This window comes from Salvelinus sp. IW2-2015, linkage group LG11 (genome assembly GCF_002910315.2).
Source record: "Salvelinus sp. IW2-2015 linkage group LG11, ASM291031v2, whole genome shotgun sequence".
Classification (NCBI taxonomy): domain Eukaryota; kingdom Metazoa; phylum Chordata; class Actinopteri; order Salmoniformes; family Salmonidae; genus Salvelinus; species Salvelinus sp. IW2-2015.
Window position 1 is genome coordinate 7,928,243 of NC_036851.1, and position 65,760 is coordinate 7,994,002.

General features: G+C 41.4%; 3 protein-coding genes and 1 pseudogene across 10 annotated transcripts in view; all 4 read right to left on the reverse strand.

The window, feature by feature from the left end:
* LOC111969732 (transcriptional enhancer factor TEF-5) overlaps positions 1–10,047 on the reverse strand; it is a 40,317-nt gene extending 30,270 nt beyond the window's left edge. For all 7 annotated transcript variants that reach the window (XM_023995968.2, XM_023995966.2, XM_070445522.1 and 4 more), the window contains exons 1-2: positions 9,880–10,047; positions 9,431–9,575 (exon numbers count right to left, since the gene is read on the reverse strand). The gene's annotated coding sequence lies outside the window, so the exon portion shown is untranslated. The remainder of the gene's footprint in view (positions 1–9,430; positions 9,576–9,879) is intronic.
* Positions 10,048–19,246: 9,199 nt separating this feature from the next.
* LOC111969733 (tubby-related protein 1-like) lies at positions 19,247–29,328 on the reverse strand. 2 transcript variants are annotated; one of them, XM_070445523.1, is made up of 15 exons: positions 29,235–29,328; positions 27,991–28,044; positions 26,525–26,558; positions 23,538–23,655; positions 23,189–23,314; positions 22,973–23,083; positions 22,570–22,683; positions 22,194–22,355; positions 22,025–22,107; positions 21,412–21,579; positions 21,061–21,173; positions 20,828–20,936; positions 20,459–20,557; positions 20,070–20,241; positions 19,247–19,826 (listed from the first exon to the last, which is right to left on the reverse strand). In XM_070445523.1, exons 2-15 carry the CDS (start codon positions 28,035–28,037, stop codon positions 19,693–19,695), a joined length of 1,590 nt encoding a protein of 529 aa, XP_070301624.1. In that variant the 5' UTR covers positions 28,038–28,044; positions 29,235–29,328; the 3' UTR covers positions 19,247–19,692. The 2 variants fall into 2 exon arrangements, with proteins under 2 accessions (XP_070301624.1, XP_023851737.2); XM_023995969.2 differs by lacking the exons at positions 26,525–26,558; positions 27,991–28,044; positions 29,235–29,328 and having other exon boundaries at positions 23,538–23,946.
* A 17,281-nt stretch (positions 29,329–46,609) lies between these two features.
* On the reverse strand, positions 46,610–49,933 carry LOC139028426 (coiled-coil domain-containing protein 106-like; annotated as a pseudogene).
* Positions 49,934–53,418: 3,485 nt separating this feature from the next.
* Positions 53,419–56,055, reverse strand: LOC111970632 (adenosine receptor A1-like). Its single transcript, XM_023997438.2, has 2 exons — positions 55,672–56,055; positions 53,419–55,498 (listed from the first exon to the last, which is right to left on the reverse strand). The coding sequence occupies exons 1-2, from the start codon at positions 56,001–56,003 to the stop codon at positions 54,850–54,852; spliced, it is 981 nt and encodes a 326-aa protein (XP_023853206.1). The 5' UTR covers positions 56,004–56,055; the 3' UTR covers positions 53,419–54,849.
* Between the last annotated feature and the right edge of the window lie 9,705 nt (positions 56,056–65,760).

Consider the following 65,760-nt stretch of genomic DNA (forward strand, 5'->3'; position numbering starts at 1 on the left):
AACAATAACAAAACGGGTACATGTCGGTGGACTGTAAAAGTAACAGAACTGGTACATGTTGGTGGACTGTAAAAGTAACAGAACTGGTACATGTTGGTGGACTGTACAATAACAAACGGGTACAGGTTGGTGGCTGTAACAATAACAGAATGGGTACATGTCGGTGGACTGTAAAAGTAACAGAACTGGTACATGTCGGTGGACTGTAAAAGTAACAGAACTGGTATGTTGTGGACTGTAACAATAACAAAACGGGTACAGGTTAGTGGACTGTAAAAGTAACAGAACTGTACATGTCGGTGGACTGTAAAAGTAACAGAACTGGTACATGTTGGTGGACTGTAACAATAACAAAACGGGTACAGGTTAGTGGACTGTAAAGTAACAGAACTGGTACATGTCGGTGGACTGTAAAGTAACAGACTGGTACATGTTGGTGGACTGTAACAATAACAAAAGGTACAGGTTAGTGGACTGTAAAAGTAACAGAACTGGTACAGGTTAGTGGACTGTAAAAGTAACAAACTGGTACATGTGGTGGACTGGGTACAATAACAGAATGGGTACATGTCGGTGGACTGTAAAAGTAACAGAACTGGTACATGTCGGTGGACTGTAAAAGTAACAGAACTGGTACATGTTGGTGGACTGTAAAAGTAACAAAACGGGTACATGTCGGTGGACTGTAAAAGTAACAGAAACTGGTACTGTCGGTGGACTGTAAAAGTAACAGAACTGGTACTGTCGTGGACTGTAAAAGTAACAAACGGGTAACATGTCGTGGACTGTAAAGTAACAAAACGGGTACATGTCGGTGGACTGTAAAAGTAACAGAACTGGTACATGTCGGTGGACTGTAACAGTAACAGAATGGGTACATGTCGGTGGACTGTAAAAATAACAGAACTGGTAATGTTGGTGGACTGTAACAATAACAAAACGGTTACATGTCGGTGGACTGTAAAAGTAACAGAACTGGTACATGTCGGTGGACTGTAAAAGTAACAGAACTGGTACATGTCGGTGGACTGTAAAGAGTAACAGAACTGGTACATGTTGGTGGACTGTAACAATAACAGAATGGGTACATGTCGGTGGACTGTAAAGTAACAGAACTGGTACATGTTGGTGGACTGTAAAATAACAGAACTGGTACATGTTGGTGGACTGTAACAATAACAGAATGGGTACATGTCGGTGGACTGTAAAAGTAACAGAACTGGTACATGTTGGTGGACTGTAACAATAACAAAACGGGTACAGGTAGTGGACTGTAAAAGTAACAGAACTGGTACATGTCGGTGGACTGTAAAAGTAACAGAACTGGTACATGTTGGTGGACTGTAACAATAACAAAACGGGTACAGGTTAGTGACTGTAAAAGTAACAGAACTGGTACAGGTTAGTGGACTGTAAAAGTACAAAACTGGTACATGTTGGTGGACTGGGTACAATAACAGAATGGGTACATGTCGGTGGACTGTAAAAGTAACAGAACTGGTACATGTCGGTGGACTGTAAAAGTAACAGAACTGGTACATGTTGGTGGACTGTAAAAGTAACAAAACGGGTACATGTCGGTGGACTGTAAAAGTAACAGAACTGGTACATGTCGGTGGACTGTAAAAGTAAACAGAACTGGTACATGTCGGTGGACTGTAAAAGTAACAAAACGGGTACATGTCGGTGGACTGTAAAAGTAACAAAACGGGTACATGTCGGTGGCTGTAAAAGTAACAACCTGGTACATGTCGGTGGACTGTAACAATAACAGAATGGGTACATGTCGGTGGACTGTAAAAGTAACAGAACTGGTACATGTTGGTGGACTGTAACAATAACAAAACGGGTACATGTCGGTGGACTGTAAAAGTAACAGAACTGGTACATGTCGGTGGACTGTAAAAGTAACAGAACTGGTCATGTCGGTGGACTGTAAAAGTAACAGAACTGGTACATGTTGGTGAGCTGTAACAATAACAGAATGGGTACATGTCGGTGGACTGTAAAAGTAACAGAACTGGTACATGTTGGTGGACTGTAACATAACAGAACTGGTACATGTCGGTGGACTGTAAAAGTAACAGAACTGGTAGTTGGTGGACTGTAACAATAACAGAACTGGTACATGTTGGTGGACTGTAACAATAACAGAATGGGTACATGTCGGTGGACTGTAAAAGTTAACAGAACTGGTACATGTTGGTGGACTGTAACAATAATAAAATGGGTACAGGTTAGTGGACTGCAAAGTCTTCCTCCCATCTGTTTATAATATCATGTCTTTGTCAGATTGTTCCTGTCTGTCAGAATGCAGGCTTTGTTAGGACTGCTGTTGCAGCTGGGACACTTGCTGGTAAGGGCCTCCAAGAGAGGTACCCCCCCCCCGAGGGCAGACCCCAACCCTTAGCCTAAGCCCTGCACACACCCATCTATCACTCATACTAAACACACACAAGCACACCATATTTGAATATTTTTCTCTTTCTGCACACAACCCCAAAGAAAATCCCTTTATCATGGCTGAAGGGCCTACTATAAAACACAATTATACACAGATGCACACATTCTCTCTCTCTCTGAGACACCCACACACTCAGAGCCTCACAAACACGCACTTGACAAGGAGAACAACAGGACTTGGCGATTGAAGGAGCAGCTGCTCTCTAAGGTCAGATTACAGATTTTTGTTTTTTTAAATACACTCAGGCAAAGAGATCGGTTCTCTTACAGGGCTGGAGACAGTTCCTTACCCCTGACCAACTGACACACACACACACACACACACACACACACACACACACACACACACACACACACACACACACACACACACACGTGCACACACCCACACACACTCTTGATCTTTCTCTCGCTACGCAAAAGCAGCTTGTTTTACCACTGGGTTACAGTACGCAATCAGGTTTAAATCCATGTTAAAACGTTTCATTTCAATAGTTGAAAAGGAAGGTGAACTGCCTATTGAGTAGCCTAGTCGAGTTTTGCCTCTGAGAGGAAAGAGGGAGAGAGGGCCAAGACACTGCCAGTCCTCCCTCCCCTCCTAGACTCCCAAGTGTATGAGAGCCCCATCTCAGAGCACTAGAGGAGCTCCCCCTCCCCCTCCCGTCTGTGTTTGGCCCTAATAAATTCTCTCCAGCTCCTCCAATAACTTCCTCCTACTTCCTCTCTGGCACGGCGCTCAGGAAACAATCAGAGCTGAGAGTGAGCGGAGGGCTGGACGGCCGACAGCTCACACGGCAAGAGGCAGAGGGAGAGAAAGGGAAGGGGAGACAGCTAGAGAAGGAGAGAGAGAGACGGAAAGTCTAGGACAGAGGTAGAACGAGAGGGAAAGAGTAGGGCGAAATAGAGGGAGAGGCAGAAGGAAAAAGAGAGAGGGGCTTACATTCACAGTCAGTAAGGCAGTCACGCTCTAAGCAGCTTGATTCTCTTTGGATACCCACAAAAAGGCATGTTTGAATTGGAAAGGCTGAAATCAACTGAAATATTTCCAAGTCTGACAGAAAGAGAAACAAATGTTAGAAACTTTCCCAATCTGCCATGAGACAGCAAAAAAAAGTCTTCCGTCTAGTATAAAACATCAACCCAGGGCCTGAATGGCGGGTGATTGACTAATCCATGTCCTCCTACAACACAGACCCTGCAGACTAGGGTCTACCGCAGCATCTCACAGCTCCATGGAGTACAGCTTCAATCCAGCCGACCAACAGAGGAAAGACTGACACAAAGCGGAGAGAGCGCGCCAGGCTGCTTATTTTACAGCCTGATTCAGCAGTTTAATCAGACATTTTCCAGGGAGCGTTGCAGAGCAGTCGTCCTCTCCTCCTCGCCTGAGTTGTTCATTCTGTGGTGAGGCCAGCGGTTTGGTGCCTTAATCTGTGAAACCTTTAAGACGTTGCGTAATTTATGCACAAGTGCGCAAGCTTATACAGTTACTCATATAGCCCGGCGATAAAGGATCATCTATATGTTGTACTTGTTGCATGGCAAGAAAAATGAGGCCAGGAAAGTAAAAAAAAATATATATATGTTTATGAAGAAACTAACTTTCGAACCCAAAACCCAGAGGTGATCATCCTTTCCAAATGAATGAACAGCCATTGTGTAGCCGACAACTCATTTAACAGACAAAGCATAAGAAGCCCGGGTTGATACTTTACACAACACTTTTAGATGTGTATGATGCTTAGTACGGTCTAAATTCTTCAGTAAGTGTGTGGTTTGGTTTTGGAGAGGTCGTCCTCCAACTCCTCACTCTAAAGGCAGGGATTAAGAGCGAGGCTTCATACGAGTGCCCCTTTTAAGTCATTGGAGCCCCACTCCAACACAATGCCCACTACATCAGTCATAAGACAGGATCCCAGAAAGCCAGGGCTGTTTTGTTGCCCCCATCATTGATAATGGACACCACCTAGAGACACAAACTAACAAACAGACTTCCTGTTTACTGCTGCATAAAGCATGAGCCCACAGAGTTGTGTTGTCATTCTCTCGATACAATAGAGGGTTGGTTTGTGAAGTTCATCACTATCAACAGTCGGTTGCAACAAGAGCAACTGAAAAGTGAAGCCATTTGGGAAAAATGGACACAAAGACTATACTGTTCTAGGCCACTCCCAAGCTCCTCCCTTGAGCAGTCAGGGAGGCCAGAAGTCGTATCTGTTAGTTAGGGCCTTACTGCATGAGGAGAACATGTCAACAAGCCCATGCACTCAATACATTCATGTTAATCAAAGGTTTATTCATGGTATCCTAATTCGGCTAAGACATGGTAATTGCTGAGGGGTGCATTGACTCTGATCCAGGAAATAAGGATAGCATCACATATGCTTACGACAAATCTAACAATGCCTTAGAACCACATTAAAGTGCATTGTACCTGGCTACAAATGAAATATTCCCCAAATGAATATTCTTTATGCGCTCTTGAGGCTTGAGTTAAATATTATACTCCTATGTTGTGAAGGCCAGATCTCTCTGAGGCTCTCTCTGTGTGTCTGCAACAGTCACAAGTGGTATTTGTTCAGACCTCTGTTGACCGAAGGGTATGTGGCCACCATTTGGAAGACCACTTCTGGCGATGGTGCTAAAAAGGCAACCAACGTCTGCACAAAATGGGCAGAGCTCATTAGCCTTTCTTCGGAGGGGTTTTAGCACAAACCAGTGAAGTTGCTCTCATATAGCTGGGTCGTTTCTAGCACTCTCCAGAACAAACAACTACCTATAGTATTTTAAAGGAAGGTATGTCTGAAAATAGGAAATGTATACAAAATGTAAACATTTAAAATGATATGCTGTCTGAGCATAAGATAATATCATCTGAAGAGCAATTAACCCAGTCAGATAAATGACACATTTTAACAGTAGGCCTACTTACAAGTAGATTTTTGGAATCCTTAAAAATATTATAGGCTTGTCACTGATGTTTTTTTGCAGTACACCAAATAGACCATTTTATTCACAACCATGAAAACCACAGCGGTGGCAACATAAAAAATAAAAATAAATCCCTGATTACATTGTTAAAGAGAGGGACACATTTATTATCCATGCCATGCCAATGCACAATGCATGAAGATCTGAGTCAATGCCTGGATAGTAGCTGTGTTATAATTAAGCAATATATGGCCAATATACCACAGCCTAAGGGCTATTCTTAAGCACAACGCAACGAGTGCTTGGACACAGCCCTTAGCCGTGGTATGTTGGCCATATACCACAAACCTCCGAGGTATACGGTCTGTTATAAACTGGATGGTTCAAGCCCTGAATGCTGATTGGCTGACAGCCGTGGTATATCAGACTGTATACCACGGGTATGACAAAACATTTATTTTTACTGCTCTAATTATGTTGGTAACAAGTTTATAATGGCAATAAGGCACCTCGGGGGTTTGGTATACGGCCAATATAACACGGCTAAGGGCTGTATCCAGGCACTCCATAAGAACAGCCCTTAGCCGTGGTATATTGGCCATATACCACACCCCCTTGGGCCTTATTGCTTAAATATACCATGGCTGTCAGCCAATCAGCATTCAGGGCTCGAACCACCCAGTTTATTTAATACAAAATAGCCGCACCATCCTGCCCCAGAGTTTCTAACATTTTCCTAAATTACACTTTCGACTTCATCAACCTATATTATTAGCTTTGGAAAAAGGTGTTGTAAGTTCACATCTGCACTTGACTGTCTTATTACCCTTTCTGTCCTGAAATAAAAGCCCCTGGCCAGTGCCCGTACACTAAGCTGGGATGGAACAGGTTAATTAAATCATTGTTTGTACCGATGGCCTGGGGAACTACAGCTAGGGAGACCAGAAGAGAAACTACCCACTTTAAGAGAATATTGTTCAAATAATCAAGTTGACCACAAGCATTAGAGCAGGCAGGCAGCAATGGCCTTTGCGTTACAAGTAAAGCTGCTAGGCGTAAACAAAATATACTTAGCCCACAGAGTAGTCTCGGAGTATGAGTTGCAGTGTTGCAATTTGTTTGAGAAAGAGCTGATTGTGTTGGGACTGAGAGCAGAGCAAAGCACAGCGCTAGTCTGCTACATGCATGTTGCATAAACACACTGAGGACGGAGGGAGAATCTGTCAGAGCAGCAGAATATTGATCCTTCCCAGATTTACCATCTCGTCATTACTCCATCACAATCTAATATTAGACACCTTCATTCACAAAGGATACTTTCACTGCTTTCTTTTGTTTTCCCACATGCACACAATTTCCACATTTTCAGAGAGAAAGTAAATTGGCCCAGCTTTGTAGATATTAAAGCTGAAATCCTTCATGGTGAAACTGACATGTCCGTTTGCAATATTACACGAAAAAAGTTACTGCACACAACAAACACAGTTTTCCCCCCCTCTGATATCATTGCACGCGTGATAGAACAGCAGCATACGCAGTGCAAAAGCTAGAATCCTTAAAGGAGAAACAGCCACTTCCGTTTGCTATATTACAACAACAAAGCTACTGCAAACAACAAACACCGTTTTTTCCCTCTTGGACATCACTGCACACGCGATAGCAGAGGGCACAGCCATCATTTTTCAACCATGCTGCACGGCGCTCCTCAACTCGGCAACAAAAACAATAATAAAGGTGGTGGGGTGGCCAGTGGCGCTGTTTCCCCCTACTGTGGATTCTATCTAAAAGTGATTCATCTTTAGTCTCAACTTTCCTCAGTCACCCAAGTGTTTATGTTGGAAGGTACTATACTTCCAACACAGGACATCAACAATGTGTAACTTCAAAGTATGGTCTGATGGGTTCTGTTTTTAGTGGACCGTCCAAACAGAATAAAAATAGGTAGAGAGACAAGACTCTATTCCCCTGGTTTAATTCCACAACATAGTTGTAAAACTAAACGCATGTTTTGGCAGTAAAGTGTAGAAATGATTAATAGCAACCTTTTTAAATTCATAAACAGTTTAACTTATTGTGCATATAGATCCTTAAACTTCAGTCAATCCTGAAATCTCCAATACTATCTAAGCCTGCGTGCTTATTTGTTTGGTTGCACTAAAATATGATACAAAGCAGGCTGCACTATTAGACATCACTTCTTATATTTGGAAGTACTACCTATCTTCGGGTATAAACAATTCCAACAATGTCAACTCAACTACCTGTTGAGCCTATGTACCTCAGTCAGTACTGTTTCCCTAAACTGAAACTCATATTGCCACAATATAGACATCACATATTACCCTTACATTATTTATAGCATACTAATTCTAATTGACAACACTTGTATCACATTATCAACCAAATACCATATGTTAGCTTCAACCGTTACTGGAGACTGTATCGGGCAAACAGTAGTCTATCTCTTCGAGAGTCAGAGAATGTGCAGCTGCAACCAGGAGTGCCTGCAGTGGTTCAGCAACTTAGCGAAACTACTGAGTCCATCTGAAAGATTTACAGTTGAGCAGATGACCTAGGGATAGTGCTTGTATGGATCTATTATGTCAATTATAAACAAACCCAAATTGTGATTTGGTGTGATTCTAAATGTTTTATTTTTTTGTGTGACTTTCTCTCTTATTTCTTTTAACTTTTTTTGTTGTTATTTTTTAAAGATTTTTTTATTTAAATCTAACCTTTATTTAACTAGTAAGTCAGTTAAGAACAAATTGTTATTTACAATGATGGCCTACCGGGGAACTGTGGGTTAACTGCCTTGTTCAGGGGCAGAACGACAGATTGTTTCATATAGTTTGATGAAATGGTGACTGACTCTATCTTTCCAGTGGAGTAAACTTGAATGGCTTGTTTACCATTTGAGTGTAACCCTAAATGTCTATAATCTCAACCCTAAACAGGCTTTTCTGGCTGGTCTACTAACAGTACTTAGTGATGAACGTGAAAGACAACATTATATTGTTCTATCTATTGAATGGCAGTGACTGGATTGTAACATTGTTGTGTACACTTGTTTACAGGGTGGTTAAGAGAGATGAAAAAGTATAAACCTTGCAAAGCATCACACTTTTTTGGTTTTTCTATAATAAGGAAAGCATTTGGAGCAAGAATGGTCTGTTTTCCCAAGCGTAACCAATAGCACACCATGAACAGGTGTTTCTTGAAGATATACAATGATATGCACACAGATCCATCAATTGTAAATGCTAATATAAGGATTAAATATTTAAGTAAGGATTTCCAGTGAAACATCCCTGGCCCCTGTGGAGAAGATCAAGAAAGATCCACAGCTCAAAGAAAGTACAAAACCCTTACTTATACATTATTTACCCATATAAAAGAAAGGTTGAAAGAAACAGGTTATGTTTAAATAACTGGCTAATGCGAAAATTGTTGATTTAAAAATCTGCACTAATTTGGCTGTTGAACTATTATTCAGTAAGGGATACACACAAAGGAATAATACAACATTCATTAGAACATATTAAAAGAAAAACAGACAATGAATGTGTTTTCCCTATGATGAAGAGAAACAGTCAGAGGACTGATTGGACAAGAAAAATAAATTTCCAAGTAAATCTGAACATTTCGTAAACAACAGTGTGTATGTATAGAGGCTGTAGTGGTGTGTGTGTACTGAAGTTATGATAGCTTCATGTTCTCTCTGTTGTATTTATACATATATTAATACGCATAAACGACCATGTCAAATTGTAGCAAGACCAACAGCGTATCTGTTTTGCGTGAAACTGATTGAAACAGATTTGTTTTGTCAGTGTTGCCATTTTCTGGTAAAACAAAAAAAGGTAAACATCCATTGAACATATAACATATTACTGTAATATGATAAAGAATAATATGAAATCAACGTTTTTTTTTTTAGACCTACTTAAATCTAAACATCTATAAATTGGTTGGGGGGGTCGTATATGGTATCTTTCCTTGGACACGATGTTACCAAATTCGGTGATTCACTTACCTATGGGGTGCAGCAAAACAGCGCGTAAAATGTCGAGTTATGTATTCCTCCAATTTGCCTTTCTCTGTCTGTCAATTCTTGGGTATATAACCACTTGATTCTTCTGGAGAACAAGTTTAGAGGAAAGTGGTCCAGATCCAAGCAGCTGTACGAAAAAGAAAGGAAACATGGTCGTTGTCCCACAGTATTGACAAAGAAGCAATACTAATGGCTTATTATTGTCAGTGAGTATGGTCAATATAGTTAAAAGCTTAGCAAAGATTTCCTGCACACAGAGAAAGTCACACACAATATAGGCGATCAATCGCTTATTCTTTTATTCCCTCCCAACGCAGGGAGTTCCACGGAAAAATGCAAAAAATGACAATGATCTGAAAACTTCACCGAGCGCAGCATGAAAACTTCACCGAAAGCTCTTAAACAAAGGGAACAAATTAATGGTTACTCACCTATTATTTGGTAGTGACCCCTCCTGACAAAAGCGAAGGTAACTTACTCATTTTGATACGTAATTTTTGGGCGCATTATCGTTTTCAATAATATTTATCCTGGTTTGACAGTGTAAGTGGAATGTTAGGTATGACTTTGGTATGAAATCAACGCACTACACTGGAAAACGAAGAAAAAAACTTTCAGGGAGGAGCCATTGGGTAACGTCAATCAACATACTTGGGGGCAGTGACTTCACTGAAATCTCCACCCCCACGATTTTGAAAAGACAGTACCGGGTGTCGGTCCTACCGTAGATTATTTCAGAGAAGTCTTATCAAGAAGGATGACTTGTATTGCTTGGTGTGAAACCTGCTGTGTTATAACGCAAGTGGAATAGATATGAATGTAAAGTTATGTGTGTTAAATGAGAACCTGTAGGCTACATTTCATAAAGTAATAATAAAGTAATAATACTGTTACAAAAGTAATAATAATAATAGGCCTAACAGTATAATTATGATGTTATTGTTATTATTATTAGCACAAAAATTTGCACAGGCAATTAACAGTTTCATTATTAACATATTATATTACTGTATGTTTCCTCCTGAGGAATTTACACGTTCCACTGAAGTAAGGTCGAATATACAGTACCAGTCAAAAGTTTGGACAACTATTCAATTTAGGGTTTTTCTTTATTTTGACTATTTTTTACATTGTAGAATAATAGTGAAGACAAACTATGAAATAACACATGTGGAATCATGTAGTAACCAAAAAAGTGTTAAACAAATCAAAATATATTTTAGATTCTTCAAAGTAGCCACTGTTTGCCTTGATGACAGCTTTGGACACTCTTGGCATTCGCTAAACCAGCTTCACCTGGAATGCTTTTCTAACAGTCTTGAAGGAGTTCCCACATGCTGAGCACTTGTTGGCTGCTTTTGCTTCACTCTGCGGTCTAACTCATCCCAAACCATCTCAACTGGGTTGAGGTCGGGTTATTGTGGAGACCAGGTCATCTGATGCAGCACTTCATCACTCTCCTTATTGGTCAAATAGCCCTTACACAGCCTGGAGGTGTGTTGGGTCATTGTCCTGTTGAAAAACCAGATGGGATGTCGTATCACTGCAGAATGCTGTGGTAGCCATGCTGGTTAAGTGTGCCTTGAATTATAAATAAATCAGTGTCACCAGCAAAGCACCCTCACAACATCACACACTCTTCTCGATGCTTCATGGGAATCACACATGCAGAGATCTGGTCACCTACTCTGTGTCTCACAAAGACACGGCAGTTGGAACCAAAAATCCCAGATTTGGACTCATCAGACCAAAGGACAGATTTCCACTGGTCTAATGTCCATTGCTCATGTTTCTTGGCCCAAGCAAGTCTCTTCTTATTATTGGTGTTTAGTCGTTGTTTCTTTGCAGCAATTTGACCATGAAGGCCTGATTCACGCAGTCTCCTCTGAACAGTTGATGTGTCTGTTACTTGAACTCTGTGAAGCTTTTATTTGGGCTGCAATTTATGAGGCTGGTAACTCTAATGAACTTATCCTCTGCAGCAGAGGAAACTCTGGGTCTTCCTCTCTGTGGCGGTCCTCATGAGAGCCAGTTTCATCATACCACTTGATGGTTTTTGAGACTGCATTTGAAGAAACTTTAAAAGATCTTGACATTTTCCAGATTGACTGACCTTCATGTCTTAAAGTAATGTTGGACTGTTGTTTCTCTTTGCTTATTTGAGCTGTTCTTGCCATAATATGAACTTGGTATTTTACCAAATATACTGTATACTTCTGTATACCACCCCTACCTTGTCACAACACAACTGAATGGCTCAAACGCATTAAGGAAAGAAATTCCACAAATTAACTTTTAACAGGGCACAGCTGTTAATTGAAATGCATTCCAGGTGACTACCTCATGAAGCTGGTTGAGAGAATGCCAAGCGTGTCCTAAGCTGTCAATGTAAAGGGTGGCTACTTTGAAGAATCTCAAATCTCAAATATATTTTTGGTTACGACATGATTCCATATGTGTTATTTCATAGTTTTGAGGTCTTCACTATTATTCTACAATGTAGAAAGTAGTACAAATACAGTAAAACCCTGGATTGAGTCGGTGTGTCAACTTTTGACTGGTACTGTAGGTACATGTCATTATGCATCTCAAGAGTGTCAAACTCCATGATGTAACCCTTTAGAGGTATGATCAAATTCATAACATTTTTCAGAAGCTTTTTGTGAACGTGTACTAGCATTCACATCCGACAATAGAATAGCTCCGTCTGTTGGTCAAACCCATGATTGCGATTGTTGGCATTGGTGGTACAGGGTTTGGTTGCTGAAGAAAATGTGTTCCAAAAATTACAAGTGAAGTGTAGGCAACAACAAAAACGTGAGGGTAAAATAACAGTGTCGTAGTATTAACTCGCTCTGTTGACTACGGAGACTTCCTTCAGACAACTCTTGAGAAAACTATTCAGCGAGGAACTCTGTGCATCGTTGCACTGCATCTGTCCAGAAAACCTAGTCTTTCAAGCTTCATTGCCTCTGCGAGTTTGGACAACTGCCAGAGCAGGTTCGGGCAGAGAACACACCTTCCCCCTTGCTCTCAGGATCTTCAGCCCACAAGGTTTTTTCATCCTAAATGCAAGGTTCTTAATGGAGTGAGATTTGTTTCTTTATTCTGCAAATCGTCTACCACGATCTGTGCGCATGTTCAACATAACTCACAAATAAAACTATGATCTGTGAATATATTGGAATATTTTGTAAATAAAACCATACTCTGTAAATATGTACACATATTTCACAAATTAAACCATCATCTGTGAATTTGTACAAATATTTCACAGATATTCACAGCTCTTCAAAGCAACAGATTTTGTGACAAAACTATCGTTAGAGTTGAAAATGCAATGTAAACACATTGCATTTTAGATTATTGCTCGGTACATGAACATTTAAGCGGAAAAGGAAATGTTGTGTGCGCTACGTCATCACACACTGATTTGTATCTGCAACAAGTCAGTTTGGTGGAAACACCACGAGTGGGAAAATGCGCATCTTTTTTTATTTATGCGGATTTTAGAATATTCACATGGAAATGTGTTGGTCTTGACAGTGGGGAATCCATCCTGTCTGACTGTGCCCATCTTTTACGCAATGAGCAAAACATCCCTTTAAAATGATATGCTGAACCACACTACTGACATCTTATCATATTCTTATTAAGGTCAGCGTTTCCAAAACTCTAATCTGGGGACTTTACACAGCTGATTGAAATATTCACATGTTGATTATTTGAATTAGTTGTGTAGTCGTGCTAGGGATTTTTTTTTTTTTTTATGTCCAGTTTGTCCACCCCTTGGGGTTCTCCAGGTGTTTGGGAAATACTGCTATAGGTCCTTTGCTGAGTCAGCAGTCAGATCAAACAGCTCAGGAAGGGCCTGAAAGAAACGGGAGCTTGACTAGTGAGGAGATGCAGTAGGGTCAAAAAGCAGCTGGTCAGTGGTAAAACCAGCCAAGCGGGGTCCTGGTGCTAGGCTGACTCAGAATGGACAGCTGTGTGGGAATAGTAGGAATATAATAATAATATTGAGTTTGATGTCAACTGGGCAGCACACACACACTTGTCACATAGAACAAGACAATTTCAATAGCATCTTATTAAGCTATTTGATCAAACTTATATAAACAGGAGTCACTCAATAAAAGGAAACAAGAGGACCACATGCTGGAACCCAAGCCAATAGCACACAGTTGCACTTCCTGACAACTTTTTTAACTCCTTCCCTGTGTGTGTGGATGGATGACGGGGAGTGTCAATGTGTGTGAATTGGTGCATGTATTGTTTCTGCCCTTTTAATGTGCCATCATTATGCAGTTTTACACATTCAGAAGGTTGATCAAGTTGTCACAGGTTTGGTCATGTCATACTTCAAAACATTGTCTTCAGAACAATTTGGGGGATTATCTTGAGCCATCATCATAACATGACCTGTGTGCATTGTCACACAATTAAACCCTCACGTTATTATTGTCAGGTTAATACCTTTTACCATATGAGTAGAATAACTTGGCCTTTTATTTAACTGGTAACATTGCCCATCCCTTCAATCCAACAGTGCAACACAATACAGAGAGGGATTGAACTGACATTAATCAGACACGGAATGCATGTATTGACTAGGAAACACCATATTCATGTAGCTAAGGATGCATAACAAATGACTTGGCGAGCTAAAAAGCAAGCCTACATGGAGCAGAAAAACACTTATCAGCTCATGTTAAATGTCTTACCTCCGCACCAGTCTGGAAAGAGTGCTTTGGAATAGTGCCAATGCATCAACTGCGCTGTTTAGTCTCTGAAAGATCACCAATTCAGGATTTTAAAACTGAGCGGTTCTTCATAATTGACACATTTCTGAATAAACAATGACCTAGTTAATGTTAGTTTAACTTTGGTTGTTCGCATGAACACCTGACGAGATCACCTGCTAGCTATCGGTAGTGTCCAACACTAGCTAGTTAGCTAGCTTGACGAGTGGGCTGATGTCGAAAGCACACACTCCCATTGCATGCCCCAATGGTCGAATTTAACATTAATTCTAAAGTAATTTGTTGAACATAAACTCAGCAAAAAAAGAAACGTCCCTTTTTCAAGACCCTGTCTATTAAAGATAATTCATAAAAATCCAAATAACTTCACAAATCTTAATTGTAAAGGGTTTAAACAATATTTCCCATGCTTGTTCAATGAACCATGAACAATTAATGAACATGCAACTGTGGAATGGTCGTTAAGATACTTACAGCTTACAGACGGTGGGCAATTAAGGTCACAGTTATGAAAACTAAGGACACTAAAGAGGCCTTTCTACTGACTGAAAAACTCCAAAAGAAAGATGCCCAGGGTCCCTGCTCATCTGCGTGAACGTGCCTTAGGCATGCTGCAAGGAGGCATGAGGACTGCAGATAAGGCCAGGGCAATAAATTGTAATGTCCGTACTGTGAGACGCCTAAGACAGAGCTACAGGGAGACAGGACGGACAGCTGATCGTCCTCACAGTGGCAGACCACATGTAACAACAACTGCACAGGATCGGTATATCCGAACATCACACCTACGGGACAGGTACAGGATGGTAACAACTGCCCGAGTTACACCAGGAACGCACAATCCCTCCAACAGTGCTCAGACTGTCCGCAATAGGCTGAGAGAGGCTGGACTGAGGGCTTGTAGGCTTGTTTTAAGGCAGGTCCTCACCAGACATCACCGGCAACAGCGTCGCCTATGGGCACAAACCCACCGTCGCTGGACCAGACAGGACTGGCAAAAAGTGCTCTTCACTGATGAGTTGCGGTTTTGTCTCACCAGGGGTGATGGTCGGATTCACTTTTGTCGTCGAAGGAATGAGCGTTACACCAAGGCCTGTACTCTGGAGCAGGATCGATTTGGAGGTGGAGGGTTCGTCATGGTCTGGGGCGGTGTGTCACAACATCATCGGACTGAGCTTGTTGTCATTACAGGCAATCTCAACGCTGTGCGTTACAGGGAAGACATCCTCCTCCCTCATGTGGCACCCTTCCTGCAGGCTCATCCTGACATGACCCCCCAGCATGACAATGCCACCAGCCATACTGCTCGTTCTGTGCGTGATTTCCTGCAAGACATGGCCATGGCCAGCGAAGAGCCCGGATCTCAATCCCGTTGAGCACGTCTGGGACCTGTTGGATCAGAGGGTGAGGGCTAGGGCCATTCCCTCCAGAAATGTCCGGGAACTTGCAGGTGCCTTGGTGGAAGAGTGGGGTAACATCTCACAGCAAGAACTGGCAAATCTGTGCAGTCCATGAGGAGATGCACTGCAGTACTTAATGCAGCTGGTGGCCACACCAGATACTGACTGTTACTTTTGATTTTGACCCCCCTTTGTTCAGGGACACATTATTCCATTTATGTTAGTCACATGTCTTTGGAACTTGTTCAGTTTATGTTGCAGCTGTTGAATCTTGTTATGGTCATACAAATATTTACACACGTTAAGTTTGCTGAAGATAAACACAGTTGACGGTAAGAGGACGTTTCTTTTTTTGCTGAGTTTAATTTGTTGGTAAATATACATTATACGCACATTTCATGGTTGTTCTTTATTATGGATAAATGAGACACTTTGCTTCACTCTGCGCGTCACAGCCGACTCATTTGTGGATTGCAATACATTGACAGGCGGAATACCGATCCACAAACACTTTTTGAATGTGCAAATTCCACAGTTGTAAATGTTAGGGATTTCTGAACAAATTGTAGTTTTATATGTGAGCTATGTTGAATATATTTACAGATCGATTTATTCATGACTTCATGACTATTCATGACTTTTTACATATTCACGGATTATGGTTTAATTTCCTTAATATGTTTGACATATTCACAGATGATGGTTTATTGTGACATGTTTTTACATATTTATGGATTGTTTTTTTCACAAAATATTTTTAGAAATTCATAATCAGTTTTATTTGTGAGTTATGCTGAATATGCACAGATCGCGGTAGACATATTTACACAATAAAGAAACAAATCTCACTCCATAGTCCACAACTAGAAAACCAATGGCTGATACATTTGTAATCAATTCTCTCATCATAACTGCTGACATTTTGTCATAAAAAAACATTTTCCAGTTACAAATATTTTGATGTCAGTCAAAAGCAAGAGTCGAATCAATGCAGGCCACAGTTAGCATTGAGTTTCCAATTAGTTATAATGTAAACACTTATAGTGCTGTCAAATGCACAGTAAACTACAGCGTCATCTTTTGGATTTGTGTAACCTAAAGTAGCAGGTGTAAAATAAAATAGTTTGTGCAACAATACGCTTATCCTGTAAGAATTTGTTTTAAACATGTCATACTTTATTTGCAGATAAATTCATTATTATTTGAGCATGTTATCTCCAAGCCTGCACTTTGGTTCGCAAGACACTGAAATGCATTGTTAACCTTCTGATCATACATTAAGAATCGTTATCAAAACAACAATAATGGAGCCTTATGTTTGTCAATAGCTGTCAATATAAGTCTCTTGTCGACATGATTCATACAAAGTCAGAATCTAGCCTAAGAGAGAACATACAGTTTAAGTCGGAAGTTTACATACTTAGGTTGGAGTCATTAAAACTCGTTTTTCAACCACTCCACAAATTTCTTGTTAACAAACTATAGTTTTGGCAAGTCGGTTAGGACATCTACTTTGTGCATGACACGGGTAATTTTTCCAACAATTGTTTACAGACAGATAATTTCGCTTATAATTCACTGTATCGCAATTCCAGTGGGTCAGACGTTCACATACACTAAGTTGACTGTGCCTTTAAACAGCTTGGAAAATTCCAGAAAATGATGTCATGGCTTTAGAAGCTTCTGATAGGCTAATTGACATCATTTGAGTCAATATTCTGGTGTACCTGTGGATGTATTTCAAGGCCTACCTTTAAACTCAGTGCCTCTTTGCTTGACATCATGGTAAAATCAAAAGAAATCAGCCAAGACCCCAGAAAAAAATTTGTAGACCTCCACAAGTCTGGTTCAACCTTGGGAGAACTTTCCAAACGCCTGAAGGTACCACGTTCACCTGTACAAACAATAGTACGCAAGTATAAACACCATGGGACCACGCAGCCGTCATACCGCTCAGGAAGGAGACGCGTTCTGTCTACTAGAGATGAATGTACTTTGGTGCGAAAAGTGCAAATCAATCCCAGAACAACAGCAAAGGACCTTGTGAAGATGCTGGAGGAAACCAGTACAAAAGTATCTATAACCACAGTAAAACGAGTCCTATATCGACATAACCTGAAAGGCCGCTCAGCAAGGAAGAAGCCACTGCTCCAAAACCGCCATAAAAAAGCCAGACTATGGTTTGCAACTGAACATGGGGACAAAGATCGTACTTTTTGGAGAAATGTCCTCTGGTCTGATGAAACAAATATAGAACTGTTTGGCCATAATTATCATCATTATGTTTGGAGGAAAAAGGGGGATGCTTGCAAGCCGAAGAACACCATCCCAACCGTGAAGCACGGGGGTAGCAGCATCATGTTGTGGGGGTGCTTTGCTGCAGGAGGGACTGTTGCACTTCACAAAATAGATGGCATCATGAGGAGGAAAATTATGTGGATATATTAAAGCAACATCTCAAGACATCAGTCAGGAAGTTAAAGCTTGGTCGCAAATGGGTCTTCCAAATGGACAATGACCCCAAGCATACTTCCAAAGTTGTCGCAAAATGGCTTAAGGACAACAAAGTCAAGGTATTGGAGTGGCCATCACAAAGCCCTGATCTCAATCCTATAGAAAATTTGTGGGCAGAACTGAAAAAGTGTGTGCGAGCAAGGAGGCCGACAAACCTGACTCAGTTACACCAGCTCTGTCAAGAGGAATGGGCCAAAATTCACCCAACTATTGTGGGAAGCTTGTGGAAGGCTACCCGAAACATTTGACCCAAGTTAAACAATTTAAAGGCAATGCTACCAAATACTAATTAAGTGTACGTAAACTTCTGACCCACTGGGAATGCGATGAAATAAATAAAAGCTGATTCTCTCTACTATTATTCTGACATTTCACGTTCTTAAAATAAAGTGGAGATCCTAACTGACCTAAGACAGGGCATTTTTACTAGGATTAAATATCAGGAATATGAAAAACTGAGTTTAAATGTATTTGGCTTAAGTGTATGTAAACTTCCGACTTCAACTGTACATAGAGAGAACATAAAAAGGCAGGTAACAGAACAACAAAATTGTTGCTTGAGTGGAATGAGAACAGCAAATGAGATTAGGAAAATACTTGTGCCTGCCCACAATTGGTACAAGCATATTGCCTTATGCCACTGCCTCTTAAGTGTTTACAATGAAACCTCTAATTTGTTTGAGGCCATAATATTGGTGATAAAAATCCTTAACATGAACATACAGTAGACATCTGATAAGCACACATTGAGCTAAGATAAGGTCAATTTCATAATGTTGACATACCACAATGCATGGAAACAAACGTAACCCTACTGATAATAAGAACAAGTATGCCTAAATAAGTCCACGTAGACCTAGTTTTTCTACCAATGGACTTGAGATTACACATGATTGGATTTGCCTTCCAAACGAAATACAACAGAATGAATGAATATTGGACATGTACTATACTATAAAATCCTTGATGAAGGTGCGAGGGAGATAGGCTTTCGGTCTTCAGATGTTACTATTCATCCCCCAATTGGTCTGCATCCCCCGACACTGAAATGGTGTAATGCCAAAGCACACCAAATCTCAAGTGCTCAGCCTTGCATGCAGCATCAGCAAAGATCTCCTGTGGAAAAAGTCATCTTGTTCCCAGAAATGTTTATGACTATCATTATCATGAGACCACAGGAGGTTGGTGGCGCCTTCATTTGGGAGGACGGGCTCGTGGTAATGGCTGGAGTGGAATTAGTGGAATGGTATCCGATACATCAAACACACGGTTTCCAGGTGTTTGATGCCATTCCGTCAGCTCCGTTCCGGGCCATTATTATGAGCCGCCCTCCCCTCAGCAGCCTCCTGTGCATATGAGACGCAAACAAACAAAACAATCCCAGAAGACAGTCCATGTGTTATCAAATGCACTTGGATTCCCATCTCGTCTCATCCATCCTTCTGTGTACCTTTGCACTGATGTTGAGTGTTAAACTGGTGAAGGAAATGATTATTTCTGGTAGTGTGCATCTGTAGTATAACGAGTTGCAGCAGCTTGAGGAGGCACCAGGGCCCATGGTTTCCAGTTATTCGCAGGTTATTTTGCCATCAAAGCTGGATAGAGCGATGGCAAAGGCCTGCACCGCACACATGGGGTAGCTATAGTCCAGAGTGAAGGCATCATCTGCTACTCGTCCAAACTGCATCACAATATAGGCCTCTACAAAAAGAAAAGAAATAAAAACAATGCACACACAAAAGTTTTACATTTACACTTTTGCAAAAAAACTCCCAGAAAATATACTGTATTTGGGAACTTTGTGACTTTATTCAACCTTATTCACCTTATTTTGTTCTTGGAATTTCATCCACCGGTATTGTATAGGATAGTTACTAGAAATAAGCAATATGTAAACAATGTTATGATTGTGGATAATGATTTTTGGTTTGAGGCTCTTCTCACCATCTTTGCTGTGGATGATCTGAAAGTTCTTGATGGAGGCCTGTGTGACCCTGCCGTTGAAGTTCAGCACATGTGACGCCGTGTCGTCGTTCCATGTGGGGGTCTTGTTGTGGAGTTCGATCAGATTGTCCATCTTTCTGTTCTGGAACTTCATCAGCAAACCGTTGTTGTCCTGAAGAAGAGGGATGTGGGAGAAACGCAGCAGCGTGGCTGGTCACAAGAACAATATGGACAACGAGGAATGTTGCGGTAAAAGGAAGTCATCCGATGTACTACGTGGCCTCCTGCAAAGATCGTTCATTCAAGACCTTTAAATAATGACAATGGTGTTGTTCATCCTCATCCATAACTCAGGCAGAATGACATCTGTACAACAACGGTTTGCTTACTCTGCGAGGTCGGATGGGCACCCGTTCACTGTCCTTGCCCATCCCTGGGATGATGATGGTCAACCTTCTGGGGCCCTTTATTCCCAAGACATTCGTTTCCTGTTGGCAAAAGGTCAGAGCGATACGCGGAAATAGGAATTACATTGTTATGGAAGTTGGGAGTCCACCATTTATCAATTTAACATAACATTTTCAATCATAACAATCTTATATGAACATTCTTTGAAGTACCTATAGCCCATTTACTAACCCTTTGTAACCAATTAAAGAGTCATTGAATGGCTCAACTATACAGAAATAATTAGCAGTTTGTAAACTACTTATAAACCTTCATTAAAAGGTACTTCAATGTAGATGTCAAAGCCTTACATAAATGATGGCTGCTAGTTCTTGGCGAGCATTGGACATGTCTGGTAGAGCTCTGTCTGGATGCAGAGCATTGTCAAACACTGTGAACTTAGTGCCCATCATATTGGACCTATGGAGGGTAAATAATCAATCCATGAATGCAACGAGCTTATGAAATGCATGATTCCAGGTGTAATACTATTTATTTTATAGACAAGTTACAGTTTTGATCTATGACTACAGGTTACGGATACCTCAACTTTCCAATGAAATTTTCTCCACCCCTAGACAAGTCTGTGGGGTCAATGGAGATGAGGTAATTGGAGGTTGTGCTTTTCTTTCGTTTTCTCCCAGACAGTAGAAAGACCTGTAAAAACACAGAATAAATCTCCTGGACAATGATTCCTCAAATGCATATCATAACGTAAATCCACAACTTGGTTTTAAGCTCACTTTGGCTCCATCTCAGATTGAGATTCATTTTGAAACCAAAACCTCAATAGCTGTGTGTGACTCATCTGAAGCCACATTTGTGGGTTATAATACATTGACAGACAGAATAGAGATCCACAAACCCCTAAATTGGACCTCCAGGAGTGCCTCACCTTCTTTTCATTGTCGAGGTGGAGATAATATGTGGGGTACAAGCCTTTGTCCATGCCCCTCTTGTCCCGGGTCATCTTGCATTTGACCGTCACCCCCTGCTGGGCTGGCTGCAGGACAAACTCCTCCAGGCTGTCAAACTCAATGTCCGGGGATGGAGGCCTCTCCTCCTGGATGTGGGACAGAAAAAAACAGGATTATCAGTAGGTTAATTTATACATGGCTCTATCTACATTTTCATCCCCTCTCTCTGCCTTTTTCTTAAATGCATTGGAGAAGGTCAGAGGGGAGAGAGCTTAGACTTTCTTATCCAGCGTGGTGATGAGGCAAGGAGTAATCTTTTTGGAGCCCTGATCAGAAGAATGCAGCATTGTATACTCCACTTCACAAACCATCACTGTGCAGTAGCAACATTGTGACCTAGGTCACGATTCAATCCATATCGCAGAAGTTCAGCACTAGAGTGCGTTTAAAATGTAAAAGGTAATTTCTGATTGAACCGACATAGGCAGCATTTACAGTCAAATTTATATTGTGCTATAGTGCTGAACTTATGCGATACGGATTGAATCGAGACCCTAGTCACTAAACAGGGATCGGCAGACACAAACCTACCTTCTTCTTCTTCCCTTTTCCCTTTTTCTTTTTTGTCCCTTTTTCTGCCTCAGAGTCAGAATCGTCACTCTCTGATGCTTTGGCTGATAGAAAAATAAAACATTAGGAAAACTGGCAGGAAGACACCCAAACACTGGGGCTGTATTTAATTTAAACAGAAAACACTTGCCTTTCTTCTTCTTCTTGTCTTTGTCCTTGTCTTTACCCTTATCCTTGTCCTTGTCTCCCCCTGCTGCGAACATGGATGCCGGGTTGGCGTTCTCCTTCTTTTTTGATTTTGACTTGCTGGACTTGGTTTCTGGTTCACTGTCATCACTATCAGATTTGGCTGCTGGTTTTAGAGAATGCACTCCAGGTTATGATCATATCTCAGTGTGCCTACAGTGCTGTAACATTATTGCAATGTGTTCTCTTCCAAAATGGGTGTGGGACACAAATAATACATGACGATGGGTTAGAGATTTTCAACCATCAAATCGATCATTATTTATCCCTAAAATTGCAGCAGTTTAAAATCAATATGTAAAGCTAGTGTTAACACTTACCTTTCTTCTTGCTCTTGGAGTCTGACTTATCCTTATCTCCGTTTACACAGAACAGAGAAGCCGGTTCCTTTTTCTTGGTGTCTTTCATCGATTTTTTGTCATACTCTTTGTCATCTGAAAAAAAGGCGTGAGACAAAATTACATCTCTCAGCGATGCCATTTTCTTACCAGTGCTATACAAAAAAATAGTTACATCTGAAACGTGTTTGTATTTTTGTATACGTTTTGCATTCTGTCTGCTGTGTAATATGCAACAGCTTGTTTGGTGCTGACAACGTAAGGCTGTGCAGGACTAGTGTTTCCTTTCACTCAACATTTCGCAAAGAAATCTCCTACCTAATCCTCTTAAACCAGGTCGTATTTTTGTTGTTTTAGTAACTCCTATACATCTGCCCACCTTTACCTTTGGATTTCTTCTCCTTGCCATCTTTGTCAGAACCTTCTTTTGTGGTCTTTTTCTTTGTCTTTTTTTGTGGAGTGTCTTCCTCGTCATCATCTTCTTCTGTATCTGAACCTTGAGCAGAAAAGGGGACTTTTTTATTGGGTTTGAAATAAATGTTGACGCTTCAACATGCAGTTCACGCAGAGCATCATCTCAGTTATATTGCCGACTGCGTACCTTTCTTTTTCTTTGGCACACTTTTTGTTTTCTTCTTTGGCTCGTCTTTCTCTTTCTCTTTCCCTTTCACTTTTTCCTTTTCTGTTTTTTCTTCGTCTGGTTTCTTTTTCTTGACCTTTTTTCCACCTATTTGACCCCCAAAAAAACTGAATTGAGAGATGACCTCCAAAGAAATTAATATATTTTTGAGCGTTAGCCATATTTATTCATCACATTTGGATACTGCACACTATCTCAGATAGAAATTATTTATTTGTGGATCACCAGCATTTTGCCAAATTTTTTAACAATCATTTGCGTATGTCTCATTTGAAGATATGTCCTTTAAACTGTGCAGAGCAGTCCGTACTTTGAACAGCAGGACTCTCTTCTCCAGACAGCTCTTCGCTCTTCTTGTTCTTGCTCTTTTTGGGCTTGGCATCGGCACCATTGGTCGCTGGGTTGGCTGACTCTGCCTTCTTCTTTGGCTTATAGAAAGCATTATCTGCGGGAAGAAGAGTCAGAGAGAAGACAAGGAGAGGAGAGTGGGGAAGACACCGGAGAGAGATGACACAGCTGTGCAGTAAGAACAAAATCCTACGTTTAAGATCTACTGTATGTGTGTAACAGCCTTTTGCATGAACCATGCATTTACACTGAGTGCACAAAACATTAAGAGCACCTGCTCTTTCCATGACAGACTGACCAGGTGAATCCAGTTGAAAGCTATGATCCCTTATTGATGTCACTTGTTAAATCCGCTTCAATCAGTGTAGATGAATGGGGGGAAACAGGTTAAAGAAGGATTTTTTAAGCCTTGAGACAATTGAGACATGGATTGTGTATGTGTGCTATTCAAAGGCTGAATGAGCAAGACAAATATTTAAGTGCCATTGAACAGGGTATGATAGTAGGTGCCAGGTGCACCGGTTTAAGTGTGTCAAGAACTGCAGCGCTGATGGGTTTTTCACACTCTACAGTGTGTATCAAGGATGGTCCACTACCCAAGGACATCCAGACAACTTGACACAACTGTGGGAAGCATTGGAGTCAACATGGGCCAGCATCCCTGTGTAACACTTGACACCTTGTAGAGTCCATGCCTCGATGAATTGAGGCTGTTCTGGGGGCAAAAGGGGGGTGCAACTCAATATTAGGAAGGTGTTCTTAATGTTTTGTACACTCAGTGTATGCCAACAGTAAATGTGTGCGCAGGAGCGTGAAGATTTTAGTGACTTACCATCCAAAAGACAGTAAGGTGCAAGCAGAAATGTATGGAGACAGAAACAAGTAAAGCACTGTACATTTCAAATCACACTTCTATAAATACAGTATACTTGATTATCCAATATTATATATTTTTACTACTGTCAAGACATTCTCTTAAAACCGATTCGTTTTCAAAAAGGAAATAGCGGCCAATTCATTAATGTCTACATTTGGAACAGATGACAATCATTATAATATTCTAGGTAATACTTTCTATATTATGTAACCCGCCCTTCTGACACAGTGACCTAACAATCAGGCATTAGTCACCTGCCTCAATCACAAACATGTCGTGTCACATCCAGTGTTAAAAAAAATGAAGTTACATTATTATAATGTAGTAGTAGGGCTTTAGAGTAATTAACAAAGTTGTATAAACTACACAAGGCTGCTGGGGGTGGGGGGGGTGGGGGGGGGCAGTATTGAGAGGAATGTTTCTGTAGCTTAGAATCAATGCACATATAATTACAATCGGCAGATATTTTCTTCTCGTTCTTAAAAACACTCTTGTGCACTTCCACAGTGTGCAGTTGGAAGTGCACCGAACATCACGCCAACTCTATTCAACACACAAAGCACATTCCGCTTTTCTCCGAATCAGTCTTATTCACTTGCTCTGGTATTATGTCAGTCAGCCTCCCACTACTCCCAGCAATCCCTTCCATGGGACAACTGACCGGAAACCAACTATCACCACACCACTCCACACCACAGCATCCTCAAAAAAACTGGAATAAGGTCAGCCACTGTGATTCTGTTCATTTAAACACTGACTGACGACGGAGTGCAGCGATGGATGGCCACAGTAATCCGATTAAGATGTGGCGCTATTTCTGTCCTCGCCTCAGACAAGCTGCCATTAGCGGCCTGCAGACAAAGCGGTCATCTTGGATTTTTTTCAAGGGAAATCTGAATATGTCCATCAAATAGATTGTTGGTTGTTTCATGAATGACAGTCAACATTGACACCCCCCCCCCCACCCCCCCTTTCCCACATCACAGCAAAAATGTTACCTCACAAATGTACCAGAGCCTCATCACAGCCCAGTGGCCAATTCTACATAACCATTAATACGCAACAGACACCAACTCAGCGGCCTTGCGGTTAAAGTGCGATTGGAGGTGTAATAGTTAGATCGCTCGCCGAGTGATACCAAAGACTGTAAAAATGGGACCTGATGCACCTCTGCTTGGCACTCAGCGTTAAAATGATTGATTGGGGGCCTCGCATCCAGATAGACTCGCATCCAGAGGGTGTCCTTTTAAAAGAAGCTGCCTCGCGCTACGAAACAGGAGTTAGGCTCCTGTCCTGCTCCTGTGAGCAAGGGCTAATTACACAACAGGCTGGGGTAAATCAGCCACTTTAGAACTGTAACAATACCACAGCAGCATGCTCAATCACTTGAGTATTCTGTTTAAATAATCTGATTACTGGTAAACCGGTTCTCTATCCACTGAATTGTCTAGCAATGAAGAGGGCAAGTAATTTAATCTGTAGTCATCGTAAACACCATTACAGTATATCTGAATAATCAAAATGCTGTATGAGAAATGTTATAACTTTATAGGACCCATCGCGAGTATTCCTTCTCTCTAGCATCCTTTCGACAAGGTAAAGCCCCTCAAAACAGTTTCGATAACGTTACCTTCTCTGTAGACATTGTGTGGCCAGTGACTTCAGCTCTAACAATCTACAAACTCCTCTTTTCCCTAAAAGTTCTTAGTTTAAAGGATGAAAAAAAGAGGCAATTCAACACAATGGCGATAATAAAGAGAGTGGGTAGCCTTGGACTCAATGGCTCGCAATCAGCAGAAAGTTGCTAATAGGATTTATGTGTAAAGCCATCTGCTCTTCAAAGACAGAGACACGTCAACAGGACGAACCAACATGGCATGGGAGAAGGGGGAGGAGGTGTGTTACGTGTACACAGAGGACAAACACAGGTCCGTTATACACATGTGGTGACCCCCCCCAACCTTCCCCCCCCCCCCAACAAGTGGTCTTAAAAATGTACGGCAAAGGCAACACCCAGCTACCTACTGTAGGTATCTTTTTGTATTTTAAAACTTGGTATGATAGACTTTTACCTTATGTGGAGTGGACACATCTTGACTTTGAGACCTGTGGAATCAATTTTAAAATAGCATGACACTTTTTAATAATTCATTTTTTCAGACATATGTTTTGGCAAGACATATATGACATTGAGATGCATTGAGCTGACATTATTTATTATTATTCGCGAAATAGTGTAATGTCTGTTCTACACTATGTATATCTGTAGCATTGCACCCTCCTGAACACACCCCAGCAGAGGATGTTTGGTGCCAATATCTGGTAACAGTTTGTGGGAACTGGGCATACAGTAATCACCATGCCTGTTAACAGGATAACTTTTTATTCGAGTAGGGTCTGCACACTCAGATGCTCCAAAATACAGTGCCTTCAGAAAGTATTCACACCCCTTGTCCTTTTCCACATTCTGTTGTGTTACAGCCTGAATTTAAAATGGATTCAATTGAGATGTTTTGTCACTGGCCTACACATACTATTCCATAATGTCAAAGTGGAATTATGTTTTTTGAATTTTTTACTAATTAATTCAAAATGAAAAGAAGAAATGTATTGTGTCAATAAGTATTCAACCCCTTTGCTATGGCAAGCCTAAATAAGTTCAGGAGTAAAAATGTGTTTAACAAGTCATATAATAAGTTGCATGGACTCACTCTGTGTGCAATAAAAGTGTTTATCATGATTTTTGAATCACTACCTCACCTCTGTACCCCACACATAGAATTATCTATAAGGTCCCTCAGTCGAGCAGTGCATTTCAAACACAGATTCAACCACAAAGACCAGGGAGGTTTTCCAATGCCTTACAAAGAAGGGCATCTATTGGTAGATGGGTAAAAATATAAAAGCATACATTGAAAATCCCTTTGAGCATAGTGACGTTATTAATTACATTTTGGATGGTGTATCAATACACCCAGTCACTACAAAGATACAGGCATCCTTCCTAAGGAAGGAAAACCACTCAGGGATTTCACCATGAGGCCAATGGTGACTTTAAAACAGTTACAGAGTTGAATGGCTGTGATAGGATAAAACTGAAGATCGATCAACAACGTTATAGTTACTCCACAATACTAGCCTAATTGACAGTGTGAAAAGAAGGAAGCCTGTGCAGAATAAAAATATTCCAAAACATGCATCCTGTTTGCAACAAAGCAAAAGCACTGAAGTAATACTGAAAAAATGTGGCAAAGCAATTACATTTTTGTCCTGAATACAAAGTGTTATGTTTGGGGCAAATCCAATACAACACATTACTGAGTACCACTCTCCATATTTTCAAGCACAGTGGTGGCTGCAACATTTTAAAAACATATTTTCACTTTGTCATTGTGGGGTATTGTTGGTACATGGGGGAGAGAAAAAAATAATATATTTAATCCATTTTGAATTCAGTTTGTAACACAACAACATTTGGAGTAAGTCAAGGGGGTTTGAATACTTTCTGAAGGGACTGTATATTAAGACATGCTCTTACCTGTCGTCTGTCCAGACGTCTCTGAGGGTTTCCTTCTGGAGAGGCATGAGTGTCCTGAGGAGAGGGGTAGGAATCATAGAAGGAAAGTGGTTGTGTTTGAGGAGTGGATGGTTGTTCTGGACATATGTCAAAAAGGAGGGAAGAACCATACTAAAGAACAAATTAAGAAGAAAATCACGTAATTTTCGTTTGTAAGCCTACGATTTCAAAATATGATCCCTTCATCAATGTAATACATTGATTTACAATAAGTGTTTTTCAATTGAAATGGTGGTGCTTAATCTTAGTGGGCTCCCGAGTGGCGCAGCAGTCTAAGGCACTGCATCTCAGTGCTAGAGGCGTCACTACAGACCCTGGTTCGATTCCAGGCTGTATCACAACCGGCCGTGATTGGGAGTCCCATAGGGCGGCGCACAATTGGCCCAACGTCGTCCGGGTTAGGGTTTGGCCGGGGTAGGCCGTCATTGTAAATAAGAATTTGTTCTTAACTGACTTGCCTAGTTAAATTTGAAAAATCTTACTTTATATGTAAATAAAGTCACATGCATGTACACACACACATGTAGGCAGACAAACATAGGCAGGGATCTAAATTCAAATGTTTCATTGATAATACTGGTGCTCCCAATTTAAAAAAAAAAATATTTAAAAAAATTAAAAATTAAAAAAAGTTAGGCGCACCACATGAAATTTAGGGGCACCAGAAAAAAAAATATATTTATAAATCCAGTTTCCTTTCTTTCTGTGGCCCCAAATGTTTGGATATACTGGTAAAGTTAGCTAGCCAATGAGGTAACATGACTGAACAAAGTGTAAACAAATGGTTAGCGATGCGCTAGTAAGTTTAGAACTGCCCACGACATGGTTTATGAATGGAAAATGCGGTCTCGGGATCCGCTATAGGAAGATAAAAATGTTGCGCCGGCAATTGTGGGTCAGATCTTTTGACCTGGTTGTGCTAGAAGCAAGCCGTTTTTCCCTGTAGTAATAGTGCAACCATGACGCTATCAAATATTTTTCTCTAGGGCACCCGGAAACAACGGTACAGCGATGCCTTAGCATTACAACAATTATTATATGTTATATTGTTTTCCTAGTCGCACGGTGCTCCCAAAATACAACTCCTAGTCACACAGAAAAATATTTCTTCACATATGCGACCAAATTGGTCGCACTTTAGAGCCCTGAACACAGGCATAAACACAAGCTCAGACTCACACATGCATGCACACACACGTATGTACCTTTGACTGGCTCCAAGTAGGTGCTGATCATTGGATGTGCTCTGTGCTGTGGTCAGTGTGGTCTCCCCTTAGCCCACCACTGTGTGACTGCCCACAGGGGTTCCTACTGATCCCGGCTATGTGTCCTACTGATCCTGGCTGGTCATATGACCACTTCACTAAGATGATTGTCTACAGAGCAACAGGTCCCCTCAACTCCACTAATCCACTCCACTCTATTCCACTGCACACTACTACTACTACCTCTTAATAGGATTACCCACAAAGGATAGTCCTCTCCACCACTACTTGTTAATCAGATTGCCAGCAGGGCAACCTGTCCCTTCCACTACCACCCACCCCACCAGGACACGACAAGACATCCTGACCCCCAACCCCCCCACCCCACCCACTACACTACGGTTTACCATAATCAGCTCTACACCATCTGGGGACTTTTCAATCCTTTTTTAGAAGAAAGAGGGAGATCTGATAGGGTTGGATTGTCAAACTCTATTATAAGAGTGCCCTATCCGGACCAGGATAAGAAAAGACCGATTCAACATACATTCTGGTATATGAACGAGAACCAGTGTGTGTTTACCATTGGTGGAGAAGTGGTGTTTCAGGATAGTGCAACAGTCATATGAAGCATAGTTGTAGTTCCTACTTTCTACCACCAGATGCCGCTGAATATCAGTAGACCACACGTGTTGCAGGAGCCAGTGATACCACATGGGGGCGCACATCAGACTTATGAGAGATTCTATACAATCATTTGAGTATACAGCCATTTTAATCGATTTTACGTTGCAGCTAGATGTTTTGGTAAGCATATTGCTTGATGATAATGTGTTATTCATTGTAACAATGTGTACTTACATTGCATTTAGGCTACACTCACTGTTGACTACAGTGTAACTACACAGGTTCTATTTTCACGATTTTTATTCGTTGTACTATTTATACAGTCAACTGCGAAATGATTGGCATCTTTGATAAAGATGAGCAAATATGACTGTATAAATAAATTATACAAATACTGACTATTGTATGCTCCAAAAGGTTTTTATACAATAACAATTGCTCAGAGAGAGATTTTGTGAAGTAACACTTTTGTTCTCTCAAAAAGATTGAGGTAAAAATGATTGGCATCCCACTTTTCAATACTGATGATGAAGTAGTTGTTATAATGTGTTGCTCGTGGTAATATTATTCTTAGTAGTTTTAGTAGTATTCGTAGCATAATCAGTTGTACTGTAGTTGTGATAGTATCACTTGTACAGTATACAGCCCACAGGAGGCTGCTGAGGGGAGGATGGCTCATATGGTGCGAATGGAATGGTATCCAACACATGGAAACCATGTGTTTGATGAGTTTGATACTATTCCATTGATTCCGTTCAAGCCATCACTATGAGCCTGTCCTCCCCAATTAAAGTGCCACCAACCTCCTGTGATTCAGCCCTTACGGTATACAGTGCTGTAGGCCACATGCAGTATACATCTGCAGACGGCACCTGTCTGTGTCTCAACAGTAAATCAGTATTCAAGCTATTGAATGAAAGACGCCTCCTCCCTCGCCTCTCCTCTCCGTATGCCCATCACACTGGCCAGCCCGTTGCCTGTTGAAAGAAGTATAGACTAATAGCTTTGCTGGCATTTCTGTAAACCCTTGACAGTAACACAGCACTTGGCAGACGGCCTAAGGCCAATGACCTCAGGGCTGGGGAGAGGGTGTCAAGATATTAAAGAGACAGTACACCAAGCTGACTGTAACTGAGGGATGTGGTGCTGTGTGTCTTCACAACAATTGTACATATAGACCTATTGTTGTTATCAAATGCATGACTACAACATGCTGAATGTGGGATGGGTTGGGGGTAAATGTTGCATCCAAGAATGAAAAATAGCCAAGACATAACAATAAATGCTAGTTAAAGCAACATTCTTAATAGATTAACAATTGTAACAACAAAACAGAACAACATCAAAACAAAACAAAATAAAAGGGCAGAAAAGGGGACACGTATTAAAGGTTGTGCAAACACTGAGCCGGGGGTGGGGGATTATGTTAAGTTCCACTGTGGTGTCAGACTAAGGCCCTAAAAATTGTCAAAGACTCCAGCCACCCAAGTCATAGAATGTCATAGACTCTGCTACCGCACGGCAAGTGGTACCGATGCACCAAGTCTGGAACCAAGAGGACCATGAACAGTGTCTACCCCCAAGCCATAAGACTGCTAAATAATTCGTTAAATAGTCTGGGTAGCTATTTGCTGAACATTCTTCATTTACCATTTTTGCACAAACATTTTTGACTCATCACACACACTTCTGCTACTGTTTATTATCTATTATCTATTATTATCTATTCCTAGTTAGATGTACATATCTACCTCCATTACCTCATACCCCTGCACATTGGCTCGGTACTGGTACCCCGTGTATATAGCCAAGATATCGTTACTCATTGTGTATTTATTATTACTTTTATTATTACGTGTTTTACTTTTCTATTATTTCTGTATTTTCTTTCTCTCTGCATTGTTGGGAATGTCCGTTGAGGAAGCATTTCACTGTTAATCTACACCTGTTGTTTACGAAGCATGTGACAAATAACATTTGATTTGGTTTGAAGCCAGCTAGTGGTAGTACACCCACTCCAGAGGTGGCGGCAGTGACCTCGAGCTCAAGTTCCAGGTCTGAAGTGTCAAAATATTTCAGTTTGCCACTTTACCGCTGACCCAGCAGGCAGCGTAGTTGAGGACACTGAACCCGGTGCACTGTAAAGCCTGTTAAATGGTACACAGAGAGAGAAATGCCGTAGCTCAGGAAGGGCAAACAATGAAGACGAAACAGGAAAATGTGGGCTAAATTAACCAAGCCCCGAGGGAGCTGCTGCTTCGAAAAGGGTTAAAGACTGGGACAATGGCAGGAGGTCTCTTTAGGGTTCACTGTAAACAACATAACGTTCTACAACCATAAGCACCAGGCTCTCAGGGCACTATAATATAATGATACACAACAAGACTCTCTGATCTATGATCGTTGTGCTTGGAGCGTTTCTCATACACTAGATTCCAAATCAACCACGAGACCTCCCTACCCGCCATAGCCATTCCTGTAGCTCTGAAATGATTGGATGGGTGTAAGCTGTTTGGAAATCAGCAGTAGTGTATAATTTCGGAGCAAGCTGCCACACCCGTGGAGAATATATGCCAGCCATGGTTGGCGGTACATCTAGTATATTTACTAGCATAAAACATAGTATGTACTTAGTCAGTTGGGGTCATGGCTGTGTGAGTCCATTAGAGGAAGAGAGATCCATGCCAACATGAGTCTGTTCATGAGGAGAGGTGTGGTCGTTATGACCTGAGATGCACTTCTCCTCTCTGCACTCTGTTTACAGACAGTGCGCCGCGAAGCACAGCCAATGAGAGGGAAGTAAACGTATACATTGTTGAGTGAAAGATCCGGGTTGGGGTGCAAGGTTTCCCCCCCCCACTTTTTCGATGTTCATTCGGATAAGCGGAATATTTTTGTACTTGTTTGAAATAAACAACATCTTTTTCAGTCGAGACATCTAGTAATCGCAATAAGAAAGGGTTAAACTCGACTCCAGGAAGTCACATTTTCCTGCGAGTCACATTTCCATAGTTCTCAGTAACAACGGCCTCGCGCCTCTCTTTTGGAACTCCCTCAGGCGCTACCATGTGATACTCCACACAGCAAACAGACAACAGACAAATGGGGAAATGAGGAAAAGGTTAGTAGAGCAGGCCGATCCAGTGCTGTGTCAAATCTAATAAAGAACTAATCAAGAGCCTTCTCTTCAGCCTCTAGTGTTTCCAAATGCACACAGTAAAACTTTCAAAAAAAGAAAAACAAGCTATTGCCTTAAACGGCTAAAACCTTGCCTGAAAAATACTTTGTCAAAATAAAAAGAGAATTGAGAGGAAAGCCAGGATTCCTCGAAGAGGGAGGGCACACTTAAGTATGTGCTCAGCCAGAGGATGATTTCATCACCAGTGGCCAGGGGTTGTGTGTATGTGTGTGTGTGTGCGCCCTGCAGCCTGCAGCTAATAGAGGGTCCCAGTGGAGAGTGTGAGTCTTGGCGCCACAGAGACCATTAAGTTCATAGATTCCACATCAACTAACACAACACACACAACTACACCATAACACACACACACACACACACACACACACACACACACACACAACACCCACACAACACCACACACACACACACACACACACACACACAGGCAATCATGCATGTGCACACACACACATAGGCAAAGCACTGCACTGTATATTCACATACAGTACAGTCGTTAAGCATCACAGTCGTTAAGCATAGACATCACCTGCTACCTGGAAATAGTGTGCTTTGCAAGGGATTATCAGATAATCAGGACTAATTTGCAATGTACAATGTATGCAATTTAAACACTTTTTTGACAGTCAGATATGTTTGAGGTAAAGTCACATTACTTGAGCTTTGATTGGACTCCACACACAGAGATGTGTACAAAGCTCTCCCTAGCCCTCCATGCTGCAAATCTAACCAGAACTCTATCCTCCTGATTCTTGCTTACAAGCAAAAACTCAAATAGGAAGTACCAGTGAGGCGCTCAATACAGAAGTGGTCTGATGAAGCTGATGCTAAGCTACAGGATTGTTTCACTAGCACAGAATGGAATATGTTTCGGGATTCATCCGATGGCATTGAGGAGTTTACTACATCAGTCACCGACTTCATTAATAAGTGCATTGAGGACATCGTCCCCACAGTGACTGTATGTACCAACCAGAAGCCATGGATTACAAGCAACATCCGCCCTGAGCTAAAGGTTAGAGATGCCGCTTTTTCTAGGAGTGGAAAACGAATCCAGACGCTTATACGAAATCCCGCTATGCCCTTCAACGAACCATCAAACAGGCAAAGGGTCAATACAGGACTAATATCAAATCCTACTACAGCAGCTCTGAATCTTGTCGGAAGTGGCAGGGTTTGCAATCTATCACAGATTATAAAGGTAAACCTGTCGCGAGCTGCCCAGTGACGCGAGCCTGCCAGACGAGCTAAATGCATTTTATGCTCGCTTCGAGGCAAGCAATAGCTTGTCTGGACGACTGTGTGATCACGCTCTCCGTAGCCGATGCGAGTATGACCTTTAACCAGGTTAACAGACAGATTACCAAGACATGTACTCAGAGCATGGCCTAACTACCTGGCAAGTGTCTTCACTGACATTTTCAACCTCTCCGTGACCCAGTCTGTTATACCTACATGTTTCAAGCAGACCACCATAGTCCCTGTGCCGAAGAACGCCAAGGTAAGCTATCTAAATTATTATCGCCCCGTAGCACTCACATCTGTAGCCAATAAATGCTTTGAAAGGCTGGTCATGGCTCACATCAACACCATCATCCCAGACATCATCCCAGACACTCTGGACCCACTCCAATTTGCATACCGCCCCAACAGATCCACAGATGACGCAATCTCTATTGCACTCCACATTGTCCTTTCCCATCTGTACAAAAGGAACACCTACGTGAAAATGCTGTTCATTGACTACAGCTCAGCGTTCAACACCATAGTGCCCTACAAGCTCATCATTAAGATAAGGACCCTGGGATTAAACACCTCCCWCTGCAACTGGATCCTGGACTTCCTGACAGGCTGCACCCAGGTGGTGACAGTAGGTAACAACACATCCGCCACACTGACCCTCAACACAGGGGCGCTTCATGGGTGCATGCTTAGTCCCCTCCTGTACTCGCTGTTCACCCACGACTGTGTTAATGCACACCCCATTATTTATATTTCTACTTTGCACATTCTTCCACTGCAAATCTACCATTCCAGTGTTTTACTTGCTATATTGTATTTACTTCGCCACCATGGCCTTTTTTTTGTCTTTACCTCCCTTATCTCACCTCATTTGCTCACATTGTATATAGACTTATATTTCTACTGTATTATTGACTGTATGTTTGTTTTACTCCATGTGTAACTCTGTGTTGTTGTATGTGTCGAACTGCTTTGCTTTATCTTGGCCAGGTCGCAATTGTAAATGAGAACTTGTTCTCAACTTAAATAAAGGTTAAATCAAAATAAAATAAACAACTCCAACACTGTCATTAAGTTTGCCAACGACACGACAGTGGTAGGCCTGTTTACCGACGACAATGAGACTACAAGGAGGAGGTCAGAAACCTGGCCGTGTGGTGCCAGTACAAAAACCTCTCGCTCAACGTCAGCAAAGGACAAAGGAGCTGATCGTGGACGAAAGAAAATAGAGGGCCGAGCACGACTCCCTTCACATCAACGGGGCTGTAGTGGAGCGTGTCGAGAGCTTCAAGTTCCTCAGTGTCCACATCACGAAGGACCTATAATGGTCCAAACACACCAACACTAGCGTAAAGAGACCGAAAAGATTTGTCATGGGCCCTCAGTTCCTCAAAACGTTCTACAGCTGCACAATTGTGGACATCTTAACTGGCTGCATCACCGCTTGGTATGGCAACTGCTTGGTGCTACAGAGGGTAGTGCGTATGGCCCAGTACGTCACTGGAGCCAAGCTTCCTGCCATCCAGGATCTCTATACCAGGTGGTGTCAGAGGAAGGCCCTAAAACATTTCAAAGACTCCATCCTCCCAAGTCATAGACTAGACTATTCTCACTGCTACCGAACAGCAAGCGATACCAGAGTGCCAAGTCGGGGACCAAAAGGCTCATGAACAGCTTCTACCCCAAAACCATAAGACTGTTGAACAGTGAATCAAATGGCTGTTTGCATTGACCCACTTTTTTGTGTTGCACTGATTCTCTTGCACAGGCTCTATGCACACTCACTGGACTCTACCCACAAAATCACTGACACTCCAACACACACATACGCTCAGACACACAAAACGCACACATGCATATTGACGACACACACACACACACTCACACATAGACACACTTTAACACTCTTTCACACACGCTGCTGCTACTCTGTTTATTATCTGTCATGATTGTCTTGTGACTTTTACCCTACCTACTTGTACATATTACCTCAATCCCGTGACCTACCTCGTACCTCTAGCTCATTGTCTCAGTACCGGTACTCCTTCTATATAGCCTCGTTATTGTTATTTCAGTGTGTTACTATTTTGTTCTTTAAAAAAAAATGTTGCTATGTTTCTTAATTTTGAACTGGGAAAGGGCTCGTAAGGTAATATTTCACGGGGAAGTCTACACTTTTTGTTTTCAAATAACATCACAATACATTTTAAAAGTTGCCATTAGTAATTGTTTCAGACTTACAAAGGTTTGTTACGTGACAGATGAATAGAGGTGAATAGATTGTGTTTCTATTTATTGAATATACGTATACAGCAGACTCTTACAAACTGTACACAAACATCTTACAGTATGTTATTGCTGTCCATTCCTTCCTCTTGCAACAACACTAGACTACATAGAGATTTGAAACACATCTGACTTTCCATTGGCCAGATAACTAGCTGTGTGAAGGGTCAACGTGTTTCCTGATAACTGGGCGAGGGTTGAGGCTGTTTGCAGAACCGCCAGGCTGTGTTTCGTTCCAAGATGTTCCCTACCCTGTGTCCTCCTTCACTCCCTTTCATGAATCTGAGACAACTGGGTAGGTGTAAGAAATAGCTCCACCCACCTAGTTTCCGCCATGTTGCTTTAAGATATCCAGTCTGATCAGATATTTTAAGGGTAGTGAATAAGGGTAGAGTGGAGGAAACACCTTCCTGGAATGAAGAGTAGCCCGGAGCGAGCCAGGCAAAGACAAACAATGGGCGCCTTCCACATTGCAGCCAACTTTAAAGGCGGGTCGAGGCTGACTGATCTACAAATCATATTGCATCATACATACAGTTCCTCATAAGTATAAGTAACCCCTTTGTATTTCTTTACATATTATTGTGTTACAAAGTGGGATTAAAATGGATTTAATTGTAATTTTTGTCAACGATGTATACATATTAATCTGTAATGGCAAAGTGGAAGAAAAATGCTATGTATTTAAAGATTTAAAGACAAATAAAACATTATTTACCTTCATCAGATAAGTATTCACCCCCCTGAGTCAATACATGTTAGTAAGACCTTTGGCAGTGATTACAGCTATGAGTCTTCTTGGGTAATTCTCTAAGAGCTCTGCACACCTTGATTGTTCAATATTTGCCTATTATTCTTTCAAACATTCTTCAAGCTCTGTCAAGGTGCTGGTGATCATGATCAGCAAGTCTTGCCATATATTTTCAAGCAGATTTAAGTCCAAACTGTAACTTGGCCACTCAGGAACATTCACTGTCTTCTTGGTGAGCAACTCCTGTGTGGATTTGGCCTTGTGTTGTAGGTTATTGTTCTGCTGAAAGGGGAATTCCTCTCACAGTGTCTGGTGTAAAGCAGACTGAAACAGGTTTTTCTTTAGTATTTTACCTGTGCTTAGCTCCATCACGTTTCTTTTTATCCTGAAAAACTCCCGTCTTTGCCGATGTCAAGCATACCCATACCATGATGCAGCCACCACAATGCTTGAAAATAAGGAGGCAGTTACTCAGTCATGTGTTGTGTTGGATTTGCCCCAAACACAAGGCTTTGCATTTAGGACAAAAAGTGTGTTGCTTTGCCGTATTACTTTAGTGCCTTGTTGCATGTTTTGGAATATTTTTATTCTGTATATTTTATTCTTCTTCTCACTCTGTTATGTGGGTCATTATTGTGGAGTCACTACAATGTTGTTGATCTTTCCCCAGTTTTCTCTCATCATGGTGACTTCCCTGAGCAGTTTCCTTCCTGTCCTGCAGCTCAGTTCAGAAGGATGACTATCTTTGATGTGTCTGGGTGGTTTAATACATCATCCACAGCATAATTATTAACTTGACCATGCTTAAAGAGATACTCAATGTCTGATTTGTTATTGTTACCCATCTACCAATCACTGCCCTTCTTTATGAGGCTTTCGAAAATCTCCCTGCTCTTTGTAGTTGAATCTGTGCTTGAAATTCAATACTTGACTGAGGGACCTTAAATATGTTGTATGTATAGCGGACAGAAGAAGGGGTAGGCATTCAAAAATCTTTGTCATCCCCATTACCATGTACCATATGTGATTTTTTATTAAGCCTAATTTAGGCTTGCCTAAACGAAGGGAGTGAATACTTGTGCAACAACTATATTTTAGTTATTTAATTTGTATTAATAAGTAACATTTTCTTTTCACTGACATTATAGAGTATTTTGTGTAAATCAATTACAAAAAGAATCACTGTTAAATCTATTTCAATCCCACTTTGTAACTCAACAAAATATGAAAAAAATCCAATAGGGATAAATACTTACGATACCCACTGTAACTACTACTACTATTAACTCATATTATTTGTAGATCGATTGGTCGGTCACAATTTACCCATGATGCATCACGGTTTTGACTCTCTCGAACGTGGCCTTTCCCTGCAGCGGGGTGACATCTCGCCTGGAAAACAGTGTCCTGGTCTGACACTGACTGTGGGAGAGGAGCAGTTGTGCAAACAGACTGTAATGATAGGGGTGCCACAGCACCTGAAGGCCTCGGTGTAACAGAAGCATTGTGTGCAGTAGGTGGCGTAGGTTTGGGTGGTCGGTGTACTCTTTTCTCAAGTTAACCATCAAGCTATATAACCCATTTTACAACAATGAAAGACTCTATATCAAGTGGATATTTTTGTTCCACCTTTTAAGATCAATCACATTTAAAATAGTTCTAATGCATCTCCTAAAAAGATTGGATTGAAAAATGTAATCATATTTTTTTATTATTATATTAGAATCAGCAGAAATTTGATAACTCAAAACCTTCACATGAAAGGAAGAAACTATTTGGCAGAGGATCCTAGGCCTAGCCCAGTCCAGAGTTAGTGCTATCAGTACTGTGCAGTAATTAGGGCAATGCGTTCAGAACCTGCAATGACCTCGAGAGCAAACAGTCATGAACCTTGTGAGATCCTGCCCTGCCTGCCTGCCTGCCTTGCCTGCCTGCCTGCCTGCCTGCCTGCCTGCCTGCCTTGCTTGCCTGTCTGTCTGACACCCATCTGAAATGGAGGACAAGGGATCCAGGAAGTAGCGCTGCATTAGAGAACAGCCAGAATTTCCTCGTTCTCACTCTCTCCTGGGCGTACATACTTAAATGAGAGAGCACAGCACAACACACAATCCTACTATACAGAAACTGTTACTGTACAGCATGTGATCGTGTGGGTACAGTCTTAGAAAGATTTTGATCCTCAAAACCAGAAAAAGGTGCCTGGTTACTGTGTACTGCCTAAGCTGGCACTGCCACGAGAGGGGTGACTGGGAGTGGGCACTACCCTCGAAGCTTTCCCACATGAGGGAGGAGTGTGAGAGAGAGAGAGAGCAGAGAGCCAGCTCGAGCTGCCTTACAGAGACGTGTGTCCCCAGCGCTGTGCTTTAGAAACAAGCAGCGCTCTTTTGAACCGCTGCCAATGGAGGCTGGCCCAAGCTGTTGCAGCTGAAACTTTTACAAGCTCACTGCTCGCGAGCAGGAAGAGAGAGACACAGAGAAATATTTGTAAAGGGAATTTGCATGCGCAGCTCCTCTATTCTCCAGTTCCTGTCTGCGCTCGTTCCTGAAATATTGGCAACCTGATTTCTTTGTTGATAATTGTTAGTGTTTGTTAAAAGGGGAATTTATATAAGGGAACAGAAATATTTTTGGGGAGGAGTGTGCATGAAGGTTGAAATGCAAGGTACATTGAAGGACAGAAATAAATGAGAAAATAACAAAAGAATAGATGACGTCACAGAGAGAGCTGCCCGGGATTATGCCTGAGAAAAGAAGATGATGATGACAGTTTTTGACTGCAGCACTTGTCTATGTGACATACGTGTCTATGTCTCGCTTTCTCTCTCTCTCTGGTGGACAGACGGAGGAGGAAGGGGGTGAAATACACTTTTTGGCACAGTGACACTGGATTATTTTCGTGACTTTAACTTATTTTGGCACAGAGTCCTGCGGAACTCTGTCATTCGGTTTATCTTACTACTGCCGTCTGTTCCCAGAAGTTGACCCTTTCCTCACCCTCTGTTTAGCTTTTCCACAGCACAGCTTGTTGCTGGGGTATCATTCCTGCAAACCACATTTAACGTACACATACAGAAACGCTCATCTGTAACGTTGACAAAAAAAAGGACACTTTTTTTCTCACAGGTTGTTTTCTTTCTTTTCTTTTCTTTCGTCTCATTGCGACCAGGCAATTTTACCATCTCATCTGAAAGCGTGAAAACGGTTCAAATCAAAACAAAAACACAGGCAGGTGCAGAACAGCTAAAGACGTCTGTAATGACTACTGAAAATGGGAACCGTGAGGCATGTACTACCTGGGACTGATGCCAACTGCTGACAAAAGGCTTCACTGCACGCTCTGAGAGAAGTCTTTAACTCGTTCTTTCTTCACCCCCCAAATGCATCAGGAATCTACGGGATTGAGTTGTTTTGATGTCATAAGTCTGGCAACACTTTTTTGCCATAGGTACAAGAACCGATGTAAGTATTTCATTCTGGTACCTCTCTCTGCGCTCGTGTGTGTTTTTCCCTGCTCTCTCTGCCTCAGTGTGTTGCTGTGAGATTAATTTTTGATGATAGACTGTCAGTCTCTGGGTTTAAGGGCCATGTGGGGTGTCTTAGTTTTGTTGTTCCTTACAGCCATTCTTTTCGAGAGGATTTCAAAGTTTAAGATCTCAATTTCCGCTATGAAACTACTTGCGGTTCGAACCCAAAATAAGATTTTTCTTTTTCGAAAGTCATCTGTTCGAGCAGGCTGTTGTGACCTCATGCTTTCTCTCTCTCTCGCTCTCCTTCTTTCTTCCTCTCTTCCTCTCCCTGTTTCTGCCTCTTGGCAGCTGGGCCAAAGTGGGCAGGGAGAGAGGAGGGCACGGCCGAGACTGCTCTCAAGCCCCAGCCCTTGTTCGAGTGGGGTTGCTCGCCAGCACGCTGCTCAGCCTTTCCCTCATCTTGCAGACGAAAGAGAGGGACGTGGAAACGCGCTCTCCTCTCCTTTCTTCCCCGCCCTTTTTTCACCACCACCATGGCCTGTTCACTTCGGGTCATCTCTGCGGAGATCCCTACTCTGTCCTTTACAAAATCTACTTCCAGGTATTTCCATTTTTGATACTGCTTCTATGCCAGGGCCCTGTGACTTTTTGTTTTTGATCTACCTCTCCTTTACTCGTATCTTTTATATTTTATCCTTTGCACTTTTCCTATTTTCCACCATCATCTTCCTCCTGTACACGTGTCTGCCTCGCCCCCGCCGCAATGTCGAAATCTTCGCCATTACTGTATGGTCGAAATTATGCTGATTTTCGTATGAAGAAGTAGAGAGAATTAGTTCGACCATGAGCATATTGTACATTTTGTAAACCCATTGAAGGTTGATATAGTGATAGCTATTCACTTCAGGGTACAATAGAGCATAAGACAGCGCCCAGGACAATATGCATTATTTGGGACAGCGTTGTTTGTGTAGAAAGTTTTAAATACAACAGACACCAAAGAAAAATAAATTGTCCTCTTAGTGGTCTCATGGTTGTGTCTGGCCTTTGAAGTAGCTTTTTGCTTATTTTTTTTTTGTGTGTGTGTGTGAACAATAACATTTAAGGCATCGTTATAAGGCAAAGAGAGCTTAATCACACTACTATGCCATAAATCCTATCCCCAAAGCCCCAAAAAGAAACAAAACGCCACAAGTGCTACCTCTCGAAGGTTTCAAAGGGAAATATTTTGAGACAAAATTACTTCTGCATATTTACACTACGTTTTATCTTTCGCCGCAGGATTCAAATCCATAAGGTTTGAAACATAGTGAGCAATCGGCAACCCATCTCCTACTTTGTCCGTAGTGGAGGAAACACTGGCATGTACAATAGGTATGACCAAAAGATGAGGACTCCCAGAAAAAAAGAGCAGCTCCAGTGAACATAATGAACTCAAGAAGTTTTCCCACTTTTAAAATCCTCTGACTCTAGTATTAACAACCACAATATGAATATATAAAATGTTGTTCTTTTGATTAGATACCAGCATCCAAAGTCTCTTACCATGTGTCCGTAACATATTTACCGTATCAAAACACTCATATGCTGATGTTTTGGGTGATTTGATTTCTTTTCAACTTGGAGACCCTGATCTCGCCTCAGAGGTTTTTGCGTGAATTATTATGACAGTTCAAGTCATAATACAGTCACATAATCTAAAAAGGTAACCAGTTATAAAGCCCCCGGAGGCTTCGTTTCACAATGGCTCTCACTACGAATGTGTTAAAAGGTGAAACAGAGATGTCAAACGAAATGACAACGTTAATTGAGCTAAAAAGAACTGCTGGAACAATTGCTGTCTACTAATTTGGTAACTAACAGTCAAGTTACTGCTGTTTCCTCTAGACCTGTGCAGAAACCAGTATGAACCAGATCATTCTGATGCAAGCATTGTTCTATACATGAAGGAGCTTGTATTGTAGGGTCTCAATTTCAGATGGAGCGTTTGAATGCTTTTTCAGCATTTCTCCACCAACAATTTAGGTTTAAGTTGTTATTGTTGGCATGTCGTTTTTTAGATCCTGCAGAATTATCACATTAATGGGTATGACTTAAAATAAAAACCAAGAATGGATTTATGTTGAAGTGGCTCGTATTTATTTATAGTAGATCTACTTTCAGTAAAGGAGCGTCAAAAATCTTGACATTTTATCAGTACATGTAGGCCTACTACAATGCACAGCATTCAATTGCTCAAATAGCCAAGGCCTACTGTAAATACAAAATGTTTCTCTAGTTTTTGTATATTACTTACAGTCTATTACCTGCTTAGTCTGCGAGTGCGTTTGTGTAGGTGTGCGTGTGAATGAGAGCATGGCATACAGAAAGTCAAAGCTACAGTAATAGAGAAAAATATAAAATGGGTGGGGGCAGGGAAGGCGGGGAAGAGACAGAAAATGAGCTGATTTCCTCCTCCCCCGTTCGTTCTGTTTTCCTCAGATGAACTTGTCATGTTACTTGATGATATGTTTTTTTGGAAGCCAGGCCATTCATATCCCCTGCTATTTGTGTGTCTCCTCCCCCCCCCCCGGTTACACGGACGTGCTGGTTACCAGGAACAAAGTCTGTTTGCCTTTATCAGGAACTATAAGCATACTCAAACAATCCAATTTGATAACACTTGAAGGCCACTGAGAAGGAAAAAAGTAACAATATTGAATGTTTCGTTTTAACTCTTTGACGTATGCGACTTCTACAAAATAGAAGGAAAAGTTTAAGATTTCGGCGAACATATTTTATTGTTCTTTTGAAATAGTAGACAATGTAACATGATTCTGAAAAAATGTATAATTGGTGTTGTACTAACAGCTTGTTTAACTTGAATTCAGAAGAAGACCGTAATTGTCAAATTTGGTATCAATATGCATAAGTGATACGGGCCTGTATAAAATACAATTATTTGTTTTCTTTGTAACTATGGGGATGAATATTGAACAAAGTGAAACATGCCGCTATTAAATATTAAACAGTCATCTAGGCCTGTCTCGTGGTTGAGTGCAGTTAGGTGCTGCATGTTATCACAAACAGTGGGATGGCTATGCTACGCTGAGGCCTCCAGAGACCTCATGATGGAGTCAAACAAGGTCAACGCCAAACATACTTCCTGTTTGGGGCCCGCTATTTTTGCAACCAGGGCGTTCTCCTCCGGTCGAGCCGATTGACATTATGAATCGTTTCTCTCTCAGTCAATATAGGGAACAGAAGTAGGCTACTGTATTACAGAGAAGTTCACTTGCTTTAGCCCATATGTTAAACATATAGTATGCTTATATCTATAGTGGAGGACTTTACAACTCTCCTACAGTAGGCTCAATAGGAAGTTGAACTTTGAGAAAAAGAATATGTGGAACCTGAGTCTGGTATTAGCAGAAAAGGCAGTCCGGAGTGTTGGAACATGAACACGAGGAAGACGGTGAACTTGGACTACTTGGCTAGGTGAAGAAGGAGCACACCTGGTCCAGCGTATAGTACAGAACACTATGGTAATCTTTTTTTCATTGTACATACATAGTTAATGGCATATATGTCATATTATATTGTTTATATATTATACTTAAGATTGGAAGCGAATGCTGATGGACTCCCGACAGTACATTAACTTATTAACAATGCGGACTGATTTTTATGAAAGCGGGTTTGTCAGATCAACTCTAGGATAAACTATTTGTCTACCGGGGATTTGATCGACTGATCTCTGCTAAATCTATTTTGAATATATGTGAAAAGCAAATGTTTTATCACCAGTGATTTCTGGCTTGAAAGCATTGTTCATAATTGATTGGATGTGTATTGACACAGATACTAAATAGCGTACTGTTCTAAATAAAATGAAATATTAAAATGGTCAATTGCTTGCAAATGGGCGAACTCAACCTGATAATAGCCACTTCCTTTTCAATAATTACCATACTGAAGTGGCAGGCGATCAAAACCTTTCTAATTGTGAACGGGGAAAAAAAGATCTGAAGATCAATGTAAATTCCTGGCAAACGCAGAGAGAGGAGAAATATACAGGACATGTCACATCTAGTGAGATGATCATCTTCATTAGATGGAGTAGCACACAAACACTAGCACACAAACACATACTGCTAATGCAGTATTTTACTGCATTAGCATTCGACCTCTATCTGGACATTTCTCCAAATTGAAAACTTGAGTACTGTATCTAGCTGTTGTTGCGATGGTGTAAGTCCGGTCCAATTATATACAATGCCATAGTAGCTACTGTATTGTCACATACCGACTCCCACAAACTCCCATGGCAGACTCCCATTGCTCCGGTGCCAATATTCCCCTCCCCCCTCAGTGGCGAGCATTGCCATGCTCCCTCCACTACATCACCCGCTTTTTGGTTCATTGAGATTCAGCTTGGCACACAGACAATGCCCATTTCATGGCACCGGATATTGAAGAGAGGAGCATACAAGATTCTTCACCAGTCTCTACCCTCTCGGTCGTGCCCAGTGTTTCGCCATGGACCACCACTCATGATAGATATTTTTCGTATTGTGCTCATGGCAAAATATTAATCGCGAGCAATTCGTTATCCAACTATTACACAGTATGGAACGTGCTAACCAAGTTTGTTTTTTCGTGACGGCTGTTTTACTCGTCTTACAAAGATGAGAAGAGCGACTTTTTATAAGGCGACGCACAGAGAGAGCATTCTGATAACGTCTTTCTCAGGGAAAGTGTGCAGCAGGTGTGACAGGAACACGGCTCCTCTCGCTTACCACGGCAGCCATTTTCTTTTGTGCAATATAGTCAGTGAGTGAGCAGTCTGGGATTTGAACACTTGACAATAAGAATACAGGTTTTAGCTGACTTGAACATTGAGTTTTTGTGAGTATTGTCTGTCTTTTTTTTGTTGAATGTGCTTGTTTTGGTAGGCTATATATTATGTGTACAAATATGTATTTTACTATATATCTACCAAGCCTGCAGATCTGTGTTTATATAATTAGGACTCATACAGGGATACAGTTAATACACTCAATCATTGAACATAATCTGGATTCTCAGTCACCTCCCCATCCCCTGTTGTCATGCATCGAATCTTCAGGCATGACAACAAATCTCTCACAGACCTATGAGGCCCATCATTATCATGAAGCACTGTTGAGTGGCTAGTCACTGCCTACAAGCATTTCAAGCAGGATGATGGGTTTCATGTAGGAAAAAATGGTGTGCGAAAGGTTCTATAGCTTCTTGGTACTAAACCTGGTACTAAAACGATACAAGTGATTATTGCAACATTATTTCGGATCAAGCGTTACTAATGTGTTAAGCTATTTTACCATGAAATGTTTTGAAATTGGCAATTGGCAACCATCTTATTTTAGGTTAGCGTGCTGTATGCAAATGCATATCAAAATGCATTCTTACTAAATAAGTGTACACAGTCTGGATATGACCTAAATGGTAACACTTTCTAGGACGCTTCATTTGCGTAATGCATTATACAGCCTGATATGTACTCATAATGCACTATGATAGAGTAATAATGCATTATAAGCATAGCTGTAGACACAGATAAAGACTCATATAAACTCACAATTCCATATACCAATACTCCTAATGCATTATAGGTGTAATCTTAAGCAATTATAATGCACAGCAATGTAGTGCTTCAGAATTGCTGGTCCCAGCGGGAGTCGAACCCACAACCTTAGTGTTGCTAGCGCCATGCTCTACCAGCTGAGTAACAGAGGACCACGATTTAATAACAAAGAAGAGCAGCAATATCTCGCGGAGTAACTTCTTACTTAGGACCAGCAATGGGCAACAGCTCTCTGTCCATTTTCATTTGTGAGATCTTATTTTCATCATCCGTGGTCATGGCAGAGCGGAAATCTCTCCACAAAAGAGGACAGCTTCTTCACCCTCTCTGCAACTTCTAGGGGCCTAAATCGTTAAAAGCTTTTACTGCAGTGGGCTAAATATTGGTCAAACAGTGTTTCTTGGTAGTCTCAAACAAATCTACGTTGAAATAAAAGTATACACCTCACGCACATGGTTATGGGCTTAAAAAAAGAAGACACCTGTACCATTTCAGATATAGAGCTAAAATGTATTACATTTTGGAGTTTGCATCCCAATATTACACTTTATATATATCCCAGAAGACTGAAGCAAAACTGTTTGGCTGTTTTTTAAAATAATGGTAATTAAATATGAAATTATGAAAAATATGAATAACATTCCACCCATGAGGCCACTAGGTCACTTGACTGCAGGAAAGGGCTACGAATGTCTGGCGCTGCCAGATGCAGCTCGGCAACTGAAGCTTTAAGGGCAATCCCGGTCCGGTCCGGTCCAACAGTCTCAAAGGCGGGCCTCATAGAGTTTCCATTTTTGAAGCCTTGAAGAGCCAACTTGTACCTGGCAATGATGCTTCTTGTGTTTTTCACTGAGAGAAAGAGGCACATTAAATGTGGTTAAATAAACATTCAGGAATAACAGACAATCCACTGACACAAGTTTTAATGAATGTGTATTTGTTATCAATGATGTTGTGCTATTCATTCAAATCTCACTTATTTGTCACTTGAATCTAATTGGGCGTCTTTGAGTGTGACTTCCTTCCATTCTGTTTGTGTACTGTGTGTGAGTGTTTCGGAGCAGGTCTCTTCTGTTTCACTGGGCCTCTCTTGGGAGTTGAATCCATCGAAGAGTCAGAAAGGGCAGAGGTGTCATGAACATCTGAATCATCAGCTGAGTGATCGGAAATATCCACTTTGGACTGCTTCACATCTGCAGATTCAAAATGGATACTTTAATGGGGTCAAGCCAGAGAAATAGGACAACACAATATCCTGTACACATATCCAAGATGCATGTTTTCAAATGTGCTTTCAAGTATGTACTTTGTCTTATTTTCATTTCTACTTCTCATAGATTTTCCTAACCTAAGTGGCTTCAAGTGATTCTTCTTTTTTTCACACCGGTGACCTCTCGGATGAAGTACTCCTTCTTGAACAGTTCCCCTTGGAGTAAGACTTTGTAATCTTTCAGGATTTTTATCGTCTCATCTCGTATGGCACCTTCTTCTCTCTCTCAGTCCAGAAGCTGCTCTAGCTGTTTCACCTGGTGAACAGCAGTTGGTGCAGCAACTCTGGTTATTAACACCAACACTGGGGTTTACACCACTGAGTGTTCATTTCGGAGTCAATTGAAGTCCTGAATCAACACTAGAAATGTTCAACTGAAAAATCAACCCTGGCCAATTTGCTGTGCACTTTATATTTGTATAGCAACAACTCATGGTGTATAATATCTGTCTGCCTTAGGCGTTTCATCACTTTACCCAAAGCAATCAAAGATGACTTTATAGTGGCTTATGAGTATGCTACAACACACCATAACAAAGATGATGATGCAGTAATATGCTCATTGACAAAAACGTTTGAAATGCATCACACCGATGGTCATTATAATGCTATGTGGTCCTTGATGAAAAAGTGACTGGCAATGATTATACTCATAATGCATTAGGAGTATTGGTATATGGAATGATGTGTTTATAGGAGTCCTTATGTGTGTCTATAACTATGCTTATACTGCATTATTACTCTGTCCTAGTGCATTATGTGTACATGTATAATGCCGTGTATGGACCTCATAGAAAGGGTTCCTGAATGAATCTCTCTTTCTCAATAAGCTGAATCTTAACTTCAAGATCAAAGTAACTCAAACTAACACACTTTATAACGCATTCAGAAATCAAGTTAGGATTCAGCTCTAAGCCTTCAACCGTTGCCATGAACTTATTTTTTGTCGATAGAAATCAGTGTCCCCCTCAGTCTGTCTCGTCTGTGTACAGTGGCCAGTCAAGGGAGGCTGATGCCATTCGGAGTCTAATTAATTCAACATCTCAATTAAGGCCTCCACTCCCTCCCTGCCCCACTACCTTCTCATTCGGCCCCACTGAGCAGGCCCTGACACTCCTACAAACAGCCTCGCGGCCTGCCAAAACATTTCAATCACTGTCTGCCTTAATTAGGCCAAAGAGGAATTCAGAATGTTAATGAACTGCCCTGGTGCCTTTCAGAGGCTATGGTTTACATGCTAATTTATGCAAAGCGGCGGGGCCTCTGCATGGTTTGACCATCGTCTCCCATAACACTGCCTGAGCCGGCCCAACCCACCCAGCCAAAGCATTGCCCTGGGGGGCATGGGCTGCACTGCCCAGCTGGTACTTCAAACTCTAGTTGGCACAGTTAACACTGAGCTCTTTTTCAAAGAACTGAATGGCTTTCACACTGATAAAAAAACAACATTGTATTAGGGGGGGGACTGAGACTAGGTACAAAAATAGTTCACTACCAAATACCATGTCAGCATAAAAACGATGTAATATTATCGGTTTTCATTCACCTTCATCTCTTTAAAATTATGGAAGCTGGAAAGTAGTAAAAGTCATTTATCTCATCCACTCAGATGGGCATAACAGTGCCACCTTTTATCCGGACAAAACAAACAGAAAAATCCATCTGAGATCCAACACGATGGATTAAAAGAAGCAGCGAGAGAGTTTCACAGGTTTCTGCCCCACAGATGTTGTCACTTAAGAGTGCCAAGCAACTCCCTAAAATGGCCGAATCGCTGCCATTTTGTTTTCATCCTTTCCCCTTCCTTCCTTCCTTTGCATTTCTTGCAGGCTATCCACACAGCTCTGTGCAGGCTAGGGGGAGGCAACCGGGGGAAGCCATGTTTAAATAAGCTACCAATTAAACAGCAAGCTTCCGTGGGGTTGTAGGGCTGGAAAGAGCCAAGTTACCAGAAAAAATGGGCACTAATTCCTGGCGCGGCTCTCCTTTATTACATGCCAGCCTCTCTGGATGCCAGTGAGTTACGCTTTAGGCTTGCAGAAATTAGCACACTTTCCTTAGCGCCTGCATCGTTTCGTCTTTATTTCGTTAATCTTTTGGCAAAAGCTACCTTATGCGATTCCGTTGCGATCACATGACATGCCTTCTGTCCGTATAACTGCTATAGTGACACGGACACACCTGTCGATGCCATAATACGAGCTGGTGACTCCTCTGGGTGTTGTGAACTGACGCAGTTCAGTAGCACAGTTCATACGAAGCAAAGCAGTTGAGCTTTCACAGCTTCGTTCTGTAGTGGCGAATTTGAACCAGGCCCAGGATTAAACAGCAGAGCCAGAACCAGAGAGGAAATTGCTCCTTGGAGGTAATTCCCTATAAAATTGTTACCAGACGACCTCCTCTTCAGTCCATTGCGAGGGATGTCATTTTAATAAACTGGATATGTGCAGGGTTTCTGTTAATGCCTGATTTCATTCAAGTTGGCTTCATGTACTGTCCTGTAGTGTGTTTGTGTGTGTGTGTGTGTTCTGTCTCTTATACACATCTAGATGTGTATAAGAGACAGGTGTGTGTGTGTGTGTGTGTGTGTGTGTGTGTGTGTGTGTGTGTGCGTGCGTGTCTATGTGTTTTGAGCTTTTGTACGAGTGCTAATGTGCAAGGGTGTGCGTATGTGTTTATGTACAGTAATGATCAACCACTAACCATACAAACGCTCTCGTTCTCTCTTTCTCTTTCTCTCTCTCCCACAGTTCCCACAGTAGAACTCCTAAACCTCATCTCTGGGTCAGACTCTGGGTCAGACTAAGCACCTGTCCTTGAGGCTGAGGTAGTAGATTGAATAGTTGTGGGGTATATGTCCTCCCTCTGAGATAACTATACAATCTACTGTCTTTCCTAAGGAGACAGACTGATCGTCAATAACCCTGAAGATTGACCGTTCTCCCCTGACCRTCTCACCCATCTTCCTAGCCCGGATACCTGCCTGCAGCCTGTCTCTGCTCTGTGGGGAAGTTACCCCATTAGCATATCACCTCCATTTACACCCATTCACAGACTGTTGCAGGACAAAATGAGAACGGGCAACATTTCCTTTGTTAGACCTCCCAATGCTTTATTTGGGTTGTTGGGGCCTGTTGTGTTTGAGTGAAAGTGTACTTTAGGGTGAGTGTGTTTGTGTTGTCGCCTCTCACTGTATCTCTTTTAMGTGTGTTTGAATGACATTCGTCCTTCATCCGTTAGTCTTTCAGGTGAATATGTTCTGGCGAGGTGAGGTAGTAGGTTGTATAGTTTGTGGGAGGGATTGAATCCTATTCAGGTGATAACTATACAGTCTATTGCCTTCCTTGAGAGGCACAATGACCGTCTGCAGCAACGAGGAAGTCCACAGAAAGCTGCTCTCTGAATTCCTCAATGCATTGGATGCAATCTCACTATGATAAAGCAACAGCTGGAGCACAAATGTGTTTATAGCCTCGCCAGCGCCACTTGGTGGCCAATGAGCAGCAGGACTCCAGAGAACCTTCTTGTAGGTTCACGATTCAGAGCTCCTCCAGAATGAAAGGATATGAAATGCACTCAACAGAGAATGCATCAGTGTTGCAAAATCTAAACAATAAGGGTTGGTTCTCCAGAACCAAATCAAGCCCTAAATAAATGCTTTTAGGCTTGTGATATGTTTTATGGTAACATTATTAAAGGTTTTGTTAATTAATAAAGGTTAAATATAGCTATTAAACCAGCATCTAGTCTTTTAATCTGACTTTTTAGGGCATTAAATACATCTGATTACTCCTAATTTCAATTCTGAAGATAGTTTTTTTGTTGTCAGTAACTATACATGCTATAGGGCTATACGCTTTATTTTGTGGTCAGTAACCACACATGATATAGGTTTATACATTTACTGCCAGTCAATTCAAAAGTTGCTGACAGGTTATTAGGGACGTTCCACAAAAAGTAGCACCTGTGCCTTTTTGCATCTCTTTGATATTTTAAGTAGAAATTGTGCACCAATATTGAATTTTAAAAGCCTGTTAAAACTAAATGAAGTGCCCTTTTTAATATAGACCACACGGAGAGTTTTATGTGAATAAAGGCTTGTTAAAGTGCCCCTTTGTCAGCCCTGTGTTWCTTGTGTCACAAGATGTCAACCCCATTGTAGACATACGTTGGAAAGCCCTAGTTATAAAGCCCGATTTCATCATGGGGGACAACTACATCTACATTTACCACACCGATGACTTGAACAGTTACAGTATGACCTAGTTTGAATGTCAACAAAACTAAAAGTATGTAGCTTACGTCTCTTTAAAGAAAAGAGAAACAACTGCCAGCAAGGTCAGTTGAGTTCTGATACAGAGTACCCGGCCATGTTATCATTATGGCAGGAACACAATGTGTTCGTTCATCTATTGCAATATGCCATATCGCAATAATAAATACATATCCCACTGCCGTCTAGTGTGCTTACACAAGACCAGGGGAATAATGCCAGAGAGAGGGGGATGAGCTCCATGCCAATAGACGTTAATCAAGACACAATATTGTCATTACAACATTTGTATAATACATACAATGTAATAGTATGTATTTGACAAACCYTTTTGAAATAAAAACGTTACTTTAGATTGGATTTCTTCATCTCTGAAAATATATGATGATATCGAAGAGTGTCAGAGCTATATGTATACCGTAGGTCTACACACTCTTAACGTTAAACACAAACCTATGTGAAAAGTTGAAGTGTAAATGGTTGCGTTAAAAATAAGCATAATCATACAAAAAGTTCATTAGAGAAGGGTTTCTTTATTGGATAACTGTAGTACATCTTATCTCCAATCTTGGGAAACCCCTGTATAAGTAAAGAAGGTAACAATTATAAGAAATRGACAAACTATTTGATACAATACATTTTGAGGAACTGGCATTTAGACACAGGAAATGCAACACTGAAATGAAACTTACAAGCTTTTCATCCTCTCCTTCAGTTTCATTCACAAGACATGCAATTTGCTGTGTAATGCCAACRCCGCTGAACAATGCTAAAATAAAATACTGACCTATAACAGTTATACTGTACAACGGGTGRGTCTAATCCTGAATGGTGATTGGTTAAAACCGCATTCCAGCCGGTGTCTATTCCACAAGTTACCACCGGCTAAATCTATGACATTAAAATGCCTATAATTTTCGGCAATTCTACCCATTTTGCCATGGGAGGAGAGACATTTGTGCAGTTTTAAAACACATTTTATGCAACTCTACATATGTTCTTTATTTTGTAATGACTTATATGATATGATATGAATATGATATCTGAGTGAGAATGACTAACAAAATCAACGGGGACCCCCTGGAGGTCAGGCCCTGACTATATACTGTATATTCCACGATGTAATAATCAGAATTAAKGTAAACGTTACAGTTTTGAAAACATTTTGACACAGGCTTAACACCTAACAAACACAAAAACGGATTGCTGTSATTTCTTGTACATARAATGTTTACCGGTTAAAGAAAACCAATATATGATTTTTTTCATTTGGGTGAACTAACCCTTTCACTTTTTACTGCCGTGGGCTAAATCAGGTTCACACAGAGTGTTTCTTGGTAGTCTTAAACAAATCTATTTTGGAACAATATTATACACCTCACACACATGGTTTAAAAAACAGACAAACACATGTACCATGTCAGATATAGAGTTGAAATGTATTCCATTTTGAGTTTGCATCCCAATATTACACTTTATATACATTATAGAAGACTGAAATAAATAGAAACATCAGATTATTAAAAAGAATCATGTTTATTAATGAAAAATAGAAATAACATTCCACCCATGAGGCCACTAGGTCATTTGACTGCAGGAAAGGGCTTCGGTTAAAGCTGAAATCTGCATGAGGGCGAACAGCAAATGTGTTATTGTTTTTGTTTTGTTGGTGAAACAGAGAGGATTATCCAGCATCGTGGTAAAATATGCCGTACATATTCTGATGTTCTATCGCGCGTGCAATGATGTCAGAGGGAGAAAAATAAATGTTGTTTGAAGTAACCTTTTTGTTGTTGTAATATAGCAAACGATAAGCTATAAAAACAAAGAGAGTCGCACACTCTATATATAAACTCCCAGTAATTTATTGGGTAAATCACGAACGTTTCGGCATCACTGTGCCTTCTTCAGGGTAGTGATGCCGAAACGTTGGTGATTTACCCAATAAATTACTGGGAGTTTATATATAGAGTGTGCGACTCTCTTTGTTTTTATAGCTTACAGTTTATTCACCGTTAGTTTATAGTTTATTCAACACCTCTACATAAAATAATTTTCTCTGGGTGTGCGCCAGCTCATGTTTTTTATTAGAGTAATATCGCAAACGGACATGGCAGTTTCACCATTAAGGTTAAGTATAATTTTGTGATGTTAAGGTAAGGGTTAGGGTTAGGGGAAGGCATAGAAGTTAACATTGCTAGCTTACCCCCGTCTGCTGCCATTCCTTTTCTACCGGTCTGTTACAAACAGAGGGTGCATGATAGTACATGAGTACTTGTCACATACTGTTTAAATGTATCAACAAATCAACAAATTGCTGAATTTCTGAATKTCTGTGGCACTGCATACACAAATTTCACTATAGTGACGTCACCCCTCCCTCTGTCTCACACTGACAAAGAATATAGGCTACCTATCGGCACAGATGGAGCAGCCCGTTTGTTTGGTATTATCTGTTCCCAAATCAGAMAAACTCATATTTATTTATTGATCCCTATCTTGTATTTCTACCTTTCAGGAGGTCTGTAGGGCTGATTTAAAACAACGGAAATTAGGCATGGAKTGTGTGGCCAATTTGGATTGTAGTAACTCTACCATCCATCGCAGACAGCTTGTGCCATTCAAAGCACGGAGAAAAGACAAATCCAACATGTGGTCAGCTGCATTAGGTTTGATAAAATCAATGAAAACTGAAGTAAAAACATAAAAATAACAATTTTGTCAGCTAAAGTTTTAGTAAAGAATCTAAATATAATGTGAGTATGGTTTTGATGATAAGATAATGCTCATTATGATATTAATGATGTAGACCACTTTATCTGATCTGCATCCCTKGGATTGTCTTTTTCAAAGTATCAGAGAATAAATCTGTGGGATCAGCACTTAACACATCATTAACTATCCTTTGCTCACATTGTTAGGGTTGCTGCTGAGGTTGTGCTCAGTGGAATGATTGCTCTGAGAGCCCTGGTTGTCATCGCGACACACAAAGAACCTCCTCCAGATCTTCAGGTACGCTACCTGGATCCTGYGGATCTTGAAGGCATAGACGACTGGGTTGACCGCTGAATTGGCATGGGAAAGGAGGATGCCCACATAGAAGGCTGTGTGGGGTATGTCTGACGGGCTGCCAAAGTAGGCAGCACAGTTCATAATGTGTAGGGGGAGCCAGCAGAAGGCAAACAGCACTAGGACCAGAGCCAGGGATTGGGCCAGGCTCCTCTCCTTCCTGAAGTAGGTGTGGGACTGGGCTCCGTGCCCTGCTTTCTCCCTCAGGTTCCTCCAGATGGTACAGAAGATGTAGATGTACAGGACAGCCATGACAATTAACGGGGTGAGGATGCAGAGGAAGAAATTGAAGTAAACGATGTATGACATGGGGATCACAGCCAGGAAATGGCAGAGGATTGTGGTTGAGTTCTCTGAGTGAGACAACGTTTCACGATTGTACCATCCAAACATGGGAGGGAAGCTCAATATAAAAGCAACAAACCAACATGTTGCTACTACCACCCAAGATCTTCTCTCTGTTACCGTCTTTTTGTACCTGTTGAAGCAGAAATGTATGATGTTTTAATGAATTGCATTGCAAAAGAAAACAAGGAATCTGATTCCATCCAAGCATGATTTTCTTTCTTAGAATGTGGTTAACATGGGACACAGCTAGGAGAATAATATTTCCAACTGTAAACATCCTGAAATGTCACCTTAACAGCTCACCTGAGAGGGATGAAGACGCGTAGGTATCGGTCCACAGCAATGGCTAGCAGAGACAAGACTGAGGCCACTGTCAACATGATGACCACGCAGCTAATGAAGAGACAGACATTGAACGAGGTCTGCACCCGTCCATCCACCAGTACAGCCAGCGGCATGGCCACAGACCCTACGAGGAAGTCAGCCACAGCCAGAGAAACCATAAAGCAGAAGATGGGCTGCCGCAGAGCACTGCTTGACCACACTGCCCAGATAACTAGCGCATTTCCCAGGCAGCAGGCAATGGCGATCAGCACCTCCAGCACTGTGTATACCACCTCTCCTCCAGACATCATGTCAGCTGTCCAATGGACGTTTACTCTATGACTGAGTATGCTTTATTGTGAATTGTTCCTCTATAACCAGCAGGCTTTTGAGGAAGTTTTCTTGCTCACTGAAAAAAAGAATGAAAATGCTACGCCCCTTTGCAATTGTTAGGTGTTGTTGATTTAGGGATCTGAAAGCACAAATACATCAAAACAAATATATCGCAAACATTCATACACCTGCCGAGCAAAGCATTATAGCCCATTGACAATACATGGTAATTGTTTCAACTATGCAGAAAATAAAGTAACATTTTAGATATCCTGTGTCATAATGTTTGTAGTATATCATTGTTTCAGAGGCAAGGGCATTTTTGAACATTCTTACATTTAACCCTACACGAAATGGCACGAGTCACAGGAAATGTGAAAACCACAATGCGACCACAGCTAAATATTAATAGCCTCGCAAATCGGCCTGACCTCCCGAGCTAACATATATGGTTCGCTGCACGAATGCAGTCTTGTCAACCCTAAACTTAACCCTTACCCTTACCCTTACCTAACCTTAACCCTTACCTTAACTAGGCAAGTCAGTTAAGAACAAATTATTATATACAATGACAGCCTACCCTGACCAAACCCTCCCCTATCCCGGACAACGCTGGTCGAATTGTGTGGCGCACTATATGACTCCCGATCACGGCCGGTTGTGAWACACGCCCGGGATCAAACCCGGGTCTGTAGTGACGCCTCTAGCACTACAGTGCCTTAGACCGCTGCGCTAAATTATTTTGCGGGCAATTGGATCAACCTTCAACCAATCAGACCAATGAACCATATGACGTAGTAACAGAGCGCCGTTTCACTAGATTCTCTAAGACCTAAACCTCAGATGGAGTTTAAAGGGTGTGACCATCGAGCCTGTTGAGGAAGCTAAACTCCTAYGTATAACATTGGATGGTCAATTATCATGGTTAAGTCATATTGACAAAGTATATCGTTGTATTTACATTTGTGTGACTGTCCTCTATCAGTGTTTAGTTACTTGTCATGTTTTWTTTGTGCATCCCAGGAAGAATAGCTGCTGCCTCTGAAAAAGGTAATGGGGATCCAAACAAACAAATAAATTAACAAATATACAGGCGTCTGTTCTATGTAGGCAAACAACATTACTACTAGCAACAATTGTCAAGGAAGTAGGTCCGTGTAACTACTTAGCATGTCTGTATATGATTCTCGCCATCTTTGACATGAAAATGTGTGCATAAAAGGCACCTTAGCAAGCACCAAGAAAATATTTGATCCAACATAGGCAGCAAATTAGATGATTTTGAACGAATGACTGATGTAATTAGGATTAACATTACCTCGGTTCCAGGACGATCGATTACAATTGATTAGAAGTGCCTTCGCTTGGTTGGTGGAGTAGAAGAGAAAGATGGAAAGATGGAAAGATTAAAAGATGGAAAGAAGGAGAGAAAGAAACAAGTCCCAATGTCGAAGCAACAACTTCAACAGCTGACAAACGGGACCGAGAGCCGACACCTTCAAAGACCCCAAGGGCTCTAAAAAAGTTGTGTCCCAATCCCCCAAAACCCAGGTCAGAACAAGTTGTCTACCGAGATGCCCACACAGCATAGTCTGAAGGAGGTAAGTTGCATGCTGTTGGGAAACAGAACAGAAGACACCGCAAAGTGCATCTGCTCAATTTGGGACTATTCCTGCTTTTCAACAGTAATTTTAAAATATTACAGCTAGAATCTACACAATGATTCTAGAACAATACAACTAAAGTAGCACACAACTGTATTACACCTTGTCAGTCCAAATCCAATGTTCTGTATTTCATTATTTATGTTGGTTTTGTCATTTGATATTAGTGTAGAGGAGAGCAGCACTCATAAAAGGGAACCTTATTGCCAGAGGACATATGTGAATGATGTGGTTTTGCATCACAAATGTCCACTTGGAGTAGAACCAAGGAGCCACTGCACAGGCACTCCAGGCTGAAGTTTCCCCGAGGTACAGCTATAAAATCTGCTTCCCCTCCCCTAAACCTAACCTTAACCATTAATGGGAGAAAAGCCAAATTTGCCCAAGGTCAGCATCTAGCATCTAACTTTACCCTACACCTACACAAGCAGCAGGGGCCTTGTAGACAGATTAGATTACTACATGGGGTTGTGGGATGGACAGTAGTGTGAGGTGTTAGATAGTGAGAGAGGGACAGCAACACCTTGTGGAATTTCCAACCCGGTATGTCACAGTATACAAGATACATATCAGTATGTGTAGTTAATCACAATGTTAATCATTAGGCCTATAACACATGTTATGAGTCAGTTATGCCTACTACTGACGAACCCTTGGCTTTATCTTTCAGGGCCTGGGTCCGAACATGACTGAGCAGACAGGATTTGGAGGTCTACTGGTGTCATCAAGGACTTGATGGACACCGCAGATGCTGAGTTGGAGGTGTCAAAGTCTAGTGGCATCCATCATGCTGCTCGCCAGACCAAGGACATTCTAGCCCTTGTGGAGGTTGTCAGGGAGGCAGAGCTGTTAAACCATGCAAAGAGTTCACGACATTCCCTGGTTTTAACATAAACATTCTAGCTGAAGTCAGTGAGTTGTGTGGGTGGTTAAGGTCCAAATTGAAGGAGCAGACCAAGGTACCTGTTTGACTTCAAACAACTTGGGTGCCAGGCTAGCTGGGGATGTGGGCAGCTTAGTCTGACCATCAAATGATCTCTAAGATGGTGATTGGTAGTTAGTTATTAGTGCTAGCATGCTAACAGATACCCATTGACTTCCAGCTATTGTGCTAATGCTAGTTAGCGTTGTCTTGCAAAACTACCTCCAACATCCTTCATACTAGACACAGACATAAAAATGGTATCCATGAGTTCATCTGACTCTGGGGATGTAGATAAATGGCCTCATGGCCAAGTTTCCCTTTAAGTTGTCACTGTAAATATGTTTTATTTATCTGTATTTGTGGACTATTTATGTCTTGTATTTATCACTACACCTTTCTCTTTATCATTGCTGTGTCTACTGYAACAAAGTAAACATCTAACTTTGTTTTATGGTTCTTGATTAATGCATAATTATTTTAAAGAAATCCATAATGTTGACAGTTGAAATGAAACAACACCACTGACAGCTTAGAGCAACAGTTATGACAGTTTTAATCAGTTGCTGTAACAATGAATGCTGAGAGAGTTGGGAAGCAAGTTCAGGGAGTGAATACATTTAATAAATAAATGAACAAAACAAGAAACAAACAGAGCACCGACACAAAGCAAGAACATAAACAATGACGACTGGGGCTGATGGGGGCTGATGGAGTCCAGGTGAATGTCATTATGCGCGTAATGCTGGTGACAGGTGTGCGCCCTAACGAGCAGCCTGGTGACCTAGAGGCCGGAGAGGGAGCACACGTGACAGTACCCCCTAACCCGACGCCCGGGTCCAGCCGCAGGATGTCGACCAAGATGATGATCCCGGGGATCAGGAGCGGACCAGTCACCTCTGCGAAGGCGCGGGAACCTGTCGATCCGGCTGAGGCGTGGGAGCATGACGACCTAGAGCSCTGGAGAGAGAGAATACGTGACAGTACCCCCTCCCCGGCGCGTTCGGCTCCAGCCGCAGGACGCCAACCACAGGGATGATCCCGGGGATCCGGAGCGGACAGGTCACCTCCGCTGAGGCGCAGAAACCTGACGAACCAGCTGAGKAGTGAGAACCTGATGAGCCGGCTGAGACCTCCCCGGTTGCCTCGGTTGAGGCATGGGAACGGTTCACCCAGCTTAGGCATGGGAGCCTATTGAACCCACTGAGGCATGGGAACCTTCAAACCGGCTGAGGCCTCCCAGGTAGCTCCGACTCCAACACCCGGAACCGACATCACCCCCAACACAAAAACAAAAAAACACTCCTTGATGCTTCCCTTYGTTGAGTCATCATTCTGTAACGATGTAAGCTGAGAGTCGGGCAGCAAGTTCAGGGAGTGAATACATGTAATAAATACATGGACACAACAAGGAACAAAACAAGAAACAAACAGCGCACTGACATGAAACAGGAACAGAAACAATGACGACCGGGGAAGAAACCAAAGGGAGTGACATATAAAGGGCAGGTAATCAAGGAGGTGATGGAGTCCAGGTGAGTGTCATTATGCGCATAACGCTGGTGACAGGTGTGCGCCATAACGAGCAGCCTGGTGACCTAGACGCCGGAGAGGGAGCACACGTGACAGTTGCATTTGGACAAGTGACAACATACAGATAGTAACACAGTCTCATTGYTGAGCAGTCATCCAACTAACTAACTAGTCACAGCCCCCATAAAGGGACAGTTGTTCTACAGAAGCTTCTAGTGGCTTACTGCCACATTTGTGGTGCCACATTTGTAAGTSTCCCTTTTATTTATCTGTCAGAGCTGCTGTGGTGTGCTTCCATCTCAAAGTCCTCATATTCCTCATCAAAGTAACCCATGTAATCATAATCTAGCTCACTGAAGCTATCATGATGGGAAGTAGGCTCTCAACGTCACCAAAACACAGATTATGTGCAAAATTTCTCTTGCATATGATTGCAACCCATTTCTACCAGCCCTGCCAACCTGTTGAACAATAGCCTAAACAACCTCTTGTGGCCCATACTATACATGACTACATCTCATTGAGTGCGGTTTTAGAGCCAGCATTGGTCTGTGGTGGTATGTAGACAGCTACGAAAAATACAGATGAAAACTCTCTAGGTAGATAGTGTGGTCTACAGCTTATCATGAGATACTCTACTTCAGGCAAGCAAAACCTTGAGACTTCCTTAGATATCGTGCAACAGCTGTTGTTTACAAATATACATAGGCCGTCACCCCGTGTCTTACCAGAGGCTGCTGTTCTATCCTGCCGATAGAGGTGTATAACCTGCCAGCTGTATGTTATTAATGTCGTCGTTCAGCCACAACTCGGTGAAACATAAGATATTACAGTTTTTAATGTCCCGTAGGATATACATGCTTTCAGTCCATCCCATTTATTTTCCAGTGATTGAAAGTTGGCTAACAGTACGGATGGCAAAGGCAGATTAGTCTCTCATCACCTGATCCTCACAAGGCACCCCGATCTCTTTCTGCGAAATCTCAGTTTCTTTCTCCAGCGAATGACTGGGATAAGGGCCTGTTCGGGTGTTTGGAGTATATTCTTCCTGTCTGACTCGTTAAAGAAAAATTATTTGTCCAATTCGAGGTGAGTAATCGCTGTTCTGATGTACAGAAGCTCTTCTCGATCATAAAAGATGGTAGCAGCAACATTATGTATAAAATAAGTTACAAACAATGTGAAAAAACAAACAAAATAGCACGGTTGCAGCATCAACGCTAAGCCTCTCAAGAGCAGCCATCGTTGTTGATGTAGTTTTAGATTTTTTCTTCTTCRGTGGGGTTTAACGGCGGTTGGCATCCAATTTTTATGGTGCATTACCCCTGTACGGGTGTAAAAAAGTCAACTCCATACAGTGGGGTTTCCCTTTTTGGAGTGGTTGAAAAACGAGTTTTAATGACTTCAACTTAAGTGTTTTTAAACTTACGACTTCTACTATAGATGTCCGGGGCAGGGTGTGTGTGGAGCCAGAGACAGCATGGGTTCAAACTGTAGAACCCAGTTCCTACATTTGAATTTAAAAATKGATTTTATCAAACAAAACTATGCTACATTTTTATCTCAGGAACCCTCAGGATGACAAATCAGAGCAAGATTAGTACAATATTTACCTTCAGAGGTGAATGTATTAAACCAGTTGCCATGATAAAACTGTTTTGTTGTTGTGCACTCTCCTCAAACAACAGCATGCTATTTGTTTACTGTTATAGCAACTGTAAATTAGACAGTGCAGTTAGWTGAACAAGAATTTTAGCTTTCTGCCCACATAAACATGTCTATGTCCTGGAAAGTTGGCTGTTACTTACAACGTCACGCTAATCACATTAGCGCATGTTAGCTCAACAGTCCCGGTATAAGGACACCGATCCCGTAGAGGATGAAACCAGGGCTTTCAGAGCAACCAGACCACTGAGAACAATATCAGCAGCAACCCAGTTGAGGATACGACATGTTAATAGTGTAGGCAGCCATTAGAGGCGATAGTCCCTTAGCAACGAGTATCAATACCTTTTTTAGAACCTGTATAATTCTCATATGGATCTATTGCCAAGGGTATATATATATTTGCATTTTGTCATTTTTTTTTTTTATATATATATAAAAAAAAAGGTGAGGATAAAAATGGCCATGGAGGCAGGAGAGGAAGTCAGGTGGRTGGGGCACTGGGTTCTTATAGATTTCCTGTTTAAAAGGAAAAAAAAAAAATCTGTATGATTAAGTTGCTCAGAAATAGAAATATGATGCAGTATTTGCCAGTTATCCAATTAATATGTTTAATCTCCAAGGTAAAGGTGTATGTTTGAGGGGCAGATGAAACAAGGAAATAAAAATTGCATTCTCATTTAATGATTTGTTTGCTTCAGCAGTAAATGGTTATATTCAGTTTGATCCAGTTGAGTGACAGTGACCAAGGATGTGGGTTGTCGTTGGATAATATTCCACAATGTTCCMGTACAGATGTCAAAAGTGTATACCCTGGGGGGTAACAAGGGAATCAACACTTTCACTTCTCCTGAAGGACACATTGCTGAGTTATCCATAAATTATACTTMATTTATGAAAGCAGGCATGACATCCAAAAAATGGATACGCAACCGAAGCAAACAAACAGATTATTACAAACACAATAACCACTATAAGAGACGAAACACTCATACAAACAGAAAAATAAATGAGATAGCATGCTTACCAGTGGCTCGGTTATTTGTCTTTGTATAATATTGATTTCTTTCTAGCTTGTAGACAAACTTTTAAATTAAATATAACGCTGACAAAGTGATTTTCCTTTGTCTAGTCTAGTCTGTCAAATAAGCTCCAGCCCATAACTGAAGTTGTTGTGTGGGCGATAATGCAGGAGCCGCTTGTGCTCCTCCTAGCCTTCTGAGATGCTATTGGTATTTTGGCTTTCAATGCCATTGTTTTATTGCTGGTTCCCCCAGAACAAAACAACAATATCTGGTGACTCATTGTGCTTCATGTTTCACCATTGAAACACATTCATCCAGTCTACGACCATCTTCTGTGTGGAGGTGCATTACATCAGTCATAATAAGATAGCAAGTGCTCTGTACTGTAGCTTCAGAGCTGCATTAGCACTAATGGGTAATTCGAGGCATCCATCATCTCTAGAATGGGACGTTTGGTGAGGATGTGGAGAACATTGCACTCATTCGGTAAACCGGTAATAGGACCACTTCACCACAGTCACATAATCCCAGRGGAACCTGACGGATATCTGCGTGGTACTAATCTAATTCATGACAGATATTCATAGTGATACAGTCTCAGAGGTGTAATCGCYGGCCAGTTGTTTTCTGTCGCAAAATGTACCCAGAAGTCAGGTGCCTTTTCACTAGAGGTCTACTGTAGATAATATACCATCTAGCAAGACTTTCTCTAAAGCAACTCCACTCCAAAGTGCATACGTTTTTTGTATGGGTGGTCCCACCGGGAATTGGGTTTACAATCCTGACGTTGCAAGGTGCCATGCTCTACCAACTGAGCCACTCTACTGCTGAACTACAGTATGCTTACAGGTTGGTTTACCAGTGGTCCGTTTGACTAAAATGTACTCATTGGCCTGAAACAACTCTTCTATAGGTGTATTACATATTATACAACGGCTGGGTCTAATCCTGAATGCTGATGGGTTAAAAGTGCATTCCAGACGGTGTCTTTTCCACAAGTTACCACCGGCTAAATCTATGACGTTAAAATGCCTGTTTACTCTGTTCCATCTTACTGCCCAATCCACTGTCTCATCAGCCCAGCCAGGCAATTTATAAACTTGATCTTCACTATATAAAGCATATAGACATTATCTCACATTTCTTTTAGACTACCATTTAGTTTTCAACAGYGGAGRTTTGTATAAACYTKGCTGTCTGTCYCTCCGACATTTGCAACATTGTTTCAATATTYAAATTMGATCTCAAGCTGTCGCATAGTAAWGAACGTGTCGGGAGTCAGGATGAGACAGACAGGTATGSAGCTTTTCTCAGCCAGTCGAAACATTTTATGGATACAGTATATAGTAAAAAATATCAATAGAAAACAGGTCAATTGAAACGAACTGCAGCTTGTCTTTCAAGCTTCAGTTTGAAGTGATTGTGTTACCTGTGTTGTTGGCTAGCTTCTCTAAACAGCAGTGTCCTGACGAGAGAGCACATTTTCWATGCCAGATGAAATCATGCATCACTTGCTCATTGTTATGGAGGCAGCGCTCCTAGTGGCCGGGGACTTTAATGCAGGGCAACTTAAATCCATTTTACCTAATTTCTACCAGCATGTTAAATGTGAAACCAGAGGGAAAAAACTCTAGACCACCTTTACTCAAATCAAATAACATTTTATTTGTTACATGCGCCGAATAGTGAAATGCTTACTTACAAGCCCTTAACCAACAATCCTTTAAGAAGTTGGGAAAAAATTAATAAAAATAAGTGTTAAGTAAAAAATAAATGACAAAAAATAGAAAATAGAAAATAAAAGTAACAAATAATTAAACAGCAGTAGTAAAATAACAAGCGAGGCTATATACAGGGGGTACCGGTACAGAGTCAATGTGCGGGGGCACCAGTTAGTCGGGTAATTGAGGTAATATGTACATGTAGGTAGAGTTAAAGTGACTATGCATAGATTATAGATTATAAACAACGGAGTAGAATTCTATTGGCGGGGGTAGCTCACAAGYGGTCTTTCAATCCCCCGCGAGTGAATGTGCTTTTCAGATCATATTTGTTGATATTCTTTCCTAGTTATCGAGTTATTAGCCCAGTTATAGATAAGTATAGGTCAGCAATGGGGAGTTACTGCTTCCTACAAGAGCACAAAGCGAGTAGGCCACATTTCAAGCTGTCTTTTGAAAAGCCAGTGAAGTAAAACGCTTACGTCTTAAGTAAATTAGACAGTGTTGTATTTTGAGACAGGCTTGAATATGCAAATAAGCCAATAGGCAGAGGGGTAGCCTACATTGTCTAATTCTCTGTGTGGTAATAATAATACATTTGATTTTGTAAAGTGTTTTCTTGCATCATACAACACAATACAAKGCCATTTACAGTCACCTATTTGGCCAATGGTGTTACAGACCAAGTTCAAATAAATAATATCAAGCCCTTAATAATGTAAAAAAGTCACATGCAATGTAGGCCTGCAATGAACACCACATATACTGTAGGCTATATCATAGAAATCAAAGCTATTTCCATGTGAAAATGTTATGTGATTTGCTCCATTGGTTTTGTTGGTAGGCCTACATTATGCTCAAATAGCCACAATAGCCTATTGTTTACTGTCAAAAACTGTAAGGGTACAGCCTCAGTGTTCACTGTAAACGTGCTCTGGAAGTTGCACAAAATTCTCACAACTTTCAAGTTTCCGCTCACATGATCAAAAATTTGGTCAGTGCCCCAAAAAATTCCAGGGAACACTGCCTGGGACCCTCTCTGCAGATGTCACACAGCACATGGGAAAGGTGATACCATCTCCAACACAAGTGATTTACTTTTGTGTCTGCTCACCAACACGCTAACGCACAGAGCACAGTCTGAGGTCACCAACACGCTAACGCACAGAGCACAGTCTGAGGTCACCAACACGCTAACGCACAGA

Coding starts and splice junctions, on each gene's coding strand:
- LOC111969733 (XM_023995969.2), bottom strand. CDS start 23,862: ATGGAAAGAGCAGGTGCTCTTAATGTTTTGTGCACTCAGTGTAAATGC. Junction 21,580..22,024: donor GAAAAGGGAAGAAGAAGAAG/GTAGGTTTGTGT, acceptor TCCCACATCCAG/GAGGAGAGGCCTCCATCCCC. Junction 21,174..21,411: donor ACCTCGACAATGAAAAGAAG/GTGAGGCACTCC, acceptor GTGTTTTTACAG/GTCTTTCTACTGTCTGGGAG.